Source organism: Chiloscyllium plagiosum, unplaced genomic scaffold (genome assembly GCF_037043375.1).
Source record: "Chiloscyllium plagiosum isolate Xiang-an unplaced genomic scaffold, Cpla_swu_hap1 HiC_scaffold_15, whole genome shotgun sequence".
Taxonomy (NCBI): Eukaryota; Metazoa; Chordata; class Chondrichthyes; order Orectolobiformes; family Hemiscylliidae; genus Chiloscyllium; species Chiloscyllium plagiosum.
Window position 1 is genome coordinate 46,010,059 of NW_028270153.1, and position 54,017 is coordinate 46,064,075.

At 40.4% G+C, this 54,017-nt stretch overlaps 1 protein-coding gene across 2 annotated transcripts; it reads right to left on the reverse strand.

Annotated features, from left to right (window-relative positions):
- Positions 1–5,057: 5,057 nt before the first annotated feature.
- Positions 5,058–53,747, reverse strand: adnpb (activity dependent neuroprotector homeobox b). 2 transcript variants are annotated; one of them, XM_087994938.1, is made up of 4 exons: positions 53,728–53,747; positions 21,568–21,680; positions 18,060–18,152; positions 5,058–9,758 (listed from the first exon to the last, which is right to left on the reverse strand). In XM_087994938.1, exons 2-4 carry the CDS (start codon positions 21,673–21,675, stop codon positions 6,033–6,035), a joined length of 3,927 nt encoding a protein of 1,308 aa, XP_087851064.1. In that variant the 5' UTR covers positions 21,676–21,680; positions 53,728–53,747; the 3' UTR covers positions 5,058–6,032. The 2 variants fall into 2 exon arrangements, with proteins under 2 accessions (XP_087851064.1, XP_043566183.1); XM_043710248.2 differs by lacking the exon at positions 53,728–53,747 and adding an exon at positions 46,249–46,739.
- Positions 53,748–54,017: the final 270 nt, after the last annotated feature.

Genomic DNA, 54,017 nt, shown 5'->3' on the forward strand with positions numbered 1-54,017 from the left:
TGCAACTTGCGGAGTTTAGATAAATGTGAGGTGCTGCATTTTGGAAAGGCACGTGTGATAAGGTTGTGGGGAACATTGCTGAACAGAGGCCTTGGAATGTAGGTTCATTGTTTCTTGAAAGTAAAGTTGCAGAATAGTGAAGGAGGCATTTGATATGCTAGCTTTTATTGGTCAGTGCTTTGAGTATAGGAGTTGCAGCTGTACAGGACATTGGTTAGCCACTTTTGGAATATTGTGTTCAGTTTAGCTCTCCCTGCTATAGGAAGGATATTCTGAAACTTGAAAGGGTTCAGAAAATATTTGCATGGATGTTGCCAGGGTTGGAGGGTTTGAGCTATACAGAGAGGCTGAATAGGCTGAGGCTATTTCCCCCGGAGTGTTATAGGCTGAGGGATGACCTTAAAGTTTATAGAATCATGAGTGGCAGAGATAAAGTGAATAACAAAGGGATCCCCCCCCAGGGTCACAGAGTCCAAAACTAGAGAGCATAGGAGTATGAGAGAAGAAAGATTTATAAAGAAACCTAAGGGGCAATGTTTTCAGGCAGAGGCTGGTGCGTGTGTGGAATGAAATGCTAAAGAAAGTAGTGAAGGCGAGCACAATTACAACATTTAAAAGATTTCTGGATTGGTATATGAATATGAAGGGTTGAGAGGGAAATGGGTCAAATGCTGGCAAATGGAAGGAGATTAATTTAGGGTATTTGGTCAGCATGGAAGAGTTGGACTGAAGGGTCTGTTTCCCTAGAGGCTTTATGACTCTAAATGACGACATTTTGAAAACGGTTTGCATTACAGAAGAAAAATGCTAGAGGTCTTAGAATGTACAGAAGTGGATATATCTCCAGGATCTGACCTCGTGTATCCCAGGATTTTGTGGGAACTTTATCCAAATATTTATGCAATTTCCTCCCTAATCTATAAATACAGGTAAGGTGCCAAATGACTGTAGTGTTGCTGATGCTGTGCCTTTAAGAAACAACGTCAGGAGACACCTGGGAATTATGGACTTGTGTCTGACTTGAATGACTTGCTGGAAGTGATTCTGAAGGATAGGATTTACAAGCATTTGGGGAGGTATGAAATGATTAGGGATAGCCAGCATGGTTTTATGGGAAGGAAATCATATCTCAAACTTAACTGAGTATTTTGAGAGGAACTAACCAAGAAGATTGACGAGGGCATATTTTGAATTGTATTCAAAAAGAATGGGTACTCAATGAACACAGTCCGCCAATTTCTCAGCGACAAACCCAAACAAGCAGACCTAATATGTCCAGAAACCCTAGTCACTCTCCCCTACATCAAAGACATCTCTGAAATGATTGCCAGACTACTCAGACCCCTTGGGCATCATGGTAGCCCACATACCCACCGACACACACAAACAGCAGCTAATGACTTTGAAAGACAGACAATAAGCAAAACTAACGCCATTTACAAAATACTGTGCAAGGACTGTAACAAACATTATATCAGACAAACAGGCAGAAAACTAGCCACTAGGATACATGAACACCAACTAGCCACAAAAAGACATGACCCTCTCTCACGAGTATCCTCATGTACGGATGAGGAAGGACACCACTTCGACTGGGACAATACATCCATCCTAGGACAAACCAAACAAATAGACGGACCATAATTCACAGAAGCATGGCATTCCAACCGGACCTCAAATCAACAAACACAGAGTTAGACCCATCTACCACCCTGAGAAAAAGGAACAGAAAGTGACTTCACCACAAGAAATGGCATCAACCCAAAGAAACCCAAACATAAATAGAAAGCAGGAATTTTCAGCATTGCTATGCATGAGGTCCACTGAAGATGTTACCTAGTAAGGTAACAAAACATCTGGAAATGAACCTTTCAGTTCAGCGAGCAAACCTACATCCAAAACTTTCTCTTCTCCCAGTATCAGCAGACTAGTCTGGCCACAGGTTGCCACACTCAGGTTATAGTGGTTGCAGATTTCTGGAGGAATACTCAGGACCACTTCCACTGTCAGCACATCTTCTCTCCAATACTTTGTATTCACTCTACTTCTGCTACTATACCAACGTCCCACCATGACTCATATTCAAATCACTCACTTGCCATCACCCACTCCAATCCAACAGCACTAAACCTTCTCATCACTAGTTGACCATTTGTTTGGGACACCTCCCCACCCATACCAAAAATAACAATCGTACTATCCACTTATATTTCCTTTTATACTAGTCTCTCTCATCCAAGAGACAGCAATCCCAATACAGTGAAAGTCAGCATAGGTAGTGGGCTGCCACACATTCAACTCATCTATTGTGTGGACAGCATCCTGACTCAGGCTGCCAGAATTAGAGGCTGCCCTAGAACAAGATGCTACCCTGCATTGGGACCCCAAATGAAGGCTAAATTCCTTGCCTTAACTGAGGCCTGTTGTTGACCATGACAAAGATAGATTCCTTTGTTTGCACCAGTGTTGAAAAGTTAGAATTAAATTGCCCCTTCCAGCCAGAGGTACCAAAGTGCACAAGGGCAAGACAAAAGACAGGATGAGTTAAACATCCAGGTAGGTTGACTGAGTGAAGGTTATGACAATCAATCAGCCAAGATCCCAGAGATGCTGCCTCATCCATTCCATGAACGGAGTGCAAAGTGTACTTGCTGCAGCATTAGAATGATAGTTGCTGGAGGTGCAGCACTGAAGTTCAGTAGAAGCATGCAAGTGGATTGGCAACAGAACATAAATGTTCTTTAACATTGGCACATATTTGATGCCAGTCTTTATGAATTATGCCTAGAGAATTCCTCCAATGGAAGTGAACTGCTGAATTACCTGCTTTGATTTCCAAGTCAAATTATGATGCCTAATTTGTACAAGAAGTTTGGTAAGCTAGAAAGATTTTCAGCAACTAGGAGAGGACTGCAGATGGCCCCTTTCCCATCCACATTCCTGAAGGGCTTATGCCCAGAATGTCAACTCTCCTGCTCTTCAGTTGCTGCCTGACCCACTGTGCATTTCCAGTGCTACACTTTAACACTAAGCTAGAAAGGCAAATGATAAGTTGCACCATCAACATACAATCATTTCCCTTAAATGGCAACATGTGTCAAAAAGGATTAAAAGATGCTCCAAATGCTGAGATGAGCCAAGCCAGACTTCGCATCTGATACGGCCACACTGATCTCACCATAGCCCAGGTCACTCGAATGCCTTGTTGCATAAATTGTTATTCTATTCAGTCAGTCAGTCAGTCAGGCTTTAAAACATTCCTATATAAATAGTGTTTTGTTTTTGGGATCACAAGTCATCGTGACAGTCCAACATGTCTCTCCAGTAATAATGGAGCTAGACGTATAGTTGTGCCAGATCTCCGAATGCCTAAAAGAACAGTGACCTGAGAATTATAGTGCAGTAATTTAAATCTTACAACTGGAGTCAAAAGTGTTTGTGATGTTGGACAGCCCGAGTATGTTAGTTTTTATAGGCATTCTGGTTTGAAAGCTAAGGAAGCCTACATTTTCAAGTCTGTTCAGCATCTTATATCTGACCATATCAGCCCTATTAATTTTATTCTACTGTCACCTAGAAACTTCTGAGTCAAGAGTGGAAAGCATTATCAAAATATCAGCTGGGGTCAGGTGCTAATCAGGATAAATGTTTATAGATCTTTTTATAAAAGGCAGTTGCAGTCAACATCCAAGCTTCACCTATTAAAATTAAAATATAGGTCATAAAATCAATAATGATATCAGTGCAGTAAACACATAAAGGCCAAGTATATTTAGCAACAAACTAAAGCCACTTATGTTCAGATTCAAAGTTAAATTATGTAGACATCAATAGTAAATTTCCAAAACAGTGATCATTCACACCTGATTTAACCTGAAGGTTAATTCACACAGATTAAATGTCTCAGTTTGATTTTTTTAAATCCTATTCCATTCTAAGGTAATGCCCTGAATGGAGTCCTGTACCACGTAAACTGGTGCAGAAGAGGTTGCAGATAATTACAGAACAGAGAACAGAGATGCACTTGAGTGAGAAGTTCACTTTTTGCAGTTAAAAATCACAAGCTGTACTTTATACTTAGAAATACAAACCATTTAACCCAAAAGCAACAAGAATGTTGAAGTTTTTCAGACAATTTACAGAGTTGATATTGTGGGCAATATATGAAGTGACAGGTATTGTAAGCATGTGATCAATGTCAACCGTCCAATCAGAATAAATTATACACTACTTAAACTCAAAAACATTGCTACATAGTTAAACATGTTCTAAAATTTCAATAGAGTAATTTCTACAATTGTTAGAACCAATCTACAAAATCTCTCAAATGTAACCAAAAATAGATTTTGCCTTTTTATAAAAATGCCAAAACAAGGTTGTTTCAATCCCTTCTCTATGCAAGAGTGGTGGAGTATTGAACCATGACATTGGTCAGGATACTCAACAATGGACACAACAATTCAAAAGAAGTTAAAAAAAAAACTATACAAGTAAATGGATCAACTGAAAATAATCTAATGCTGCAGATTAGCACAGCCATCTTCTCGGAGTTTTAACATTATAAACAAACATTCTCTCAATTGAATTATTGATAATTTTGAACAATTATGCATAATACTGACAACATTTATACATGCCAGAATGCATGTTACCCAACTTTATATAAAAGTTATAAATTTTCTAGAGATTTCAATTATACAGATCATCTAATGAAGACAGTTTATAACTCAATGTACATATTACAATTCAATATATACAATTCCATAATACAAAACTGATGGAATTCAGGAGCAACTGAAAACAGTTTTTAAAAAAAGAATCAAGGAAAGTAGAATTCCTGCCTATTTATTGTTGCATTACAACATAATTTAGAAACTTTATCATCAAGTGTATCAAAAAAAAAATCAGTGTCTTACACTTACTGAGCAAACAGCATTTATTTTGGAAGTTAAATGAATATTTGAGAAAACATCTTAAAGGGGAGCTGCTTTTTTATTTTTAGAACATCTATGTCTAGTCCCAATGTAAAATGCACGTAAATATGATACACAGTTAAGTACGATAAAGCATTTTATTTTCCAGAAGTGTAAATGAAAAGTACAAAGGAAAATAAAGATCACAAAAATGAAATTTACTACACAGACACTATTACATAGATGATACAATGTATACAAACACCACAGTGGTGTTTATCCCTAACATGTAACCTTGAAAGAGGCAAAACCCAGCATTTCTAAATATTTGCTGTGTTTTACCCAATTCATGTGTGCTGATCCCAAACACAAGTAAGTGAAATCAGCATATTATGAATTTCATTTCTAGTTCTGTAAGTAATTTAGGTCGAAGGGAGACTTTAAAAATGCATTAACGTTTGAAATGCCAGTAACCATCAATATTGGAGCAAAGGATACATTAAACAGCAATTTGCCATATTACAGTAAGGCCAGTTTATGTTCAGTTAGCTACTGGCCAAATGCTACCAAAGTTGTATAAGGATATGTGCAATAAAAACTAGTTTATAATAATGTTGACAGACACTACAGCACAACCTCCTTCAAGCAGTTAAGTGAACTAAATGCTGCATTTATTTAACAGCAGGGATATCACTAAAAAAAGGTGAATCATACAGTAAATCTAGAACAAGTACACAAGACCTATACGATAAGCTTCACTTAGAATGGCTCTAAAAGACTGTAGAAATATACATTCCAGCTACGCAGACCGAGTAAATGAATAAAACAAACTTAAAGGTCTTGAAATCTATAGTACAGTACACTGTTAACCAGTAAGTACATGTTGGCCTTTTCACTACCGTGGGTAAATGAGAAAACATTTAGAAAGTAAATTACAATGCCATTTTTGTACAACTGTAAAGCAACCCAGAGGCAAATGCAACTAAATCTGCTGCATTTAAAACCTCCTCGTCTGTAATTCTGTACCTCTGAATAGTCCTTCAAATTTTATACACTGGCTCTTTTCATTTTAAGATACTGCACACATTTCACAGCAAGGGACTCAAATAGGTCAAACTTCTATGCAGGCTGACTACTTAGCCCAACACCAGAGGATGAGCCACAAACAGGTTCTGCCACATTATCTGAAAGACCATCATTTGACTGATCAAGGAGTTGATCAAGCTCTTCACCTTCACTATCCGCTGTATTACCTTGCCACTCCAACAATGGATTTGATAAACTTTCCTCATTCTCTGGTGAATGATTCTTCCATTCAGGCTGTTCTTTGGCCCACTTTTCATCTTCATTTTGAAATGGTTCTCCACTCCACTCAGCTGGCCCTTCTGTCCATTTCTGTTGATCAGTTTCTACTTCAGCTTTGGTTTTGGAAGGCTGTGTGGGCTCCTGCTCGTCTTCACTTTGAGATGCATCATCTGTCCACGGTCGTTTGATCCAAAATTCTTGTTTGAGTTCAGCTGAAACATCTTCCTGATCAGATGCTTGCGAAGATGGTAGTCCATCTTCAACTGGAGAAGCACCATCTTTACATTCTGAGAATATTTCGGAATCCTCACTTTCTGATTCTTTATCTTTTGATTCTAAAGATGGCTCAGGATATTGCTCTTCTTCCATATTTGATTCATCATCCTTCAATTCCAATGTTGCCGTTTCTGCAAGTACAGGTTTTTGCAAGTCACTATTTAACTCTTCAGTAACCATTTCGGAACATTCTTCTCTTGGCTGAAAGCCTATTTCACCCATTTCAGTTGGTGGCAAATCTTGATCTGCACAAGTAGAGGATGCATTTCCCTCCACATTATCTGGGCTCATATTTGAAGCACTTTCTTCTACTGTATCTGGACTCATATTTGAAGGACTTGCTTCCACCATCTCAGAGCTCATGTTTGAAGGGCTCCCATCCACCATCTCAGAGCTCATATTTGAAGGGCTTTTCTCCACCATCTGAGAACTCAAATCTAAAACGCTTCCCTCCACCATGTCAGAACTCATATTGGAAGGACTTTTCTCCACCATGTCAGAACTTAAATATGATGGACTTGCCTCCACCATCTCAGCACTCTTGACTGAAGGACTTTGCTCCACCATTTGAGCACTCAAATCTAGTGGTGTTCCTTCAATCTCTGAACTTACATTTGAAGGACTTTCTTCCATCTGAGTGCTCAAATCTAAAGCACCACCTTTCATTTTAAGCGCTCTCTGGCTCAAAGTACTTCCCTCCACCTTTTCCAAGTTTGAATATGAACTTTCCTCTAGTTGAGAACTCAAATCCAAAACAGTTTCCTCCACCTTTTCTGATCCCAGATTCAAAATTCTTCTCTCTTTATCTGGCTTTTGATTAGCTTTTTCTGAGTTTGGTTTCAAACTGGCAGAATCTTTGCCATCGACTTCTTTGTTATTCAACATGTTCCAAGCAGGTCCAAAATCCATATTGTGCTTTACTTTTCGTAATTCCATCATGTTAAATCCAAGTAATACCTTAGGTCTATACCTCTCACAATCTCGTACACACTTCTTCCTCTTATTGCTGAAGTGTGAAGCAATATCAGATTTCCACAACCATAAGCCAGCTGCCAACTTTTCAATTTCTCTTCTGTTTGGATAGGGCTGCTTGTTAAAGTAGTTTGTGAGGAACATTTTTCTGGCCTCATAGGATTCATCCTCATAGCCCTTGGGATCAATTGCTAAAACAACTGGCTCCTCTGGTTTATCTTCTCCCAAGGTAAAACTCTGAACAGTTTCCTCACCATCCAATTTTCTTTTTTTCATTAAAGCAAAGTCCCCATATTCATACTCATATTCACGTTTCATGGGCATTGCACTCGGTGAGTGTGTTGCCTTGGCATGAGCAAGACTTCGATCTTGACCATTTTGTGCTTTTCCAACACCTCTACAGTGCACCAGATGCAGTGTTATAGTAGAGGCAGTCATGTTACTTGTATAGACGCCCAAACAGTGAATGCATTTATAAGTCAATTTTTTCTCAACGGGATGAATAGTTTGTATCACCTGATGTCGTTCCCTCAAATGGTGAGCCAAAGCATCTGATATTGGGCCCTTTAAAATAGAGAAGCACAGAGGACAAAGAGTTTTCCCAACATCGTTCTTGTAGGGTATTTGGGTTTGAGGTATAGAATTCAAATCTGGTTTTATTTTAGATTTAACTGGTGGTTTTGGCTGCTGCAACTGCCCTTCTGGCTTTCTGAACGTTAAATTCTGACTTTGGGGTCGATAGTTTGTGTTTTCCATTGAGGCACTCTCAGAAACACTGTATGTAGTTACAAGGAGTTGTATATTACTGCGACTACCCTTCTGTGTAGACAAATCAAAAGTTAAAGTTGATTCTGTCTTAGGTCCCACTTCTTCATCAATGTGAAGGATTCGTACATGTTCAGCCATCTTTTCAACATCATTGAAAGTAGAACGGCAGTAGGGACATGACAGTCCATGTATAAGCATATGGTTGAGCAATGTTTCACTGGGCAAATAACGGTTGCAGTAAAGACACTTGCTTGTGAAACTGTTGATCTTCTGAATATAATTAGCCACAGCCTGGATCTTTTCAGCTTTATGCTCCTTTTCAAAGTGTATGCTATATACACTCTCTGGGAAAAGCTCATTACACATTGTGCAGATCTTCCATTTCTGAGCAGCAGAACCAGCTAATGCAGAACTCTGTGGAGCAGAATTAGAAAGGCTTGCAGGGGAAGTTAATGATTTTACTGCTGAGGTGGGCAATCCTTGCATCCTTTGTGCTTGAGAAATACTGTACTGCGACTGTTTCATTGACATTTGACTAGATGCACTGTTACCGGTCAAGCCTCCTGACTGAACATTATACTGCATCTGAGATGGGCGCCTCTGTTCACTAACTCCATACTGTCTTCCATTGCCACCAGAGATTAGTTGTTTTACTGTTTGCGACCGCTGTTGAAGAGAAACTGGTAAGCCACCTGGCAGTGGGAGTCTAAGTTGCTGCCCCAAAGGATAGTTATGTGCCATTGATGAAATAGCATATTTTGGTGGCAGGCGACCAGTACTTGACATAAGATTGACTGCAGAATTTTGTGCGTTTTTGGACATGGATACACGGCCCATACCTTGATGCATTGAAGTTTTAATACTCTGATAATTTGCAGCAGCTAGAGAAGACTTATCATGTGGCTTTGGTGCGATCAGCATCAAGGGCTTTGATCGTGGTACAACCACATTAGTATGCCCTATCATTGCTGTTACCTGATATCCTATTCGTTCATGATCTTCAATAACATGTTGCACCAAGGCCTCATATGTCTTGGGTATGAAGAGACAACGTTTGCAATGTACTGTGCCATCATCTCTTCCATTGGGGGCAGAAAATGTGCCATTCACCGACTTGTCTCCTGTTCTTGCCACATAAGGTGCTGCCACATGCTGAAAATGTTCCCTATAAATATGTTTCCTGACAACATCATATAGAGGATCTCGGTAGGTACACTTCTTACAGTAATAGACTGCTTGCTCCACACTATCAGCGTGCTTCAGTTTAAGATTGCCATCCTGCTTTGACTTCTCATTGTGTGCATTCTTGCCTCCACTGGGTACTTTCCACAGGGGAACATGAAAGATTTTGATGTGGGTCTCCAGGGTCTTCCTGTCAGCATTGTACGGACAATATGGGCAATTTATCAGAATTTTGTTTTCAAAATCTTCACTGTGAACATTCCTGAAGTGGCTCTTGTAGGCAGAAAAAAATTTGGACGCAAATGGACAAGCACTACAACAAAACGGTTTTGTACGATAATCCTGCAAATGTAAAACAGCAATAGTTATTATTCAATCTGTACAGAAGCAAATTGTTTTGACAACAAAGTTAGACTGTAAATGCAGATTGTCTGCCAGAACACAGTCCTTCACTTAAATGCAGCTCAGGATATTGAAACTTAGAGATATATTCTAAAAAAATCCTCAAAAATGATCACATGCATCCTATTTACATTCAATAGAATCTGATACGACAATAGGATAGGATGAGGTTTATTTACATATTGCCCTTATACTGCATGTAGTGTAAAGGCCCAAAAGAGACAAATATTTTCACCTGCATTTTATGGTGCTCCATCAGCATTAAAATGCTCACTTTTAAATTCAGTCATAGGATATGGCCATTGCAGACATGGCTAGTATTTGATGCCCCACCCACAGAGTACTAACACACTTCCTTGAACTGTTGTAGTCCATATAGTATATACCTAGTATTGAGGGAATTTCAGGATTTTAATCTATAAACTAGGTAACAATATTCTGTCGTTTGTCATTTTCACAAGGTATCCAAAAATTACCTTAATACAAATGGATGATAATTAAATACTCTAACTTTTAACAAATTGTATTCAAACAACACACCTGCTCAAGCTAAATGCAGCAAAGAAAAGCCATCACAGATTTATAAAAGGCAAACAATACTTGACTAACCTAACTGAATTTTTTTTTAAAAGGAACAGAGAAGGTCAATTAAGGGAATCCATTAGATACCATTTATATGGATGTAAGAAAATAAAAGGTAGCTAACAAATGGGAGTTCATGAGTAACTGGATAAAACAATTGGCTTCAGGACAAAAGTTGCAAGTCATAGTAAAATGGTTATATTGCCAGTTGCATGGTTGTAGGAGCACTGCTCCCAGAAATGTCAGCGACAAGACCACGGGTTAATTTTTGCTAAATTTAAGATGATTTGGATATTTGAATACAGGTTAAATTGCAATATTTGTCAGTTACACCAAAGTTAAAATAGGACTGGCAAAACACTATGAATGGGGAGACAGAGGAGTGATAATCCAGAGGCTCCAACCACTGCTTTGGAGATATGGATTTAAATGCCATCATGGCAGCTAGTGGAATTTGCATTTAACAGATCTGGAATTAAAAGCCAGTCTCAGCCATGGTGACAATGAAGATATGGTCATAAAAACCCATTTGGCATTTAGGGAACGAAATCTGCCATTGTCTGCTAGTCTGTATGTGGTCTGGTTGATACGGTCTGCGTCAAGTCACTTAGTGCAAGATAAGATTTATTATTTGCCCATCCAGTCTAACTGAACTGTCAGACATAGGAGTTCAGCGTGGGCAAACAAGTAGCAAAAGGAATTTAATATAGAGAATTAAATCTGAATCTGTATTAAAGAAACCATTAGTTAGGCTACAACGAGAATACTAGAATGCGCCCAGTTCTGGTTATCATACTTTATGGAAGATGAGGCGGTTTCTGTGACGGTGCTGAGGAAATTTATGAACATAGGAGAACTAACCAATACGGTCATGGCTTAACATCTACTCTTAATGTCTTTTCCCATGTTATTCTCCTTTTCTTTTAATTTACTGATATTTAGCAATGTCAATCTCAACTGTAAATATACTCAAATGATTGAACTTCCACAGCCTTCTAGGATAGAGAACTCTAAAGATTCACAACCTCCATAAAAAGAAAATTCTCAGATCTGATGGGTTCCCCCGTATTTTGAAATAATATCTTCTAGTTCTACACACCCCAACAAGAGGAAACTTCTTAGCTTAATCCATGCTCTACCCTTTAAATATTTTGTGGGGCTCAATAAGATGAGCTCTTATTCTTCAAAAAGCGAGGGACTACGAAGTGGGGTTTTCCAACCTCTCTTCATAGGATAATTCTGCTCTCTCAAGAACAAGTCGAGAGAATCTCTGTTGCAGTCCCTTTCTGGCAGTGCCATCTGCCGGAAGGTAATGGGACCAAAACTGTATACAGTGCTGCAGAACCAAGTTTCTACACCATTTAAACAAGACTTCACTATTCTCATACTCAAATCCTCTTGCAATAAAGACTTCCATACCATCAGCCTTTACTGCAACTGTATCAAGTTACTAACAAGGACACCCAGGTTCCCAGTCATATATCTATAATTTCTAACTTGAACATTTGAGAAATCCTCTGCAAATTTGTTCTTCCCACTAAAGTGGATAACTTCTCATTTTTCCACATTATATTCCATTTACCTTCTTGTTCACTCAGTAAACCGGTCCAAATGCTCTCAAAGCCACTTTATATTTTCTCATCTCACGCTCTGATAACAAGGAATTATTATATTTGGTTGCCACATCCAAACCATAGAGAATTATTGTGAATAGAGAAGATCTGTGCAGTGCCCTACAAGTGAAAGCCTAGCAATGCAGGAATGATCTACCTGTTAACAAATCCTTAAACCATGCCAGTACATTACCTCCTTCCAATGCTTTAATTTGCTAACCAACCTCAGACTTTACCAAAAGCCTTTGCTACCAGTTATCAAATTTTCTTTAATCCTTAAAAACCTAAAACAAGCTCACCAAGCACTATCCATTCACAAAATCATGCCATGGCATCCAAATGTCCCGATAACAGGTCCTAACATTTTCACGACGACTTCGACACAAGGTCAACAGATCTTTAGCTCTTCATTTCTATTCTCTCCCTTCTTAATAGCGAGAAGGCATTTGCTACCTCCTAGTATGCAGGAACCATTTCAGAATTTATACAATGATCAATCATCCACTTTCTACACCTACTGGTTTCAAACTCTGGGATGTGGGATATGATGTCCTAGCACTAAACTTCAAAGTCAATGTCCCCAGTATGACCTTCTGACACACACTTCCTTCTCCCTTGTATCTTTAATACTGGCGGACATCTTGCATCTTCCTCAGATCATATAAATACTAAGTAACCATTTAAGTTCTCACCGTTCTAAAATTTACCTTGACTCTGCCCATAATAGACCCTTTTTATCTGATCTAAATGTTTATTTTGCGTAATGAAAGAAGTTCTTACAGAGTTTGTTTTTAAGAGTTTATATTCATATTCTATTTTCCCTTCATTGATTTCTTGGTTATCCTTTTGCTATATTCTACTATCTTCAATTCTTGGGTTTACTATCATTTCTGGTAACTTAGGCCTTTTCTTTTGAAATCCTGAATTTCCTTTGCTAATCACAGTTGACCAACACTACTTTTTGCATCTTGAAGATACATGCATTGCTGTAAATGCTTTCATAATTACCCACTGCTTATGTACCACCCTAATTTATACTCTTCAATCTTCCCCTCATTCATAATTTCCTTTGTTCAAATTTAACACACTGGCTTTAGGTTGAGCAATCCCACTTTTAAGTAACACACAATTCTATTATGTTACAGTTATTCATCTCTGAAAAGTTCTCTCAAAAAGATTAACTAGCTTTTTATGGTATGTAATAGATCTAGAATAGTTCCAGGGATTTACTTTTTGCAAGAGCACTGAAACCTAACTTTGCAACCAAAAGGTCAGAGATTGTCTCCTTGGAGAAGAGTTTATGGGGAGATTTTAGAGGTATACAATATTATGACAAGCCTAGTTAGTTAAAGCAGACAGGGATAACTTCTTTCCATTAGATGTAGGCACAAGGGCTAGGGGAACACACGCAAGATTTTAGACAAGAGACAGGATGAACGACAGGAAGAACGTCATTGTCTTAGCCAGTGGTAATGACCTGGAACTCAGCTTAATGTTGGTAGATACAAAAAAAACAAAGAAATTAGATGACAATTGAAGGGATGCAGGGACTACTCAGTTGCTTAATAGGTTGCCATCATCAAATTGAAGGGCCAAATTACTTACCTCTGTACCACAAAATGGTTATATGACTGTAACCACATGAAAAGGAAAAGATTTCTGGAAGTATAAGGGTGACGTAATGGGAAATAAAGAAAAATATCAAGAATGTGAAGCTACTTTCAATACATGGCCAAAGTTACAAATTATTCTATAAATAATCGTGAATCAATGGTTGACAGAGTTAAGAACATTAAAATGAAATCTGTTTAAGTGAAAAAAAACAGTACTAGAGAAGCTAATGGGACTAAGTACAATAAAATCCTTGGATCTTAGGCACCTTAGTTTACAACAGGTATCTGCAGAAATAATGGCTGCATTTAGTTTGAACTTCTGGAATTTAAGATTCGAGGACAGTTTGTAAGGTACTTTGAGGAATGAGGAAGAAGATAGGTAACCAGAAGCCAGAAGCCAGTCAGCCTAAATTAGTGGACAAAATGCTAGTGGATATTAACAAGTATGTGATAACAGAGGACTTTAAAAAAAACATAATGATTCAGCAGAAGCAATGTCAACATGGATTTATGAAAAGGGAAAGATCAGAGTAAAAAACTCATTGGTAAATTTTCAGTAAGTTGCCCTTTTTGAACAGTTTTGATTCAATTCCACGTTTTGTAGGTTTGGTATTCAAGTGTAGCATGCTGGATATGTATTAAAATTGCTTCATGCTGATTGTGACACACAGTCAAGTGATCCAAATCAGAGCCATGATGGAACAGCATCTACTAAAATTTTTTGCTGTCCAATGTCTTCACTCATTCCACCATCATGCAGTTCATCTCCGCAACTCAAAACTGCTTTCACTCCATAGGCTACTTCCTGCCTCTTGCCACTTATCTCCCAAGTTCTTGCTATGTGCAAGGATTCAAAAGAGAGAAGCGGTGAGCAGGACGGTCAGTGATAAGCCGGAGTCAGGTGAACATTTCTTTTATCTTTAAATTTATTTTTAAAAAGTATTTCATTTACAAATAAAATAATTTGGTTATACGTAGTTTTAAAGAGTACAAAAGCAAAAGGATTCAATGTCATGAAACATCCAACAGAGCTTAAATAAAGCTTTTACATTGGTTATAAAAAGGACAAAACTGAATAATTTGAAGTTGCAGTTCTCAAGACCTCAATTAGAACATGAGAAACTGGAGGCGCTGTATTGTTGTGCAAAATTAAAAGTAATGATACTAAAGGCAATGTTAGTATGGATTAAAGATTAGTTAAGGAAAAGAAAAACTGCATGAGTATGTCTGTGGCCCTTGGCTATTTACAATCTACATTAATGAAGTGATGAAAGGTGTACAAATAATACACAAATACAAATCTAGATAAGATTAGATTCCTTACAGTGTGGAAACAGGCCCTTTGGCCCAACCAGTCCACATTGACCCTCCGAAGAGTAACACACCCAGAACCATTTCCCTCCTAACACTAACAGGTAATTTGGCATGGCCAATTCACCTGACCTGCACATCTTTGGATTGTGGGAGGAAACCCACACAGACACAGGTAGAATGTGCAAACTCCACCCAGTCACCCGAGGCTGGAATCGAACCTGGGACCCTGGTACTGAGAGGCAGCAGTGCTAACCACTGCCACCGTGCCGCCCTTAAAATGCAGCATTTTGAAATAAAGGCTATGAAGGGTTTTAAACAAGGTCAGAATACCCATTTGGAAAAATGATTTAAATCCACCATTTTAAAATCAGACACCAGGTGACTGCAGACCCCCGTGCCACGCAACCATCCAGAGGGTCCATCACTTGATCCGCATATTTTTTCTAGGTCCAGAAGTTGTCATTATGGATGGACTAGAGGTCCATGCAGCAGCAGGAAGAATTACGGAGAAAAAGTGTAGTGAGTATTAGTAGAAAGATACCCCTACTGTTGTGCTTATCACAGGCAGAGCAAGCATACAAGGCTATTTTATTTCACTTAATAAACTAGAATTGAGAATGTTCTACATTTCAGAAGGTACAAGCATCAATAACAGTTTAGTTTTTATCCAAGGAGGAGGATTAGATCAAGTAGGGCGCAAGTTACCTGAGAAAGATTTTGTTTGTGAAGTTTTCAAACCAGAAGAATTTGGTTAGAAATCTGCACGTTATTAGAACTGGAGAAAGCTGAGATGCAGATTTGGGAGAAGTTCAAGTCAGCAGATTTACAAAAGGAATCAAAATTAGAATGGTGCTGGAAAAGCACAGCAAGTCAGAGAGCATCCAACGAATGGAGGGGGGGGGGGGGGGGGAGAAAATCAATGTTTCGGGCAAAAGCCCTTCATCAGGAACGAGGCTGGGAGTCTCTGGGATGGAGAGATACATGGCGGGGGGGGGGGGGGGTAGCTGAGTGCAGTAGGTGGATGGAGGTGAGGGTGAAGCGGATAGTTCAGAGATAAGGGTGAAGCGGATAGGTGGGAAGAAAGATTGACAGATGGGACAGGTCATGAGGACAGTGCGGAGCTGGAAGATTGGAACTGGGGTAAGGTGGGGGGAGAAGGGAAATGAGGAAACCAATGAAGGCCACATTGATGCCATGAGGTTGAAGGGTCCTGAGGCAGAAGATAAGGCATTCTTCATCCAGGCGTCAAGTGGTAAGGGAATGGCGATAGAGGCGCCCAGGACCTGCATGTTCTCAGCAGAGTGGAACGGGGAGTTGAAATGTTCGGCTATGGGGTGATGGTGTTGATTGGAGCGGTGAGCGGGAGATGTTCTTTGAAGCCCTCTGCAAGTAGACAGCCTGCCTCCCCAATGTAGAAGAGACTGCATCGGGAGCAATGGATACAGTAAATGATGTGTAGAAGTGCAGGAGAAACTGATGGATGTGGAAGGCTCCTTTGGGGTCTTGAGGTGGCGGGGGGGGGGGGGGTAGGCACAGGACTCAATTACCTACAGAATCGCTGACAAGGAAATTGCCAGGAGCCAGTAAAGTAGAACCTTAAATTTGAGATGGGGATGTAACTTCTGTTGACTGGGATTTCTGCAAAGTGTGTTTGGAAATAGCTTGAAACTGTCTTTTTGCATGCGTTAAGACCATTCTAGCTGTCATATACACAGTTTTTTTAAAAAAAAAACTGCTTCTGCATTTAATCCCTAGTGTGGAAGCAGGCCATTCAGTCCATCAAGTTTACACAGACTCTCCTAACAGCATCCCACCCAGATCTACTTCCTTTACATAACCCTACATTTTTCTGGCCAATCCACCTAAACTGCACATTTTGGACCACAGGAGAAAATCAGAGCACTTGAAGGAAACCCACATAGACATGGAGATAATGTGCAAACTCCACACAGACTGACAGTCACCAGAGGATGGAATAGAGTTCTGTTCTCTCGCACTGTGAGGCAGCAGTGCTAACCACTAAGCAACTCTCAAGTCTGTTCTGAAGAAAATCTGCAGCCTCACATCTGCAGTGCTTAACCACGTTAACAAACTAAATAAAAACAAAGATCTATCAAGCCAGGTTTAATTTTGACATCAGGCTGGTCCAGGAGCACCATCAGCTGGAATGAAAAAGACGTTGTCAATCCAGGATTTGAATTTATTGAATTTGAGGGGGAATCATTGTCTCTTGAAGAAACAGATGCATGGAGATTCTGTTGTGTTTTGTGTCTATTTCATGGATTGGATTTGCAAAATGATCTTTGAATATTTCTAGGTTTAACTGAGAGCAGAAAATTTGAATGAAGGAATTAAAGCTGTATCTCAAAGAAATGATGCTGATTACCTTTTGAATTAGGAGTGAAACCTAAATTTGTGATGCCACAGCTAGATGTAGCTAAGACACAGTTAGAAATTGAATAATGACTTGAATCGAAGAAAGGGAAAGATTGAAGGGTGTTGATAAAAGAAATAGAAAGTAATCGAAGAGAAAGGAGCAACGGAATGGTAAGAGAAAGAAAGAAGAACTGAAAAGAATGCTAGAATTGGGGAAAAACTGAAATGCAAACTGTGCATAAAGGCAGGGAAGATCTAGTTTAAAAACCTTGAATTCCAGGGTCATAAACTGTACAAAACCCAGGAATCAGAATCGGAAGTGTTTAAGATTTACTTGATATGATTTTGTGAAGGAGATTTACAGGACCAAATAGCATAATCCAGCTCTATTCAAAAAGAGATCTCTTGATACAAGTTCCTTGACCATCATATTCCATTTATGTAATAATTTTTAAAAACAAATCTAGTCATAGAATGAAATTTTGCAATTGACTATATAAAATCTGCACCACCACAGAAATAATATCTAAATGATAACTATCCCAGTACTGCTTTAGATTTACTGGAGATTTGAGTTTCAAACAAAATCATAAATTCTAAGAACTAGTTGCAGACATGCAAATTTTAATTTTGTAAAAACTATTTTAACCAATAAAGTTTATCTTGCTGGCTAATAACAATGAGTTTGCATGTTAAAATAAACTGAAAGAGAATCAACACTTGAGCACAGGAAATAAGTTAACCTGTAGCTTTGTAGAAGAAGGGTCCCAAAGTGAGACATCATCCCATGTAGTGTTCTTCAGGTAGAAATCATTTGGTTCAAACTGTTTGAAATCCTGAAAGAATAATTTTTATTAAAAAATTATTCAAGTCTCACTGGAATAGTGCATTAAAATCAATAAGTGTTCATTCACTACTTTTCTGTTCCCCAAAAAAGAATAAAAATCACAATCACTTTACAAAGCAAGTAATAACATGGTATTATGACAGCATGCTCGACTTGTGTTTGTCCAGACTATTTCGACTGGTTGTTTTAGGGGTGCACCTGATGGCAAGCAGTGCCTGGTACATGCCTGGAGTAAGATATGCTCACATGGCTGCCAACTGTTGACAGTCAGGGTGCATTATAAGAGAGGTTAAAGGGAAGCAAAAACCATGCCAAATTAGGGTAGCCTGTTAACAGTTACCCAACTTGGAGCATATATTTCTGGAAAGGAAAGGGAGAATTGAATTTGATAGAATTGATTAAGTGCAACAAAATGGCATATACAATTCTTCCCTGAATAACACAGCCTGTCAGATTAAAAATGCCTTTTCAATGCAGGAGAAAAGTTTCCAGTTATTTTTATTGCCGTATACAAGATCAAGGTTCAGTCTGTTGACAAAAATGTATTTCTATTCCCAGGTCACTGAGGAGCAGGAGAGTTGACATTTCCTGATGAAGGGCTCTCCTGCTCCTCAGATGCTGCCTGACCTGCTGTCCTCTTCCCAGCATCACACACTCTACTCTGATCTCCAGCTTCTGCAGTCCTCCTTTTCACCTACTATTTTTATATAGACAGCTTTATGTAGCTTTCTCTAAAATGAGGTCACTTGCCTGTTAAATATCATAAAGCCTATATTTAGAGAAGCATTGCTGCAATTAAGGTACTAATTGTTAAAGCAAATGTTTTTGTCAATAAACTCCATTTAGTGCAGTTTTACCCTAGAGTTTAGGCTGCAGAGTAGTCAGTAAATTCCTTAAGGTGTGCATACAAATTAGCAATGAACAAGTTTAAAACCATTTATTCTGAGCTTGGGGGATAAAAACAAAAGTTGGGTTCGATTGGGTGGCTGCCTGCTCAAACCCCTACACAAAGTCATTGAAAGCATTCCATGGTTAAACAGTATAAAATTAGTACATTTGAAATATCTAGCATCAATCTCAGATCTTAATTCAGCTCCCTTGCAAATTGAGAATGAGCAAGAAACATGCACTGCAGATCAGTTTATCTTCATTCAACTCTTAAGAAGCAGTGAGTCAAAACACCTATAAATGCTGGTCTCAATGATGAGGTTTGAGTATTTTTACCAAAGATCAAAATTAATTATATAATCTGGTCACTTTGTGTGATATAGTTGGTTCAGGTTAAATTTGCACAAAGACAATTTTGAGGGGTAACGGTAAAATGACCAGACAAGCACAGAAAAACTATACTCTCCTCAAACTGACTAAAAATGTGAAAATTTACAATGAACAAAAACAGAGAGAATTATTCTGAAGACTATTTTAAAAGAAGTACTTTTGCCAAACATAGCAAAATTAAGTTACGAATTCAAGGTATGGTCTTAAAAGTCAAATGCAAATAGACCTAGTCTGTACACAGACTAGAATTAATGGACAAAGAAACATATTGCACACCAGCATGGGTTCATGATGCAGGATGGGAGTATAAAATTTGCTGACAAGGCAGCAAGGTTGAAATTTAAAAGTTTAGAAACAACAGTCAATAAGAAACAACAAGACAAATTTCAATTCTGTTCAGTATCAAAATGCAATGTGCACCCCTCAGGTGAATAAATGCAGAAAGAATGCCAGTGATCAGAGGTCTGATTTCTCATTACAAGATATCATTTAGTTACAGCTTTTGTGTAAAAGCAGCCAGGTCACCTTGTCCATATAGAAACATTAGTTTTTCTTTTGTTTGCTTTTATTACGACCAAGATCACCTGAGACCTCAATAATCCAACTTCCTTGATGGTTTCAGCCTCACTGTACTTTTTCTCTTGCCTTCCTATCCACATTTGTTGTGCCTCATACCTGCTACTCAAGTGCCTCAATGCCTCTATGGACATAGCTGCTCCAATAGGTACCCTCCTGACCTCAGCTCACTCCTAAACTGACGAATCTTTGTTCCTTTCTCTGTTCCCAACTGATTATTTATTACTTCAGGTCTCCACTGCAATTATTTTTGTTCACTCATGAGATGTGGGTATCGTGGGCTGGACCAACATTTCTCATCCTTAGTTGCCCTCAAGATGTTGGCAGTGAGCAGCCTTAAGCTGAAGTCTGAACTTGATGTAGACAGACCCACAATGCTGGTTGGGGTAAAGGTGTAGGATTTTGACCTGGCAACACTGCCACTGAGCAGTGATGGTGGAGGGAATTTGTGGGAGTGATGTCAATCAGACTGCTTAATTCAGATGGTGTCAAGCTTCAGTATTGTTGAAGCTGCATATACCCTGGCCAGTGGGGGAAGTATTCCATTACCTTCCTGACTTGTGCTTTGTAGATGGTGGACAGACCTTAGGGAATCAGGAGGTGAGTTACTTACTGCAAGAATCCTAGCCTCTGATCAGCTACAACAGTACAAAATTTAGGTGTACTCCATTCCATTCTGGTCAATGGTAACCCACTTGATGAGAAGGAATTCAGCACTGATAAAGCCATGAATGTCAAAGAGTGATAGTTATGTTCTCTTGTTGGGAAATTGTCATTGCTGGCACAAATGTTATTTGTCAGCCCAAGCGCAGATATCTTCTCGATGCTGCTGGATTTCAGCATCGTTTGTTTCCATATTCAAGTAGTAACGACAACACGCTGCACACTGTAGAATCACACGTAAAATCCCCACCAAACTCTACGATGCAGGGGAGCAGCTGAAGATAGTTGGGACTAGGGCAATAACCCAGAGCAATTCACCTGGGTTCAAGACTCACCTGCTCCAGAGGTTTTCATTAAATTAACCTGTTCAGAGATGTTAAACACCGAATTTGAAGAACTCCTGCAGCTGAGACGATTGACCAGCAACTACAACCATTTTTTTTGTGCCAAGCATAAATGCAAACAGAGCTCAACTGACAGTTACTTATGGATTTCTAGCAAGTTAGGCTGAAAACATTAGAAACCTAATCAATGTCACTCAACGTTCAAATTGTTTTCAATATGGTTTCCAGTCTGCCCAGCCACAAATTCGCAACCTGAGTAAATCCATAGTCAGATCAAATTTAAAAAAGCCTCCTAAGGCCAGAGAGATGAGCCAAAAAGCCAGTTTTGCAAATTCCAAATGGTGAAAATTTCTTATCCCTGCACAGGCAACATTATAAACTGCTACATACAACTATAGGTTCCAAACAGTAAATTCAACTATATGGAACACTTAACCTACAAAAATTACTCATTGTCTTTTAAACTTAGCAACAGTGAATTTTGCAACAGTGAATTTTACAACAGTATTTGATAAAGAAAAGAATCCCAGAATTGCTGCTTACCTCTATATGATCTTTACAATAATCCAAACCAATATCTGTAAGGATCTTTTTAACTGTTTTACGAGCCTTTCTTAGATTTGCAAGGTTGTTGACAGGAAGTTGGTACATAGTTTCTGATGGAACAATAAAAGGTACAGTATTTTCAACATTATTCGTATGATATGACTTAACTGAGCATGCTAAATCATTAGAAGTGAAAATTCTGTACTGGTAAAAAGTAACAGGTATTTACATATTAATTTTTTTTGCACTGCTCCTGCTTTCCTGACCCTTTATTAGCAGCTGTCTTCAATTTTAAAGAGTAAACTGATTCAAGAACTGGTGAACTGCACACAGTTCAGTTCAGCTCAATTACAAACGGAGTAAAGTTGTGAGTGTGCAGAGCAAAAAGCCAGACAACATATATACGTGGTGATCTTGTGGACTTCAATGTGATGGAAGCATTTTTCTACTACATCTGAAAGATAGTGACCATAGTGATGACACAATCATGCCTACAATTCAATGACTACGTTTTCTATCAGAACTGTTTAGCAATTCATTATAGCAATGCAGAGGCCAACATCTTTCTCATGAAATTCAGAAAAGTCTTCAGTCTTCTGCTACACATTGTGAGTGACTTGCAACAGTACAAGGATTTACTGCAGCATCACACTATCCAGTAACATGTGGTGGCACAATGAGAATGGAATATGTGGATCAAATTCTCAAGACGCTTATGCTTTCAAAGAGTGGAATAATAGGCAGACACAAAGCCACAGGATTATCTGCAATCTGAAAAGGTAAAAGCTCTACAGGAAGCAAAGGCTCCCAATGCTACTATTAATTTCAGTAGTGGAGATGTGGATTAATATTCTGATGCTTTAAATTATATTTTGGAATGAAAGACTATTTATGCCCAATTTTCTCTCAGATTAAATAGGTGGGATGCTAGAGACCAAATAAACCTTTTTTTGGCTCCATGCTTGAGGTTTTCGTATACCCCATCAATAATGCTGTCCTTGCAAACACAATTCAAGTGGTGACTAGAGAGAACCATCCTCATGCACCACCCTCAATTTTCGGCTTCTTGATTAGAGAATTGATTGGAAACAAAATCAGGAAAGCTAGAAACTGGCCAAGAGTTAAATACAAATTTGAATTGAAAAAAAAAGTATTCATTAGTGGAATGTCGACATTGCTGGCTGGCCAACATTTATTGCCCATCCCAATTTGCACTTGAGAAGGGGCGCCATTTAAACTAATGGGACCAGAATCACGTTATAGCCAGAGATATGGAAAGTTTGCGTTCGACAAATAGTCGAAATTCTTCCATCGGATTACAGCCTACTTGTGTTGAAGAAACACACATTACAGCAGAACTGACTGTACAGTGAAAATGTCACCTCTTATTGTGCCATTTTTGGTATAAGTACCTAGGTACAAATATTAGATACAAAAGAGAAATAAGAAAGTAGTTGCATTACTTTAGTATTTAAAAGAATAGGTTGGAGGTAAGACAGACTTAATGGATTGACAGTCAGATAAACAAAGTACTAATAAACATTACAAAGCAGTAGTTCAGCATAGGGGTTTCAAATGTAGTCTGACCACCTGAGTCAGACCAACAACAGTCCCTGCTCCAAGCTTCTAGTCTGCTCTGCACCAGCTATCAGCTGCTCGGAGGTAGGTTTCCTCGCGGACTGCTTCCCTGCGCTGGCATTGAGCGGTGGCGGAACAAATGGATGCTTGTGGACCAAGTGCCAATCAAGCAGGCTTTGTCCTGAATGCTGTCAAGCTCGAGTATTGTTGGAGCTGCATTCATCCAGGCAAGTGGAGAGTATTCCATCACACTCCCGACCTGTGCTTTGCAGATAGTGGACAGGTTTTGGGGAATTAAGAGTTACTCACCACTGTGTTCCTAGTCTCTGACCTGCTCTTATTGCCAGGTGTTCACGTGGTGAGTCCAGTTGAGTTTCTGGTCAATGATAACCCCCAGCATGTTGATTGTTGGGGGACAGTGATGGTGACACCATTGAATGTCATGGGGCAATGGCTAGATTGTCTCTTATTGGTGGTCATAGCCTATCATTTTTGTGGTGCAGATGTTACTTGCCACTTGTCAACCCAAGCCTGGATAATGTCCAGATCTTGTTGCATTTGAACATGGACTGCTTCGTATCAGAGGAATCTCAAAATGATAAACATTGGGCACAGTGAACTTCCTTCTATCGTGAGATCATTGATGAAGCAGATGAAAATGGAGAGACTAGGACACTGCCCTGCAGAGATGTCCTGGAGCTGAGATGACTGATGCCCAAATATGACTGTGCCAGATATGATTCCAGCCGACAGTGTGCCCCAACATCCGTTTCCAGTTTTACTAGGGCTCCTTGATGCAACACTGTCAAGTGCAGCCTTGATGTCAAGGGCTGTCACACTCACCTTTGGAATTCACCTCTTTTGACCATGTTTGAACCAAGGATGTAGTGAAGTCAAGGAGTTCAATGGCCATGGCAGAACCCAAACTGGGCATCACTGAGGAGGTACTGCTTGATAGCATTACTGATGATCAGTGATGGAAGGTGTTGTCAAGAGTAGACTGTTGCGGGCAGTAATTGGCAGAGTTGAAATGCTTTTTGTGTGTAGGGTATACCTGGGCAGTTTTCCACATTGTTACGTAGATGCCACTATTGTAACTGTACTAGAACAGATTGGCGAGGAGTGTCATAAGTTCAGGAACACAAACAAGCCTTCAGTACTATTGCCACAATGTTGTCAGGGCTCTTAGCCTTTGCAGTATTTAGTGCCTCCAATAGTTCCTTGGATATCATGTGGAGTGAATCGAATTGGCTGAAGACTGGTATCTGTAATGCTGGGAACCACTGGATGAGGCTGAGATGGATCATCTATTTGGCACTTCTGACAGAGGATTCCTGTGACAGCTTCAGCCTTATCTTTTGCACTGATACACTGGGCTCTTCCATCATTGAGGATGGGGATATTTGTGGAGCCACTTCCTCTGGCGAATTGTTTAATTGCCCACCACTATTCACAACTGGATGTGGCAGGACTGCAGAGTTTAGATCTGATCTGTTAATTGTGCGACCTGTTAGCTCTATCACTTGCTGCTTACGCTGTTTGGCATGCAAGTATTCCTCTTTGGTGACTTCACCAGGTTGACACCTCATTTTTCAGGTATGCCTGATGCTGCTCCTGATTTAATGGCTGAAATAAAAAAACTCCTCCAGACAATTTCTACTGCTTTAAAATAAAAAAAAAGGATAAGAATGAAATTAAAATACAACAAATAAAACTTTTTAAAGTCAGAAATAGGTGCATTCAATAGTATCAATCTGTTCATCCCTTTAATTTTGATGATTGCTTTATTTCCCTACCTCACTCGCTGTAGAGTATATACTACCAAGAATTCACTGTATTCTGTTTTGTTTCCCTTCGAACACAATTGCAACCATAAAGACACCACCATAAATCCACATTTCTTGGAAACTAAGCCCCCACTATAAAAGATCAGAAAATTACTTCTAACCATATCTAAATTCTACTTTTCCTAGTTTATTTTATTCAAATTTTGTGAATTTAATAGGTTTTGAAACAGCAGTTCTCAGTGCCACTGTCTTATTTTTTAGAACATATTGACGAATAAGTTAGTATGAGCACGGTGAAATGTATCAATGAAAGAATACATGGCACACTTTATACAGCCTCAGTCTCTGATTAGTACAAAGAATGTACCCAACATTCATGGATGTGGAGGGAAGAACAGACTCGACTAAGGCAAACAATAAAAAAGCAAATTACTGAACAGGCAAAGCATTTATAATTCTGGAGAAATCTATTTTTAGAAATTACATTATTCTGTCAAATACAAGTCTGTAGTCCTAAAATAATGTTCCCTGACCAATAAGAAATATTGTGATCGTGGAGGGGGGGGCAGGGTTGGGAGAGAGGGGGGGCAGGGGAGAGGGGGGGGGGGGGGGGGGGGGGGAAGGGGAAGGGGAGAGAGGGGGGGGGGAAGGGGAGAGGGGGGGGGGGGAGGGGAGGGGGGGGGGGGGGAAGGGGAGAGAGGGGGGGGGGGAGAAGGGGAGAGGGGGGGGGGGAGAAGGGGAGAGGGGGGGGGGGGGGAAGGGGAGAGGGGGGGGGGGGGAAGGGGAGAGGGGGGGGGGGGGGGGAAGGGGAGAGAGGGGGGGGGGGGGAAGGGGAGAGAGGGGGGGGGGGAAGGGGAGAGAGGGGGGGGAAGGGGAGAGAGGGGGGGGGAAGGGGAGAGAGGGGGGGAAGGGGAGAGAGGGGGGGAAGGGGAGAGAGGGGGGGAAGGGGAGAGAGGGGGGGGAAGGGGAGAGAGGGGGGGGAAGGGGAGAGAGGGGGGGGAAGGGGAGAGAGGGGGGGGAAGGGGAGAGAGGGGGGAAGGAGAGAGAGGGGGGGAAGGGGAGGGGGGGGGAAGGGGAGAGGGGGGGGGGGAAGGGGAGAGGGGGGGGGGGAAGGGGAGGGGGGGGGGGAAGGGGAGAGGGGGGGGGAGAAGGGGAGGGGGGGGGAGGGGAGAGGGGGGGGAAGGGGAGGGGGGGGAGGGGAGAGAGGGGGGGGAAGGGGAGAGGGGGGGGGAGGAAGGGGAGAGGGGGGGGGAAGGGGAGAGGGGGGGGGGGGAAGGGGAGAGGGGGGGGGGGAAGGGGAGGGGGGGGGGAAGGGGAGAGGGGGGGGGAGAAAGGGAGGGGGGGGAGGGGAGAGGGGGGGGAAGGGGGGGGAAGGGGAGGGGGGGGAGGGGAGAGAGGGGGGGGAAGGGGAGAGGGGGGGGGAGGAAGGGGAGAGGGGGGGGGGAAGGGGAGAGGGGGGGGGGAAGGGGAGAGAGGGGGGGGGAAGGGGAGAGAGGGGGGGGGAAGGGGAGAGAGGGGGGGGGAAGGGGAGAGAGGGGGGGGGAAGGGGAGAGAGGGGGGGGGAAGGGGAGAGAGGGGGGGGGGAAGGGGAGAGAGGGGGGGGGGAAGGGGAGAGGGGGGGGAGGAAGGGGAGAGAGGGGGGGGAAGGGGAGAGAGGGGGGGGGGAAGGGGAGAGAGGGGGGGGGGAAGGGGAGAGAGGGGGGGGGGAAGGGGAGAGGGGGGGGGGAGGAAGGGGAGAGAGGGGGGGGAAGGGGAGAGGGGGGGGGGGGGAAGGGGAGAAGGGGGGGGGGGGAAGGGGAGAGAGGGGGGGGAAGGGGAGAGAGGGGGGGGAGGGGAGAGAGGGGGGGGAGGGGAGAGAGGGGGGGGGAAGGGGAGAGAGGGGGGGGAAGGGGAGAGAGGGGGGGAAGGGGAGAGGGGGGGGGAAGGGGAGAGGGGGGGGGGAAGGGGAGAGAGGGGGGGAAGGGGAGAGAGGGGGGAAGGGGAGAGAGGGGGGGGAAGGGGAGAGAGGGGGGGGAAGGGGAGAGAGGGGGGGGAAGGGGAGAGAGGGGGGGGAAGGGGAGAGAGGGGGGGGAAGGGGAGAGAGGGGGGGGGAGGGGAGAGAGGGGGGGGGAGGGAAGGGGAGAGGGGGGGAGGGAAGGGGAGAGGGGGGGGAGGGAAGGGGAGAGGGGGGGGGAGGGAAGGGGAGAGGGGGGGGGGAGGGAAGGGGAGAGGGGGGGGGAGGGAAGGGGAGAGGGGGGGAGGGAAGGGGAGGGGGGGGGGAAGGGGAGGGGGGGGGAGGGGAAGGGGAGAGGGGGGGAGGGAAGGGGAGAGGGGGGGGAGGGAAGGGGAGAGGGGGGGGAGGGAAGGGGAGAGAGGGGGGGAAGGGGAGAGAGGGGGGGGGGGGAAGGGGAGAGGGGGGGGGGAAGGGGAGAGAGGGGGGGAGGAAGGGGAGAGAGGGGGGGGGAAGGGGAGAGGGGGGGGGGAGAAGGGGAGAGAGGGGGAAGAGGAGAGAGGGGGAAGAGGAGAGAGAAAGAAGACAATTATTACCAGCACTTCCAATTGGTTTCCGTTGCTCAAAAGCATGTGTGGGACAAGTATGATGCTAACTGCAGTGCAATAGCGAATATAATGTAGTTATGCTTCACATAAAACTTGGGCAAAGTATAAGAGACTCCTGGGGCTTCATCACAGTCCTAACAGACCTCATGACTGCTTTCTCACTAGCAGGACAACTACTGGTGATTTAACCTGAGAGACATTATACCTCAGGTGAAGGGAGAGGCTGAGAAGTAGAGCCACCGATGGTAACCTCAACAGGTGCAGGAATTGAATCCATGTTGGCATCACCCTGCACTTCAAACCAGCCAACTGAACTAACCAAACCCGCTATTTTTGGGATGCCTTTTCAAAAGCATCCTGGCAAATATTTAAGGTTACAGATAAAAAAAATCTTTATAAACAAATGTTAATACATTGAGAAGACAAGACAATATTGAGGCTTACATTTCAGCCAAATTTCCCAGCTTAAGCAAGGCCTAAATGCTTGAATACTTTGCAACCTCAAGTATAACATCTCACCTAAACTTCTGTCCCCAGGTTTAGTAGTTTAATGAGGGGATTTCTGTGGGAAATAAAGTACAATTTTTGACTAATACTATAAACTAAAAGGATGAATCTACAGAAGAAAAAGTTTTTTTTTGAAAGGTAGAACAGTTTAAAGGTTACAATGCTTTAACCACCTGGGAAATTAAACAAGCCCACAATGAATCAGTTACAGTCTGAAAGACGACACTGATCAACAACCATTAAATTTCACACGTGAAATTAATATGGCACATGTGTTTATTGTCTTCAATGACGTGCTGGACTAACACAAGGGTAATTTTTATACATCCAAACAAATTGCTCTACTCTTTTCAAAAGATCGGTTTGTGGCAAGCCTCCTTGGAATTTAGCATGTTACACTTGCCATTTTAAATATCTAACCAGTGTGACATGGCATTGGCACCCAATCTTCATGATCGCAGTTAAATATTCAAGAGATTATGTAGAGAATAAATGTAAACAACTCAATTGGCAATTCCTGAACGCACAAAAGCTCCAACACATTCAAATTTTACAGCTCAAACATTATTTTTTGGAAGCATAATTCAGAGTCCTAATACAAGTTTTATGCAATGTACCTGTATTTACAATAGAGCTCTCAAATGTAAGCATTTGGTTATAACAAAAAGATCAAAGACATCAGTTGAGAAGCTGCTGGACAAAATTGTTTGTGTTGCAGCAGATGAATCTGTCCCAAAGCCTTGGCAGCATAAGTGGGCACATCTGTGCAGCAAAAAGGTATGCTATGTATGACAAATTTATAGAAGGGATTTTACCTGAAGATGTAGCTAGTACAATAGGTAAAAGGGAATCACAAAGTGAAGCATACACAACTTCAAAAACGATATGCTGCAAACAAATGGCTCACATGCAAAATAACAGTTTATCAAGTTATGGTTTGTGTTAAGAGCATTTTTAAGCAAGACAACTGTAATTTTTGGAGCATCTTTAGCAGTAGTGCTGGAATCCAAAAGCTTAGTCAAAAATCTAATGGATTCAAATTTTTAAACAGTACAAAATAGTGAAAACAAAAGCTGAGGTCAGAGACTCCAAAAGCGATAATAAAAGTCAGATGAGTGGATAAGCTGGCAGACAGAATATGAAGTGGGGAATGGAGGGGTTATTCTCATCAGAAATAGAAAGAATATTTTTCAAAAACAATGGCTGAGTTTAAATGCTGCTCAGACAAATGTTGATTATACTCATAAGGAACACAGAAGCTTGCAAGCAGGTACAGAAAGCAATCAGGAAGAAAACTGGCATGCTGGCCTTTTTTGTGATGACACTGATCTGACTAAACTGGCGAAAAATCAATGACTTGAAATACTATTTGTTTCTCTCTCAATAGATGCTACCTGACTAAAGCGTTACCAGCATTTTCTGTTTTCATGTTATTAAGGCTGAATTCAGGAACTAATTTCATTTTTGAAAATGGGGGGGGGGGGTGAAGTTTTGGGGTGACAGATTCAATACAATTAAATCATGCTTAAAACACTGGATCAAATTGACAGCAAAATTGACAAATTGCTATACATTATATCCTATTAAAGTAGTTCATGGCAGAAGTTAAAACACATGATAGGGTGGTAAAGGCTGCATTTAGCACACTTGCCTTCATTGGTCAATGCATTCAGTGTAGGAATTGGGATAGCATGTTGCAGTTGTACAAGACATTGGTTCAGCCAGTTTTAGAATACTGCATTCAATTCTGGTCTCCCTGATCTAGGAAAGAAGTCTGTTAAACTTGAAATGATTCAGAAAAGATTTACAAGGATGTTGCCAGGGTTGGAGGGTTTGAGCTATCAGAAAGGTTGAATAGGACCTACAGAGTGTTGCTGAACAAAGAGACCTTGGAGTACAGGTTCATAGCTCCTTGAAAGTGGAGTCACAGGTAGATAGGATAGTGAAGGCGGCGTTTGGTATGCTTTCTTTTATTGGTCAGAGTATCGAGTACAGGAGTTGGGAGGTCATGTTGCGGCTGTACAGGACATTGGTTAGGCCGCTTTTGGAATATTGCGTGCAATTCTGGTCTCCTTCCCCTCAGAAGGATGTTGTGAAACTTGAAAGGATTCAGAAAAGATTTACAAGGATGTTGCCAGGGTTGGAGGATTTGAGCTCTGGGGAGAGGCTGAGATTGTTTTCCCTAGAGCATCGGAGACTGAGGGGTGACCTTATAGAGGTTTACAAAATTATGAGGGGTATGGATAGGATAAATAGACAAAGTCTTTTTCCTGGGGTCGGGGAGTCCAGAACTAGAGGGCATAGGTTTAATCTGAGAGGGGAAAGATATAAAAGAGACCTAAGGGGCAACGTTTTCACGCAGAGGGTGGTACGTGTATGGAATGAGCTGCCAGAGGATGTGGAGGAGGCTGGTACAATTGCAACATTTAAGAGGCATTTGGATGAGTATATGAATAGGAAGGATTTGGAAGGATATGGGCCAGGTGCTGGCAGGTGGAACTAGATTGAGTTGGGATATCTGGTCGGCATGGACAGGTTGGGCTGAAGGGTCTATTTCCATGCTGTACATCTCTATGACTCTAATAGGCTGGGGCTTTTTTCCTGGAGTGTCAGAGGTTGAGGGGTGACCTTACAGAGGTTTACAAAATTATATGGGGCACAAATAGGATAAATAGACATGGTCTTTTCCCCAGGTTGATGGTGTCCAAAACCAGAGGGCACAGGTTTATGGTGAGAGGGGAAACATTAACAAAGGAACCCGAGGGGCAACATCTTCACGCGAAGACTGATGTGTGCATTGAACAAGCTGCCAAAGGAAGTGGAGGAGGCTGGTACAATTACATGAATAAGGGTTTGGAGGAACACAAGCCAAATGCTGGCAAATGGGACTAGATTAATTTAGGACATCTGGTCTGCAGAGTCAAGTCTGACCCAAGTATCTGTTTCCACCTGTATAATTATGAATTTATCTGCAATGCATATTATGCAAGACCTGTTTACAAAGACAAATTTAAGCCTAAGTCATCGTACAAGGGGAACCACTTATCACAAACAAAAAAGGTCCTAAAATTCCACTGCCATAAACAAATACAGTACTGCCCTAAAGGTAGATCACGAAATTAAGCCAGTTTAGATATATGCTAATACTTATCAGTATAAAATGCTGTTAGATTTAGACCTGCAAATAGATACTTGCACAAGAGAAAATGCGTAAGTATATTAGATTAGATTAGATTACTTACAGTGTGGAAACAGGCCCTTCGGCCCAACAAGTCCACACTGACCCGCCGAAGCGTAACCCACCCAGACCCATTCTCCTACATTTACCCCTTCACCTAACACTACGGGCAATTTAGCATGGCCAATTCACCTAACCTGCACATTTTTGGATTATGGGAGGAAACCGGAGCACCCGGAGGAAACCCACGCAGACACGGGGAGAATGTGCAAACTCCACACAAAGTGTCGCCTAAGGCGGGAAATGAACCCGGGTCTCTGGCGCTGTGAAGCAGCAGTGCTAACCACTGTGCGACCTTGCCGCCCATCAAATAAGTTCCCAAAAAAAAATTACATTTTCTTTCCAACCTATGGTTAATCACATACAAATATATACCTCAAGAAAGAAAAAAGTTTGATCTGACGAACTAGTAACCCAGTCAACATCCAATGTCCACTGACGTTTAGTATGAACAATGCCTTGCACTTAACCAATTAACTGCTATTTCTCTAGCTTTCAATATTATACATGAGCCATTCTCTCAATCACTTACACAGTACATGAAATCTTTCACAATCAACCAAGATTTATAGAAAAACAGTAAGTCATAACATAGTTCTACCTTCTGCTACACGACTTAAAAAGTCAATTGCCATAATCAACTTTTCTTGAAATAACGTTGTCAGCCTTAACTGTTTTGCCTGACACTCCAAGCACACTTTGGAGTATAGCCTTCCTTGTATTCACCTGTGGATGTTCAGATGAAAAGATTTGGTTGCAGCAGTTTTTCTGGATACAAACAATTGTATCAGACCACAATAAAAAGTTTTAGCTTTCACTTTCAATTAAACTTAAATTCCAAAATGTTAATACACTAACGGACTACTTTGATTGTAGAGTATTAGTATGTAGCCAAAACCATACACGCTCTTTAAAAGGTAGCCTCTTTTCTATTGCTTTGTGGAGCAGCTTAAAATCGCCATTTTGTTTACTGCCACATCATTGCTACAATGAGGATGAAACTCTATCTTTGGGAAGCAAATATCTTTTTGGGAAAAATATAAAATTTGACATTATTTTGTAGTATAACTCCATTAGTAATAAATGACCAGAGGCTTAAAAATTGTTAGTTACATCGTTAATAGCAAGGAAGTTTACTTCTATTCACATCACATTTTATATTCTTGCTACACACTTAAGTCATCAGAATCAAAAAGTTTTTTTTAAAAAATAGTCACATTTGACAGCTAGAATAATCAATGAGGCAAAGAAGAACCATTGTAAAGAATTAATATGCTACAGAGAAGCTAAGCAAATAGCGGTGAGGTATAATGTGAAGCACAATAGCCTGGCTTCCATTTACTTTTGAGTTTTGGGACCATTTGCCTATTAGGACTCTGGTTTACAGAGTTATCTACAACAAATGGCAATAATTTCCTCAGTACTCTGACAATACAACAGGAATACTCGACTCAGCTGTTCAGTATGGAAACAGACCTTTTCGTCCAACTCATCCACGCCGACCAGATACAGAGGAACCTCAATTATCCAAATATCAATTATCCAAAAATCGGATTATCCGAAGGAGGTTGAGGTCCCGATGGAAACATCACATCGAAGACATGTTTCCAACAGAGATCACGAATTTTGTTTAGTGATAAAACAGGCACAGTCTCCAAATGACGGACTGCCTGCCCTCTCTCCCCACACTTTCCCTGGAGTTCTACACAGGGGTGTACCCTAAAGCCCCCCCCGTCCCCAGATAATCTCTCCAACACTGTACAGGGCAAACGTGGAACCTGTCAAAAAGTTGCAGTAAAAAGTGCGTGGCTGCGTGCGTGCTATATGGAGACTTACCCCACAAAGGCAACTGCAGTAACAGTCTTATTGTTGGTGTACAGTCCAGCTGCCCCGGAGAGGGGGTGGGTGTGTATGGGGTTGGGGGGCTGAGTGGGAGGTGTTGGATGGGGTGAGGTGTTGGGGGGGGGGGGGGGGGGCAGTGTTGGACAGGGCGTTGGGGGCAGGAGTGTTTGGGGCAGGGGGTTGGTGTTGAACCAGGGGTATTGGGAGCGGTGTTGGACGGGGTTGGGGGCAGGAGGCGCGATGTTGCACGGGGGCGGGGTCTCGCACACTGTGCTGCTGCAGTCTCCTGAACGAGAAGACTTTAAAAACTCCTAGCCCCAGAGGAAAGGCATTTAAATCGATTAACCGAATAATCGATTATCCGAACGGAAGTGTGCCCGCCCATCATGTTCGGATAATCTAGGCTCTCCTGTATACTAAATTAATCTAGTCTCATTTGCTAGCATTTGGCCCATATCCCTCTAAACCTTTCCTATTCATATACCCATTCAGGTGCCCTTTAAATGTTGGAATCATCCCAGCCTCCACCACTTCCTCTGGAAGCTCGTTCCATACATGCACCACCCTCCTGCGTGAAAAGATTGTTCCTAGGCCCCTTTCAAATCTTTCCCCCCTCATCGTAAACCTATGCCCTCTAGTTTTGAACTCCCCCACACTGGGGGAAAAGACCTCCGCTATTCACTCTATCCATGCCCCTCATGAGTTTATAAACGTTTACAATATCATGAAAGGTGAAAGGTAACATTTGAAAACTGGATGATTAATTCGATCAAGTAGCATATTTTCATGAAAAATGCTACCAGAACTGATGGGACAAATGCACTCTGTCTGCAGAAGTACACCAGTAGATAGCACCAGTCCAAAAACAAAGACTTCTGAAGTAATACATTCAAATTAGCACAATTCAAATATTTGAAGTGGTGGAAACAGAACAGATTATCTTAAATGTCAACTTTCCTTAAGGAACCATCCTGTGTGGCCTCTTCCTCTTCAATGCTGGTCCTTGGTGACATCCACAGGATATGTCAGTTTGCACATGGGCACAATGCTCACGACTAAGAACAGCTAGTCCTAAACGAACAGTAAGTTCCTCTGGCAAAATAAAAAAAAAATCAAAACCACAGACTGCCTTTCACTACTGCAAGAAACTGCCTCTCGTCACTATTACTTGCTCCTACCAACTGTCAAGCCAAACCAGACAGTTTGCTACTCACCCTGTCATATTTACATGCGGAGCCTCACACAGTACATCATTTACTTCATCTCACTGTCCACCTATGCATCACCATTTCAAGTCCCCACTTAGTACTGACTCACAACACTATTTCATTTTGACATTAATGTAGCATTAGTCTAAACATTTAAATATTTTTCAAATTAAACAGCGTTTACTTTAACATTGTTTGCAAGATTCAAGACTTCAGTTTCCAGACTGACACAGCATTTCACCCATGCCTCAGTATTTCTACTCTCATCCTCTGACCGTGGTTCTTGGTTTTATTTCTCACCGTCACCACTCCCCTCCATAATAACTTGTTCTTTAAGCCTTGCTTCACATTCATTCTCACCTTCTACCCTGGAGGTTCTTCTCTTGGCTGCTTAGCTTTCCCCAGCCCTAGACTTTGAGGGAGGTTAAAGCAATATTTCGCATATTTGCCTTCACTGCCCACTCCTTGGAGTATAGAGTTGGGATGTCATGTTGAAGTCATACAGGGTGTTGGAGCTGCCCCTTCTGGAGTACTCTTGTGAAGTTCTGGTTGCCCTGCTGTAAGAAGGATATTATTAAATTGGAGAAGATTCAGAGAAGATTTACCAGGATATTGCCATCTATGGAGGGTTTGAGTTGTAAAAATAGGCGAGATCAGCTGGGACATTTTTCACTGGACCATAGCAGATTGAGAGGTGACCTTATTGAGGTTTGAAATCATGAGGCACATAGATAAGGCGAATATAGCAAGGATCTTTTCCTTAGGGTGAAGGAGTTCAAAACTAGGGGTTTTGAGAAGGCAAAGTTTTAAAAAGGACATGAGGGGCAATGTTTTTACAGAGAATGGTTCGTGTGTGGAATGAACAGCCATGTTGTAACTGAATTTGCAGGTACAGTTACAACATTTAAAACATATTTGGATCAGTGCATGATTAGGAAATGTTTCGGGGGGCGGGGAAGATATGGGCCAAATGCAGGCAAGTGGAACTAGCTTACTTTTGAAACATGTTCAGAATGGACTAGTTGGACCGAAGACTTCAAACTTCCAACTTCAAGTTTCAAACTTCCAGCTCAGCACTGTCCCCGTGACTTGTCCGACCTGCCTAGCTCCTTTTCCACCTATCCACTCCACCCTCTCCTCCCTGACCTATCACCTTCATCTCGTCCCCCACTCACCCATTGTACTCTATGCTACTCTTTCCCCGCCCTCACCCTCCCCAAGCTTATCTCTCCACGCTTCAGACTCTCTGCCTTTATTCCTGATGAAGGGCTTTTGCCCGAAATGTCGATTTCGCTGCTCGTTGGATGCTGCCTCAATTGCTGTGCTCTTCCAGCACCACTGATACAGAATCTGGTTTCCAGCATCTGCAGTTATTGTTTTTACCTAGTTGGACCGAAGAGTCTGTTGTGTTGTGATGCTGTGACAAAGAAAGTCCTAGGTCTCCATCTACTGGTAGGAATTAGTCAGTGAAAATAGTGTTGGGACAAGCTAATAAAGTACTTGCAGCAACCAATTTCTACCACTAGATGAAGCCTAGGTCTAAAACATACATTACAGTGAGTGTGTACTATTAATTCAATCTCATACATCCTTAATATTTAGTGATAGATTTTGGTTTGCAAGTTATTTCAGCTAGAAATTTACAGTACTGCACATCTTAACTTGAAGATCTCTTCCTCTCTCCCCTCCCCACCCCCCCTCCCTCCAGACATGTCCAAAAAGAACCTAACCCCGGTTTAAACACAGATACGTATAAAAACCTCAGATTCACAAAGTCATGATGTTCAGGATCACAACCACAACTTTAAGTGAGGAATTACTGTACTACTACAATCCTCATTCATCCTTTTGCCAACCATTCTACATTAAAATTGTATCAAAAATTGTGACACGTAATCTATCATTCCATCCTTACTGTTGGAGATTAACTTGCAAATAAAAGCTCCTTAAAATGTAAAATTTTTTTTTTAAAAAAGGATTCCTCCATGGTCTTGCCTCTGCTGCTCACTAATACAGCTGCTTTTACTCAGCATTCCTGCAGTATCAACATATTTTGTAATCTATACCCTTCCTCCTCTGCATAGGTCCCACTCTAACTCACTTTATTTTGCAGCAAGTTGCATAGGTTAGGAAACACCATACCCAAAAGTCCATCACAGAAGACTTGCAAAATGGCACACTAAATCCATGTTATATAAAAGCAACAACAACAATTACCTATGTAAAAATAGCAAATCATTCACCATAAAGAGCAGCTGCGGAAATTACCAATTTTTGTCTGGAAGCAAAAGTTATCCAAGATGAATTTCAAAATTCCACATCACTATAATTGCTAAAATACATTATTCGCAAAATCTGAGTTACAGCAATCAGACAAGTGAGTAATAGACTTCAAAGAAACTTAATTTCACATTTGGGATGCTGTAACAGCAATTATAATCACAACATTGCTGATCTATGCAGAATATATTTGCACAATGTATGGACCCTACCTATTTAGAATTGTATGCACATGAAATAGTTTTTACAACAGACTTCCAGCATTTATTTCCATCTTTTCTATATCATTAATACTATTACAATAATGGTAAACACGGGAATATTAATATTTAGCTTCCATAATCTGATTTGAATTACAAGGCCTTAGTGGACTAAAGTGATTTTTCTGATCTCAAGTGGCTGCTGTGATCACCTACCCACCTACTGAAGCTACACCAAAAATTACCATTTTAGCCAAAAGAAGACAATGAAACCAGAAAATTAAGTCAGCGCCAAGAAATTTGCATCCATTGAATTTACACTTACACAACAGGTTCCCTAAAATGGGAGATTCAAAGTTGTTTGCAGAGTGGAGTGTTCAAGTTGGGGAAAAAAAATTCAAAAACGGACATAGTTTGACAAGTGGACCATATTTCAGTAACTTGTTTGGCAGAACAGAGGGGAAAAAGCAGCATCCTTAACATACACAAAGGCTTGCTTCCCCTCTTCCTTCTCATGTTCTTTAAACATGATATTTCTTAGTATGGACATCCTTAGCCAAGAAACCAAGCAAGTCTAATCCTGGATAGTAAAGCAATACTGGGTATTTTCTAGATGATTCTTTGAATTCACAACCAAGCAAAGCTTCCTTTTCTATTTGCTTATATAAAAATAAATTTTACAAAACTAGAACATCCATCTCAAATTAGCCTCATATGTAGAAGGGTGGGTTTTGAAATTAATTGCCAATTATAATACATCTCCGTTTCAGGTAATAAGCAGTGTGAGGCTGCAGAAAAACAAAGTTGTGTAGCTGTACCAATTTATACACTGTCTTATAGAAAAAACAAATGTTGAGACACAAAGACAATTGAAAACATGGGGAGAAGCTACTTTAATCTATAAAGAGGGAAGCAATCAGAATATCCACTTCATGCCTAATTTAAGGGTAATATAATTGTACTTTAAGTAGACCATTTTGTCTATACATCTGACCTTGCTTTACAAAACATTAAAATGTTAAGAATGTTCATGTGCTTACAAATAAATAAACCAGCTTTACTGAGAAATCCACAATCAAATAAAAGCACAATGACCAAAAAAAAAACCTTCTCCTTGCTCCCACACCCCCACAAGAATGTGTTTGGAAACCCACACTTGAGATTTGTTTCACTTCATCATATCCTTCAGGTCAAGAACCCAGTGAAAAACAAATAATGGGATGTGATTGCCAAGTCAGATTTTTGACCATAGGCTAGCACACAATCAGCTAATTATGGCACCTTTATTTTTCAAAATGTAAAGAGTCTATGCTGCCAGGATAAACTAGTCATCAAAATCTAAAATTCAACTGTTAATAGAGAGCTGAGGAATGGCAGATGAAGTTTAATTTAGATGAATGCAAGCTGTTGCATTTTGGTAAGAGAACAAAGGCAGGTCTTATACAGTTAATGGTAGGGCCTGAGGAGTACTGTCGAACAGATCTAGGGAGACAGGTCCATTGTTCCTTGAAAGTGGTGTCACAGGTGGACAGGCTGGTGAAGGCAGCATTTAGCATGCTTGCCTTCAAAGGCCAGAGGACTGAGTATAGGAGTTGGGACATCATGTTATGGCTGTACAAGACATTGGTAAGGCCACATTTGGAGGAGTGCACACAGTCCTTGTTGCCATGCTATAGGGAGAAGGTTATTAAACTTGGAAGGGTGCAAGCAAGATTTACAAGGATGTTACAGACACTGGAGGGTTTGAGTTATAAGAGGCTGGACAGGCTGTGATCTTTTTCCCCTGGAGGGTAGGAGGCAGAGGGATCACCTTATAGGGGTTATAAAATTGAGGGGGGCAGAAAATAGGCAAGATCTTCTGTCCAGGGTAGGCAAGTCCAAAACTAGAGAGTATAGGTTTAAAAGTGAAAGGGGAAAGATTTAAAATGGGATCAGAGGGTTAACTTTTCTACCCCACAGAGGGAGGTATGTATATGAAACGAGCTGCCAGAAGTGGCAGACAAGAATAAAATTACAACATTTAAAATTCATTTGGACAGGTATTTGGATAGGAAAAGTTTAAAGGGATAAACGCCAAATGCAGACAAATGCTGTATGACAGTGTGTAAGCTATCCATGATCTCATTTCCCTACTCTGCAAGTCTGTTTTCAAAAAGTTCAATTTTGAGACAATGCCAATTTTAAAAAAGCACCAATCTAATTAGTTTGACAAGAGAATTAACAACATGTACAGGCAAGCAGATCAACAAACTAGATATTGAAATTACATTGTCGTTTCCAGGGCTAAATGAAAATTTCCTCAACAATATCCAGAACACACAATGATTGCCTATATCAATGAAACAAAACAGCTTTCAACACAATTCATCATAACCATAATTTGTTACAATGTATGAAGTTCTGATGAACTTATCAATTCATGAATAATATTTTGAAAACCAGGATATCAGAATTTGAATTAAATCAAATCACAAAGTTTAAAAAGTAAACTAATTCATGAAATATCAGTGCCACTGGCAAGACTGCAATTGCAGATCCCCCAATGCCCTAGAATTGAATGGCTTGCTAGGCCATTTCAAATAATAGTTAAGAATCAATTACAATGCTGAGCATCTGGGAGTCACATGTAGGCCAGACTAGAGCCAGAGAGAAGTACAGTGCAGAAACAGACCATTCAGTCCAATTCGTCCATGCCAACCAGATATCCCAACTTAACCTAATCCCACCTGCCAGTACCCAGCCCACATCCCTCCAAATGCCTCTAAATATAGCAATTGTATCAGCCTCCACCACTTCCTCTGGCAGCTCATTCCACATATACACCACCTTCTGCGTTAAAAGGTTGCCCCTTAGGTCTCATATCTTTCCCCTCTCACCCTAAGCTTATGCTTGCTAGTTCTGGACTCCCCCACCCCAGGGAAACTACTTTGTATTTTTCTCCATCCATGCCCTTTATGATTTTATAAATCTCTATAAAGGTCACCCCTCAGCCTCCGACATTACCAGGGAAAAACAGACCCAGCCTATTCAACCTCTCCCTATAGTTCAAATCCTCCAACCCTGGCAACATCCTTGTAAATCTTTTCTAAAACCTTTCAGGTTTCACAACATCCTTCCGATAGGAAGGAGACCAGAACTGCATGCAATATTCCAAAAATGGCTTAATCAATGTCTTGTACAGCTGCAACATGACCTGCCAGCTCTAATACTCAATACTCTGACCAATAAAAGGAAAACATATCAAAATGCCTTCTTCACTACCCCATCTACCTGCGATTCTACTTTCAAGGAGCGATAAACCTGGATAGTAAATTTGTTTCCCTGAAAGGGACATTAGGTAACCTAAAGTGAACCAGGTGGGGTTTTTATAACAAATCATTGATAGTCTGCATTACTGAAATGAGCTTTAAATATATTAAAATTTGGAAAGTAAATTATACCAGCTACTGAGGTGGGATTTGAACTCGTTAGCATTAGCTTGGACTTGTCAGTCCAATGACATTACCATTCTATTGGACTATTTTAGAAAAAAGTTGATGGGACTTTGAGAATATGAGCAGGTTAATCTGTATTTCCATTAAAAGCTGCTGTATTAAAGTTGAAATTTTAATCTATTCCCTCGCTGGCCCCAAATTCAAATAGTTCCATTCCCATTGTAGACAATTCAAGTAGCAGAGTAAGAAAGCAATAATCATTGGAATCAAAATTTCTGCTCCATATGCAAGTATATGTCCAAAATATGCCCTAATTTGACACCATGGGCATTATAATAAATTCAATTTAAAATAAAAAACATACTAAGCTTCTAAACAATGTTGCTGCATAAACTACTTACAAAGCAATGAGTGGTCACAGTATTGGAACGGTCAGCCCATACATTTGCTGTCAATTTCTGTAGATTTTATTTTTAAATAACACAAAAATTTGCAATACATAGTGAAGGTCTTTTATCATACTTGTTTTCCCACTGTTTGAACCACCTCCATTACATATCCAACTCATGTGAAGTTACTTCAAGTTGCTTCCTGCCATTCTTCATTGCCTGAACACCAGATTGAAGTGAATTCTCTAACTTATATTTAACTGTTCCAAAAGTATAATCATAGAAAAATTAAGAAACCTTGCAAATTCTCTTATTCGAGTATGGTCAGATATGTCAAGGATTCTGCCACAAGTGAATTGCAATTATGCCAGTCTTCCCAAATCAACACTTAATGCCCTTAGCATAATGATCAAGAGCAGGAGCATTAGCAAAGTATAATCTCATCAAATATGTACACATACACCAAGAGAATTTATCAGAAAATGATCCATAACAGGACCTTTACCCAATTTTTTCCCTCGCCCTTAACTCGAGCATTCAGGATAAATAAAGATACCCATGCTGCTGTATTAGAAAAGATTAACTTTATAATACAGGGACTTTAGTAGAAACAAGCAATGTAATTTTAAGTTGTCATTGCATTCCATATACCACCATTGTGTCCAATAATTTTTATCACAAATCATTATGCTTAAAGTCATTGATGTTTTCATTCTGAGGGAATGCAAATTTACATTAACCACATGTTTTGAATCAATGGACTTTCCCATTTAAGTCTGGACAAAAAAAATCTTGTAGGCATGCCACCATATAAGCGTATGTAATTTTAAAATAGGGGTACCAGGACATAATGCTGAATATGTTTGGACATTCCCATTTACAAGAATATTTTGTCTGATATTTGAAATATGACATCAGTTGTTAGGAATGGATTTTAAATGCTTCAAATCTGAGCTATAAACAGGCTGCAAAACAAAATCTTAATTTTTTTAAGACTGCAAACAATGCATTGCCAGACACAATACATGACACAATGCAATTCATCTGCACTAACTACTTAGGAAAATATTAAAAATTGCCAGTGAAAACTTTTATTTTCTAGCAAACAGATTAGTTCTATAAAGGAGTAACTCCCATGTTTCAAATAATCAACTCTTTCAATGGAGAATTTAGAAAAGCAGTAAACTAATACAAAGCGCAGATTTCCACTTCATAAGGCATTCTTTTTTTAAATTTTGAGCTGTCAATTCTACATTGATTTAATTAAACCTGAAGCTTCAAAAGGCAGAACAACTTTTAAAGTGCATTTAACCTGAAGAGATATTATATTTAAGAACTTGATATTTACGTTTAAGACACTGAATAAATTTGTCTCAACAGTACAACTGATGTAATGAATGAATGTCCTAGAAATATGCACAAAAAGAAATCTGTCAAGTTTACAGAATATCATATGTAATTACTTAAGAATTTGATTAATTGAGTTTTCTGGACAAGTCATACCTGAACTGTTTCTTAACCAGCAGCATGAACACATGCATATATATGTAGACAAATATTTCCATAACGTCAGATTTTATATTATTTAAGAAATCCCCACTCTTGCGAATGCTGTAATTTTACCCTGCTACAAGTCGAAGGCAAAATCTCATTTTGATAGTGTGCATCATTTTTTGATGCACTAACCATACAATATTAAAATGTGTTCAATATCTAATGAATCTTTTAGTAGAACTGCGACCTAGAATTGCCTGAAAAGTTAATATTCAAACCTTGCAATGAAACACGCAGCAATTAACGTACACTTAATTATCTGAACAGGTGATAATTAGAACTTATTTAAGCAAAAACTTACCAGTCATAAGCATTGTGATGCCAAATTTGAGTTTAAAGGTTAAGAGGATGAATTTTTTTTAAAAATACCAAGAAGATATTTTCAATAAGTTCACCTAAGCAACCCTTGGAGTATTAAACAATCCGTTCTCACATCAGGCCGAAATTTCCCTGCTGAGGCTATATATACACACCTGATACTTAAATATCAAAAGTCAGTCTAAATCAGTGCACTCAACTTTTTTAAAATGACCTTTCCTGTTGATTTTTAAACTAAATCTCAAATTAATATGCATCAGTCTAAAATTTCAGGAAAATTTTAATAAAAATAAAAAATAAAGTGAAGAATTTCATATTTAAAAAATTGTTCATAACAAAGACATCATAGCAATAAAAATGATTCCCAAGCCAGAATAATTTTGCAATCAGAATGCAAACTAATCATGGATATTGGCCACTCCATGGAACTTCAGTGATTAAAAGCAACCTTGACATAGGTATTAAGAGTTAGTTCTTCAGTACCCCAATGGTTCAGCTGATCTACTCTGTTGAAGGACAGTGACAGAGTTAAAATGTTGAGAGTGTCGTGCTGGAAAAGCACAGCAGGCCAGGCAGCATCCAAGGAACAGGAGAATCGACATTTCGGCCATAAGCACTTCGTGTCTCAGGTTTAGTCACAAATGTGAGCCAATTCACCTATTCTCTGCCTGGCAGAGCTATTAAAATTATTTCAATAAAGCTAGTCAACACAAGAAGGTAATGAATTCACTAGTTTCCCACCAATCCCTGCCATAAAAACATATAAATAAAGCCTGATTTAGTTAGGAAATTCTCATCAAGTTACTTGCAATGAACCTTGTGAAAAACATCTTCACAACACTAAAAATGGTAGCAAACCCATTTCATATCGTGCTTAAAAAGACAAAACAAAATTCAGAAAATATTTTACAAGATGAATGCAATGCAAGTACACAATAACTTCAAAAGCCAATAAAGGCCCCAATACACTTCACCAGACTACTGCTGTATTTTTCTTGTTCCTTTTTAGAAACAATCTCTTCTACAATACGTTATACTGTAGTAACTGCAACACTGAGCTCAATGCATTTAGAGAGAAAGGAGGAAAATAAATTACAAAACATCATGAGCACTACTAGTGAAAACAAAACTTCAACAGAGGCAAAAGCCAATGAGCTTGCTGTATAATGTAACCAAGATTTACTCCAAAGTCTCAGCATGGTTGACTTGAAACAAAACTCAATATTTTTGATTTCATGAAGCATCTCAAACATAACTCTTTAGCATGCATCCTAAATTATGAAAAGTCAATGGAATTTTAAGTGGAAAATTCCAAGCCTTCATACTCTCAAGGAAGTGATATTTTAAGTTTTATACCAGTGAAATTTACATTCATTGTCGTAATTTCTAGTTTTGTACTGCAATGAATTCAATACATGAGTTTTGCTACGCATAAGGATTTATATGTCGTGTTACAGATCACTTATGGGGCGAACTTCTGTGCAACTTGCACTTTTACAACCATGATGTAGTCTGAGTCTTCACAAAGTGATAGAGGCCCCAACTTACTTTTCCTCACATGGCTGATTAGAAACCTGCTTTTTCCACTGCCCAATTTTGGGATATGCTGAAAACATTTCCAGATCCATAACTAAATCAACCTCTGGCTACTCTATGAACACTCTCCTTGGCCATCAAACCCGAGGGGAGACTTTTATAACTCAGTAAAGTAAAACGAAAAGATAAGTTTAGATTTGCCCAAGCAAAACAACTATTCAGGTTATCAGATCACCTTTAAAAGAAAATTCAGCTGAAGACAATATATTGTGCTGATACGGAATGGTACAGTGTGTCATCAAATCTCTAACTTTGCTTTAAACATTGCATCGTTGGAAAGATAACCTTCGGACAAGATACATGGACAAAAGGTGATCACTACTTAGCCAATTTTAACTAAACAGGAATCTCCATACCCAACTAAGCCAATTATGCTCAATTTTTGGAAATATCCAATCAAAACCGAACTACACATCATTAATGCTTTACTTGGATGATGGGACGATTCAACAGGACCAATCCCTTGGCTACAAAGAATGCACTCCAACCAAATGCAGTCACTTTCCAAATAACCAAAATGCCATACCTATCACCATTTTTCACAAATACATTCTCTCTTTGCAGCAACTGTCACTAAATGCATTACAGAAGAAGTTGAGTTTCAGTAGAATGGGTATACCAACGAAACGTGTATTTGGTGAAATAATTCAACTGCACTGCACGAATATGATGCCAGCCAGTGTTTTGCATGTGACCCAAACCTTCAACCACCACATTCGGAGCCCAAGCTACAGGTGGCGCTGTACTGGGAGCGTCAGCATTTTTCTGATGGAGCACTTCTGCCTACTAACAACTCCTCATTCTGCAACTGAAGCCTCAAAACTAGCCTCTGAAGAGCGCCTCCTGCTGCACTGAGTATTGATTTTCATTCTCTGCATGGCTGCACTACAACATGGGTGGGGGCGGCTGTGCACGCAAGAAGTGGAAAATGTTTTGCCATTAGCTGAAGGGACAGAAATCAAGAATCACTCAAACTTAGTTTTATTTAAAAACACATTCTTAGACACAATAACTAGAAATATTATTAAACAATTTTATTTTGTGCAAAACAGTTCTAAATGCATTTTCTTACATTTCGGGATCGTAATCTGCAACACAATAGACCTGATAACAATGGAACCGGTTAAAATTTCTCCAAAGAACACGTGCCAAACATTTCTACTTAAGCAATTACAAAACTGGGAATCCCTAAATCTATTCATGTCTGCAGTGGAGCAGTACTCGCGCCATTTTACAGCAACGTCACAGCCGGCAACCGGTCCAGAGGTGCACATTTTAACAATATCACTATTAACTTATCCCATCCTCAATATTATCTGCATCATAAAATATCCGGGATCATCACCGAATGGTATTGCTAGTGAATTCACAAATAAATTAAATCTCAGTTTCCATCCACCCCGTCTTCTGTCTAGGGCGTTTCTTGCTGTCTGGATTGGTTGAGCATGCTGTCTAAAGACCACAGAGCACTAGAAAAGGTATTGAGCAAATGTGTAAACAAATGTTCGATCAGATTCACGACCGATGGCACACAGGATAGCCGGCGACAATTGCTATTTTACATTTTAGGCATCCGAAACAACGGTGATTTCGAAAGGGCTTGAAATTATCAGAACTAATTTACTAACGGATCAAACAATCCCCTAAACATAAAAAGCCTTCTACAAACAAAAAAACCTAAAATGTCTCGATCCATTCAGCTCCAGTCACAGGTAAATACTAGATTTCGCGAACGGGAAAGGTAACACTCACATCGATTGGATGACTTGACCCATCACATATGCATCAAATCGATACATAGTAAAATATACTAAATATCCGAACCCGCACTAGTTTTGAAGAACAATGAACACAAATGATAGGCAACAATTATAAATGATGGGACAGTGTAACCAATATCGCTTAAATAGCGGATTTGTCAAATTCAACAAAAAATCCGGTCTTTCGTGTATTTTTAATCATGCAAATGGGCAACAAATAGGATAAAGCAATCGTTACAGATGGATTTCTACCTATGGTCGATGCATCTTTAGCAATCGGCACTTTATACATGGACAAAGATAAAGGAGAATACTCGCATGTTACACACATTTGCTGCGGGGTTTTTCTTCCACTTTTTTTTGCAAAATACAAACGTCTTTTCTGGATTATGCTTATTTATAGAAGATCTCGGTTAAAGATTCTGACAGAAAAAATGAAACGCTCTCACCTTTTTGATTTCCTTTTGCTTTTCTTATTTTGGTTTAATTGATCAGTTAAGCGCGAGCCGGCCGGTCGGTCGCTCGGCCGAACCGGCAGCAGTGAGAGAAGAGCGCGAGGGAGGGAGCGGGCAGGCGAGCCGCAAACAAAGGGCCTCCTCCTCCTGCTGCCGCTTCAATCTCCTCACATCAAACCCCGAGCGAGCGAACAGCGGCCGCGACGGTGCTTCCAGCGCTGACTGAAAGAGGGAGCTCTTTATACAGAGAGAGGGGAGGGGAGAGGACAGGAGGAGAGAAGGGGAGGGGGTAGGGGGGGGGAAAGAGGAGGAGAGGGGGAAAAAAAAGACAACTGAAGGCCACCGAACAAAACCGCCTCGGGAATAAAACGAAGATAAACTTCGACCGACTGAGCGAACTTTTTTTCTGATCGAAAACTTTTCGAGGCGCAAACCCCGGAGGGACGACAGGAAAAAGCGGGGTAAAGAGATTCAATTGCTTTCGGACAATAATTCACTGAGCCTTCCCTGGCCAAAATGGCGTCCGAGAAAGAACGGAAGTGACGCGTGCGCTTTATTTGCATAGGGACTATTGTCCAATAGAGAGCAGAGTTGAGCACTACTTTGAGGGCAATTCACACAAACTTCGGGCTCCTGGCCCCCTGCTATTTGTCCCACTTCTGCCAACAGTGGTGAAAGGGGGTCAGGTGGCTGGAATACTAAGGATAGTTCATGTTGCATAAGTCCCCTTTTGCTGTAACCTCGCGAGACTTGAAGCAGGGCGTGTGAAAACGAGGCTCCCTCAAGTCACCGCTAGGGGCGCTATTCCTCACCCGCCCTTTCACTACTGGCCAGGCGGCAGCACTGCGCAGGTGCAAACTAGGGCATCTGGCGCCTCCATCTGCTCGGCGTGCTCTCACAGACCTCAGCACACATATGTGCACACAACCTGATTCAGCATTTGGGTTATCACTACGCCTCAGGCCTGCTCCAGCACTACTTTCTGAGATCTTGGTGGGAAGTCCTCCATTTTGTCACACTAGAAAGTTGCAATGGACAAAGGGGATGAAAATACGCTCATGTTCAAACCTCAAGATTTACCTACTTCAATACATATGATATGTCATATTTGAGCAAGTCCCTCGCTCAGGTGTGTAAATGGTCACAATTATCTTCACAATGAGATATGGAGATTTAAAGAACTGCACTGTTCAACTCATGAAAGCCCAACACTTGAATAGTTTTTTTTGAAATTTGAGACTGGCACTTAAGCAGGGTATTGGTTAATGTTTAGAGATCGTGTAATATGCTATTAAGGATATTCTTTGAATTATATATTGGCTGGTAAGTATCAGTGTCTCAAGTTGGTGTACAAGTATACCACAATTTTAACATAACCTTTTAACTGAAGACTACGGTAACTGACCTAACTCTGAAATACAAAGGTTCAAAATCGAGTCTAGACAGTTTACTAAAGACGTTTCCATTGGCAGAGAGGTCATGAACCAGAAGAAATCAAATTTATGGTGATTGGCAAAAGAACCAACAATATTGTGAGGAAAAGCTTTTTCTAATGCAAGTAGTTGGGATCTGGCAAAGCTAAACAAAAAATGCAACAAGCTGTAAAAGTGAGACTGTGTTGCATATTTAATTGGGTTTTTTAAAATGAAGTACTCAAAAAGATTGATGAGGGCAGAGCAATAAACATTGTTTACTTCGACTTTAGTAAAGCTTTTGACAGGGTTTCTCATGGTAAACTAATGTGTAAAGTTATATCAAATTCAGGATGAGCTTGCCAATTGGATACAAAATTGGCTTGATGATAAGAAACAGAAGGTGGTAGTGGCAGTGGCAGGTTGTTGTTTGGACTGGAGGTCTGTGACCAGCAGTTCCAGTTCCACAGGAATCTGTATTGGGTTCACTTTTGTTTATCATTTATACAAACAATTTGAATGAGAATGTATGAGGTATGTAGTAAATTTGCAGGTGACACCAAAATTGGTGGCACAGTGGGTAGTGAAGAATGGTTTTTAAGATTACAAAGAGAACTTGATCAGTTAGGTAAATGGGCTGAAGAGTTGCAGATGGAGTTTCAATTGGATATGAAGTATTGCATTTTGATAACGTAAATAAGGACGAGTCTTAAACAATTAATGGTAGGACCCTGAGTCATGTCGGAGAACAGAGAGACCGAGGGCTTCAGCCACAATGTTTTGAAATTTACATCACAGATCAACAGGGTTGTGAAGAAAGTGTTTAGCACGCTTGGCTTCATTGCTCAGACTTCTGAATATCAAGTTGGGACATCATGTTAGGTTTGTACACAATGTTGGAGAAGCCTCTTCTGGAGTACTGTCTGCAGTTCTGGCTGCCCTATTACAGGGAGAATCTTCTTAATCTGCAGAGGGTTCAGAAAAGATTTACCAGAACATTGCTGGGAATGGAGGATTTGAGATATAAAAGTAGACTAAAAAGGCTGGGATATTTTTCACAGGAGTGTAGAGTTAGAGGGGTGACCTTGGAGGTTTATAAAATCATGAGGGACATAGATAAGGTGAAAGACCTTGGATAAGCTCTTCTCTCAGGAAGGGATGTTCAAAACTATTGAGCACATTTTTAAAGTGAGAGGAGAAAGGACATGAGGGTTTTTTTTTAATTTTGTGTGTGGACTGAACTGCCAGAGAGAGTGGTGGATGCAGGTACAGCTAGAACATTTAAGAGATTTAGATATGTTCATGAAAAGGAAAGCTTTGGTGGGAAATGGACTAAGCTTTGGCAGGTGGGACTGGTATAGTTTAGGAACACCATTGGTAGGATCAAAGGGTCTGTTTCCCTGCTGTACAATCTATGACTCTTGCCAAAGCTGGCATAGACAATGACAGGCCAAATGGCCTTTTCCTGTGCTGTAATCATTCTCATGATTTTCAATATTATAGGACACGTAATAACAAAAGTATCATGATAATCTTATATTGGAAGTCAGCACATACAATCATAATAAAAGCAACACAAGTTTTTTTTTTAAATTTAGAAGAAGTGCTTTCTAAATGCCTTATCAGAAATTAAATGGATTGTGAACTTGTAAGGGTTTAACTGAAAGTTGTGTTTTTTAACTGTGGCTGAAAACATTCGCTGTCTAAATTGGTTATGGGAGACACGCAGCTCATTACTCATTGAATGCACATATCAGTGAGTAACAGAAACAGGTCATTTTGAAAATTAGAATGATATCTAAACTTCAAATTTAATGCAAAAAAAGCAGTTAATGATACCCATTAATTTACTAACACTATCTTATAGTTGTTACTTTACGTCAACATGTTATTACTTTTATGTAACTTCTGATATTTTATAGAGAATACAGATAGGATGCACCAATAATGTGAACTGGTCCCAAGCTAAGAAAAACTATTTATCATGTCTTCCAGCCAATACCTGAATACATTATTCACTGTTTGTATTGAGGACATACCTTAAATGATTGAAAGTTATCCCAAGAAATACATTTTATATTCAAAGGGATTTTCATGTTTTCAGATTATTCCCAAGTTCAAAATACAATGTGAAAATTGTAGTTATGTTTCCACCTTAGTGTTCCTCATCTTGTCAACTTGCTTTCATAAATTTTGCACTTTTCACCATATAGACTAGATACAACACACATATTTTTGAATTTCAATATTCCAAATTCATGGCTGTTTTTGTCCTCTACCCATCTTTCCTTTCCCAGCTCACTCTCGACTCCCCTCTATATTCTTGAAAAAGAATCAATCTAAAAAAATCTTTTTCCGATCATTTCACTGGAGTTATGACAGTAAACTGATCTGGAGGCAAAAAAGTCTATTAATGCTTCATAGTCCTTCTTCTAATACTATTGTATTTTGGTAAAACTAAAATACAATTTTGGCAGGACTTAACAGGTAATAGTAACACCCCGGGTAGTATTGTTGAACAGAGACCTAGGGTTTCAGGTATATAGCACGTTGAAGTAACCTCATAGGTAGACAAGGTTGTTAAGGTAACTAGTTCTCGTTGCTCTGGTGTAGGAAGGATATTATTAAACAGGAGTGGGTTCAGAAAAAAATTACCAGGATGTTGCCAGAACTGGAGGATTGGAGTTATAAAAGTGAGCTGGATGGGCTGGCTCCTTTTTCACTAGCATCTCGGAGGTTAAGGGATGACCTTAAAGAGTTTTATAAAATCATGAGGGACATAGATAAGGTGAATAGTAAAGGTCTTTTCCCTAGAATGGGTGCGTTCAAAACTAGGGGCATATTTTTAAGATGAGAGGACAGAGGTTTAAAAGGGACGTGAGTGGGCAATGTATTCACTAAGAGTGGTTTGATTGTGGAATGAACTGCCAGAGTAAGTGGCACATACAGTTACTACATTTAAAAAGTTATTCTGATACATACATGCATAGGAATTTTTTAAAAAAAATTCACGAGATGAGGACGTCATTGGATAGGTTAGCATTTATTGCCCAAAGGGCAGTTAAGGATCAAGGGTCAACCATATTGCTCTGGCTCTGGAGTAACATGTAGGCCAGACCAGGTAAGGATAAGAGTTTGCTTCTTTAAAAGGACATTAGTGAACCTAGTTTGGTTTAGAGGGATATGGGCCAATTGCAGGCAAATGGGATTAGGATAGTTTGGGAAATTTGGTCAGCATGGACAAGTTGGACCGAAGGGTCCGTTTATTTGCTGCATGACTCTATGACTCAATTTACCTTAAAGTTACACTTTCCTTATTCTTGAATGAAGAGTAAAGAACTTTCAGTACTGAGACTAAAATCACAGCTTTACAGAAGAGCTTTATTTCTCTTCAATGATGTACAGTACTTAAAATTGCAACAGTGAAGACAGCACATTACTGAATCACATCAGAGTAGCTTTAGTTGTATCTAAGAAAGAAAGCTAAAGATTATTTAAATCTCCAAAATTTAACTTTTTAAAAAAATCTGATCACCTTCTCTTGATATATACCATCACAAAATGTAAAATTCTCCTGATGTAAAGCATAAATAAGTCGGTTCTGGAAACCACTTTTTAAAGTGGTGATAACTCATTTCAAAGTTTCATTTCAGAACACATTATGTTTTCATACATTCTTTAATTACCATTTAATATTCATTTTCAAAATAAGATTCTCGCATGAGACCAAAATCCTTTTTTTTGATTTTGACATTTCTTAACTAAATAAAATTTTAAATTTTGGACAGTATAGGCTAAAATACAGACACCCAGTTAGAGACTACCTCACCTTATCTGCTGAGAGATCTATAACCTGAAATCTATTATAAATACAAACTTTGTCCCAATAATCACCTAATATTGCTTTGTTTCAAAAGTGTTAATATAACTGACCAATAAGAATTCTGGTATTCAAGTGGTGTACATTGTTGCTACAGTTGTACATATTGTGGTGCATTGGTCAGCAATATTATTTCCCATGAACACAAAAATGCATAGCATTACATCAGTGCTGCCACAAGTTACATTTAGTTTAAATTTAATAATTGCATTATTGAATGATTTTAATGAGCCAATCAACAGTTAACAGAAATTGGATTTTTAGTATTGTGGAAAAGTTGAAAAAAAATCTCCATACCTATTATTAGTCAGTAACACATTTACTTCTGAAGGCAGCATACAAGTCACTTTGCCAACAAAGCAGAAGTATGGCTTTACATGGCTCCACCTTCATATTTCTGACCTTAATGGGATTTGAGGGCGATGGATACCTCCCACAATGAGAAAATCTAACCACCTCCCCTTGACATACAATGGTATTACCATTGCTAAATCCTCCACTCTCAACACTGAAAAAATGTGGTTACCATTGACCTGAAACTCAGCTAGGCCAGCCATATACATAACGCGACTTTAGGAACAGATGAGAAGCTGAGAATTTTGTAGCAAGTAACTTGGCTCCTGACTCTCTATCTGTCCACTGTAACAAGTACAAGTCAGACTATGAGATGGAATACTCTCCAGTTGCCTGGATTTGTGCAACTCCAACAACCCAAGCAGCTTAACATCATCCAGGACAAACCAGCCCACTTGAATGGCATCACAATCACCATTTTAAATATTCACTCACTCAATCATGCACTGTGGCAATAATGTGAATTTTCTAAAAGATGCATTGCAGAAACAAATGCCCCTTCCAAACCAGTGATCTCTACCATCTAGAAGAACAAGGTGGTTCTTCAAGGTGTAATGGAATACCACAGTCTATCAAAAACAGAAATTGCGGAAAAACTCAACAGGTCTGGAAGCATCTGTAGAGAGAAATCGGCTAACCCTTCCTCAGAAAGCAAATATTCCGACACTTCAGAGGCCCCCTTGTCAAATATCGCACCATCAGAGCAGATGGAGACGGAGGAACTGGGAAAATGGAATAGGTTGACAGGAAGCAGGGTGCGAGGATGTATAGTCAAGGTAACTGAGAGTCGGTTGGTTTGTAGTGGATACTGGTGGCAAGCCTTCTCCCCAGAAATGGCAACAGTTATGTCAAGGAAGAGACGGGAGGAGTCACAGATAGACAGGTGAAGATGAGAGCGGGGTGGAAATTAGAAATGAAATTGATAAACCTTTCCATTTCCAGATGACAGGGGGAAGCAGCACCATAGAAAGAGTTGTGGGTGGGGGCAGGAGGAGGACTGGAACAAGAAATGTTTCATGAGCTCACAAAGAGACAGACATAACTGGGGTCCATATGGGTACGTATAGCTACCCCTCCGACCTGAAGAAAGTGAGACAAATTAAAAGAGAAGTTGTTCTTGGTGAGGGCTAACTCAGCCAGGCAGTGGAGGCTGGTGATGAATGGGGATGGTTCAGGCCTTTTATTCCGAAGAAGCAGTGGAGAATCGTGAGACCACCCCGGATGGTGTAAAGGGATTGCATGCCATGGAAAAGGAGAGGGTGCTGGAGCCCAAAAATCTGGAAATTCTGAAACTGACAGTGTCAGAGGAATCACAGGTGTAAGTGGGATGGGGCTGGACTGGACAAGTGGAGAAAGAAATTGAGTGATGAGGGGGGCAGGAGTAGGCAGAAATAATGGGTATTTTGCCATCCAAACACCATCATAATTTGGCAATATATCATTGTGCCATCACCATCGTTATGTCAAAATCCAGGAACTCCAACCCTATCAGCACTGAGTGTCCCACACGAGATTGACTGCAGCAGGCCAAGAATGCAGCTCACTACCACGTTCTGAAGAGCAACTATGGATGTGCAATAAATATTGGCATAGCCAGTGATACCCTGGGAAAGAGTAATGAAAAGTTTAATGTAAATATAGCAACTCGTATAAGGATCAAAAACATGTCAATAGCCTACTTTTCACTACGTTGAGAATGTATTCAGAGGTCAGAGCTTTCTCTACAGCATGTTCAAACCCTACTGTGAACCTGCACAATGCAAGGAAAAAGACAGTCATTTTGATTTTCCCCAGGGCAGCCTGTGAATGATGAGAGGGCAGAGTTACCTTCCAATGATGGGCGATGGTGGGCTTGAGTGTGGAGAGCCAGTCACAAGCCTTCCAGGTTGAATGAAACAGCAATCTGCAATGGAAGGTGAATGAGTGAGATGATGCTTCAAAATGGAGCCATCCACAAAATTATCTAAATCAAAAAAATAGCTTTTGCACTCAGGGCACTGAGAAGCAGGAGGGGATTTGCACCTCTAATGGGCAGCCTGAAGGAGTCAAATGGGCCCTGATGCCTGCAAGGATCTGGAAACTAATTGGAAAATCCTGGTTATTGACCTTTACTAGAC

Excerpts from the sequence above, each read along its gene's own strand:
- adnpb (XM_087994938.1), bottom strand. The coding sequence starts at position 21,675 with ATGTACCAACTTCCTGTCAACAACCTTGCAAATCTAAGAAAGGCTCGT. Across the intron at positions 18,153-21,567 it reads ATTGTAAAGATCATATAGAG|GATTTCAAACAGTTTGAACC; the intron begins GTAAGCAGCAAT and ends TTATTCTTTCAG. Across the intron at positions 9,759-18,059 it reads CTTCTTCTACAAAGCTACAG|GATTATCGTACAAAACCGTT; the intron begins GTTAACTTATTT and ends TTACATTTGCAG.